A 72,089-nucleotide genomic window follows, 5' to 3' on the forward strand; every position below is an offset into this window, starting at 1 on the left:
GCACAGCAGTGACCCCAAGCCCCCCAATTCTTCCAGATTCAGGTTCAGAGGATCTCCAGGTGAAATTGCTTCTCAACACACAGAATTTGAAAATGAACTGGGGCACCACTAATAAGCTGCAGCAAAGACAACGCCACAGACCACCCTCCCTAGAGCTCTGCAATATCTGTAAACAAATCTTGGAGCTTGGTGGTTCTTGTAGAGAGCTCTTATCTCAGGGTAAGACAGGGTGAGGAAACAGTTGTGGCTAGAGAGGAGGAGCCAAAGACTGGTCTGCTGACCAGTCCTGACTGGTCTGCTGACTTCTAATCCTGACTCTGCACTGGCTCATTAAAAGACATCAGCCAAATTCTCCATCAGTTGTCTCTCGTAAAGAGGAGCAGGTGCCGAGAGACAAGAGGCTGACACGCACAGCCCTGGCTTCCAGAGAAGGGGAGGGGAGATTCTGCAGACTATAGACCTGTGAGCTTAATGTTAATCCTGGGTGCAATTCTAGACTGGATTATGAAGTGGACCATTTGTGAGCCCTCAACAAAAGGCAGTGGTGGTCTTAGAAGCCAGCAGGGATTTGCTGAGAATAAATATTGCCAGATTAATAACTTCATTTCCTTTTTGGTTACAGTAATGAGCAAGGGAGATGAAGTGTGTATGGACTTCAGAAAGACAACTGATGTCATCTCTCATGAGAACCTTGTAAGATAAGATGGAGAAATGCAAATTAGATAGTAGTAGAATTTGGTGCAGAAGGATCGATTGCTTATTTAAAAGTGTTGTGTAAGGAAGTATTGCTATTCACCTTGAAGGTAAATAGACACTTGGTGTCTAGTAGCAGGACACAAAGCTCTTTTTAATCCATCATCATAGTGACAATATAGGTCAGGCCTAGCCTAGTTTCTGTTGGTGAGAATGGCTAGACCATATGGGCATTTGATCTAGAACTAAACCTACTGGGATCAGGATGAGTCCTAGCAGCAGATCCACTCCTAGGGGCTGGAGGAGGAACAGGTGAGCTGCGTGAAGGTTATGGCAATTGAAACTCAGGTCAGGCAGAGATCAAGCTGATTTACACAAAGGTAAGTAGTGGTTAGTGGATCTGGTCAGTGCCTGTGGCCTCCCAGCACCCATTTACCCTACTTTTAGGAACAGCCCATGCTTTTGTTTAGGAGCTACTTTATCCCTACTTTACATGCAAGTGGTTCCTGCAGAGTCCCAAGTCTGGCTTTGGGAAATATCATGTGACCTGGGTCTGGCCAATCAAAGCTCCAGATCTCACTGGAGACAGTGATTGGTTCAGGAACGCACACTCATTGGACAGGTTAATCAGAAACCATGAGACTCTTCAGCACTTTTGATTGCACTATGTGGGAATCAGACTCCCTAGCCCCTCTGCCCCAGGACATACTTTGATGTGATAATGTGAATCTGGTGCTCTTAGCACCTCATTCCATAGGATGCTGAGAATGAAGCCAACATTAAGACAATGATAGCCAGGAGATGGAAAGAAGACAAGTCCCAACAGCATTGTCTGAGCTGTGGATTCAGAACTAATTCTACATCTGAACTTTGTTGTTCCATGTACTAATAAATTCCTTTCTCTGTTTAAATCTCCGTGTGTGAAATGTTCTGTTATTTTAATGGTAATCCTAATTGATAAATGGGATCTTCTGAGCTTTGCAGTGAGAAATCCAAGAAGAGGTAACGATATGAGCTATGGCGGGCAGGAAGCATCAGAAAAGCAGAGTCCTCATCACTGTGCTTTGTTTGGGGAGGAATTTAGTCCCAAAGAGAAGGAGGAAATGTAAGAAAACAATTTCAGCAGAGACAATACTCTGTGTTTATCAAGTCCTGTGTCATTTTTCTCATCCATAGAACACAAGAAGTCTGCAGTGCTGTTAGGTGGGGGCCTTTTCCCAAGTTCTGACCACCAGTCTGATGAGAGTGTGTGTGCAACTCCTACGAGGAAGCATCAGAGAGCAAGTGTGGGTCCAGTCTGCTCTCTCTCTTGCCCTGCTCTGGGGATTGTGGCAGCCACATGTTGAAATGGTAGCACAGTAAGGTGGAATCAGTCTGGAATTGAACCCCCAACTTTGCAGGAGTGCAAACTCATTGACTGAGCTTTAGGGGCATGTTTGTTCCTGCAGCATAGCCTAGCTTAATTGAACTAATATGACCCTCATGTGACTAATGTACTAGATTAATTAGCAACCCAGGTAGTTGGACACTAGGGAAGTAATCAGAAGTCCAAGTGATCAGAACTGAATGAAATAGGGTGACCTGATGCTCAGATCCTGGGTATAAAGCTCCTTAAAAGTCTCTTTTCAAGGATCAGGATTGGTTCTAAAAACAGGGATGAGGAGCATCTGATGGTGAGGAGTCCAGAGGATTTTATTTTATGGGAAAAGAGTGCTTACAAGGGAAACCAGCCATGGAAGTCTTTTTTTCGTGGTAGGGCTGAGTAAGATCATGGATGTCTGGTTTCTCAAATGCAATAATAAAATAAAGCCAGAAAAGATAATGACTCTTTTCCATGATAGACTCCAGGATCTCAAAACGTCTTAGCAGGCTGGACCATGAGCTTAGCGTGAGCTTTACTAGGGATAAAGTCCTATATGTAGGTCTGAACGCTACTGTTCTAGCACTGCGTGGGTTATGAGTAGCCCTAAAGACCTAGAGGCTTCATTTCCCCTAATTTTGGTATGAGTCAGCAAGGTGACCAGGTGGTCAAAATCATATTGCCATCCTATGCTGCATTAAGAGTAATGTAGTACTTCCCAGACAGGATGTGTTATTCTTACTCAACTTTAAAGCCAGATCACACATGGAGATTGTATTTCATTTTGGCTCTACATTTTATGAGGGACTAGGAAAAGTTGCCAAAACTTTAAAGACGAACATTCGAGATGTTTAACATCTGTTGAATGCCTACTATTGCAAATTTGTTGATCATCTGCTATCCCTGATAGCGTTTATAGAGAATTCACTTTGTGTCAGGCACAGTACTAGGTCCTGAGGATATAGGATGAGTAAGAGATGGTTCCTGCTCTGGAATAGCATAAATTTTGGAACCAAGATCTTACATCATCACTCACAGGAAACGTTAAAGAAAAAAGAAAAGAAAAAGGTAATTTAGCTTGATGTAAAGAAGACTTAAAAAGAGAGGCATAATTACTGTCTCCAGATGGTTTCAGGGTTTGTATATAAAAGATAGATTAGACCTGTTCTGCAGGATCTCAGCAGGTAGAATTTTAAGCAAAGGGCAAAATTTCAGCCTATTTTATGGAGGCACAAAGGGAACTGTCTTAAAATAACTGCTTTGGACAGTACTGAGCTCCCTGTCACTAATAGTATTCAAGTTGATATTGGTTGAGCCAGTTGGGGAAATAATAGAATATTGTGGTTTAGAGCTCAGGATTTAGCATTTTAATCCCAGCTCCTCTTGATTTGGCAAGTCGTTTACTTTCTCGGTTTCTTCATGTGTACAATGGGCCGACAATACCCAAGTCACAGAGTTGATGGGAGGATGAGTGACCTCACGCTTGAGGAGGGCTGAGCATAGTGTCTGTACAGTGAATGCACTGATCAAGGCCATGATGCTTGGGATGTTGCTGCTGAAGTTGATGATGCTGCCGTCTGGAGATCTGGACCTCTAAAGGGGCAGGGCATTGGACAACACAACTTCTAAGATCTTCTCAGTCCTAAGCTTCTGTGATTTTATGATCTGTACCTCAGTTTGCTTATCTGTAATAAGGAAAGAACTCTTGCCAAATCCTGATAATTGATGTCACTCCATTGTTGCCACGGTCCTGCAGATATACCTCTCACCTGGGGCCTACAACCTGCACCAGATACCCCTCAGATGTGAGCACCCCTCCACCATTGGCTCAGGTTTGCCAGACTGAGCCTGTGTCTGAGGGTGGGTGTTGGCTTCAAAGATGAATTTACCATGAGTTTTTTTTTTTTTTCCTTCTCTATAATCCCTTTGGAGTCTTTATGAGAGACTTAAAACACCAACTGGTTTATCATAGCCCCTACTGGTTTGGCCAGAGGGGATCTCTCTTTTGGTGTATACATTACAGCAGCGGCACAGAGATAAGTTAGAATCTGACTTCTGTCAAAGAAGCCCTGTACATCAAGGGCAGACATTTCATATGGAAGAGCTCAAGTTTGTTTTTTTAGGAACTGACTGAAGCAAAGGCCACAAGATCTTTAACTCTTTTGCATGGTCTCCAACCAAAGATTTTTCTAGTGGCAGTAGATTTCAAGGTGCCCAAATTTGTGATAACCAGTGAAAGCAGAGGGTTGATTAAAGCTTCTTGTCAACAATGCAGCATGATCTTGTAAATTTAACTCTGCCAAATAAGCTAGCATTTGATGTTTGATTGTACAACTTGCACTATCAACACACCTTGAGGTTCCCTCCCCTGAAATAGACTTCCTCATCTTCCAGTGAAAAATTTAAGCAGTCAATAGACAGCCCAGTGGAAGCACTTCCAACACATGCTGCAGGAGACAGTTGAATCAAAAGGTTTAAGATAAGAAAAGTTCTCTTTAGCCCAAGGAGCAAGAATTCCTTCAAAGCCAGAACAGGCTTATATGTTCTGAATTCTTTTGCTGATGAATACTATGCATTTGCAACCAATCTGCTCCTTAAGTAGAAAATGTCAGGAAAAGGTCCCAAGTGCCATCGGCACCTAGAAGTAACAATAGATTTCTTAATGTCAAAAGCTTCTTGTTCAGCAGAGAATTAAAAATATATCATAATGTATAGATTTTTTTTGTCTGTATGAGTCACAGTTATGAAATATTTGCAGGCACAGAGTTGAACAATTCTCTTTTCACTGTGCTTTATAATTCTCCAAAGGTGGTTATTAATAGGTGTCAGAACAAGGATAACTTTTAAAGCTCACAATCTCTGCAGCAACACCTCCTGGCCCTTGATTGTTTAGGTCTGCTAATGTAACCACACTGGGAAAATGTTTTAAATGCACTGACGCTTCTAAATGCCATTTTCTCATCAAAATATTTTCTCTTATTTGGTCCACCAAGCTAATGCATTTATGTGACACCTACATTAACACTGCAGTCTCTTCACACTTTGACCCCTTCCTTGTAGTCAAAGCACACTCCAATGCTGGAGACTACAAGCCTCTGAAAAAGAGGGAAGCAATTAGGTAAAAAGTAATACCTGGGTTTGATGGGCTTTGTGAGTTGAACCAAAGGGGTTTCTGACTCTGTGATATGTTAGGCAATAGGTAAGAAAATAAATTCCTGCAGTCTGAATCTACATCTATATCTAATGACACTCTGTGTTAATCATTTCAGTCTTGCGGTAGGAGGAATTCCTGGGACTCACAATTTAGCATCCTAATCTCATGTGAACTCCTGGGCTCTGGACTTTATATCACAATCCTCACCTTGTAATTCCAGTAAGCTAATTGAGCCAGGAAAATAACAATGAAAAACATGTGTCTAGAATTGAAATATGATCAGATAGCTGATGTAATGAGAAATATAAGCTGTTCTCTTTTCGATTTACTTTGGTTTGGTTTTTATATGCATCTAGGTTGGTATGGGGTGCTGGGATACTCTCTGTTTGTTATGGGCAAAATGTCAATATTGTCTGAAGGAAGGAAAAACAGAGAAGTGGAGAAAGAGTTGGAGGAGGCAAGGACAGAAAGAATGATGCTGGCAAAGGGCTCATCACCCTCCAGTTTTTTTTATAGTTTATTATCTATTGTATCCCAGGTTGTTGGGAATACAAAGAAAAAAAATAAGACATAGACACAGGAATCAAAGTCTTGAGTGCAAAAAATCATTCAAGTAGGGCAGGGAAAATTAGGGGTGGGGATGGTGGGAATGAATATGAATGAAGGTTGAGGAATCAAGCGCCAGTGCTTTGGGTGTAAATGGGCACGTTGGCACCATATGACTGCATGGACAATCCTGGTGCTGTGGTTAGGGACAGAGAGACCTAGGCAGATCTGGGGCCAAGATGTCAAAAGTTCAGGTGGAAGTGTTTCATGGAAGAGCAGGTGTTGGAGCCTAGAAACGTTGATTGAATTTGAACATGGAGAGAGGGACCCCTAGGTTGAGAAAACTCTGAGTTGAGAAAGTGTTGGGCATGGATGGAGAACGAAATATGTACTTTAACATTATAAACCAAATTCGTGGATTTTCATTGAATGCTTATGTTGTAAGTACAAAGGGTCAAGTGAGATGTTTTCTTTCCCACATACTCTGCCAGAAACTTGAAATAAAGGGAAATGAGGTTGTTTTCAGAGTACTAAACTGTTAAAAATTCATGCACGATGGACATGATAAACCATCTGTGAGACTTCATCAGGGTATTTTCTGCAGAGCTGAACGGGAGAGTTTGAGAATAGCTAATAGTCCAGTGAAGGAGACCCTGCAATTCCCAACAGGAGGCAAATCTGGAGACAGAAATGTGATTGTTATTTGCTGAATAAAGACCTTTTTTTAATATTGTGTTTGGAGGGAAGATTTCTGAAGACAAGAGAAATAATAAGCTGAGAGGATGGTTCTCAGTGTATGGGAAGAGGATCTAGTGATAACCATATTCTTAATCAATAACTGTCATCATATGAGACATCAGTGAGTGTTTGGGGGGTTAAAAATGAGTCTTCATATCCTGAAATGTTACAGATCCCTAGCAAAGAGCCTGGTAAACAGAAACTCAAAGAGCCAGAAGTTGGTAGGGTTTTTCCAGGCAGAAAGAAAGTATGAATTTTCTGGTCCCAGAAGAGGTACCATCTTTGGAGGAGCAACATCCAGCCTCACTGTGGTTAACACCATCAACAGCTGCTCTCAACAAAGAACATTCTGAAAGAATTGTTTGTTTGGTGGATTTTGTTGATTAAAATTTTCCTTTTCTATCCTGACTGAAATTATATGCACAATCATGCATTATATGCGTTTCTCCAGGCACTTCTCATGGGCAGAGAAGCTGGTCACTTACACTCCAGGACCCATTGCCTCAAGTCTTACACCTGTTTGCATATTGCGGGCTGAAATTCTGACCAATGTAGTTTCAAATTGTGAAGAAACCAAGGTCTTCCCTCTGAATGCCAGATAACAAGCTAACATTTACCACATGTTTACTGTGTGCCAGTTCCCTTCTATGTTTTATGTGCATTCGCTCATTTAATCCTCCAGTAATCCTGAGAGATGGGTATTGTTATCATCTCCTTCTTCTACATGAGGAAAAGGAAGTACGGAGAGGTTAAATACACATTCCAAGCACTCAATGGGTAGGAGGTGGTGCTGAGGGCAGTTAACACCAGGCATTCTTGGAGTCTTCACTTGCTTAGCTCTTGCCTATTAAACCAGAGGGCCAGTGACTTTATCAGCCCAGCTCATTGGCATCCTGATCTGAGAGGAAGGCACTCAGGCTTGCGGAGGTGTCAGCAGATCAAGGAAAGGACTGGCCAGGGAAACGAAGGGCGACACTAGTATGCTATCCTCAGGGGATGGATGGGGTGCCAGGTGGGAAGAATGGGCGAGTATTTTAGGGAAGTGGCATGGATCCATACAATTTAAATCCACACTTTTCATTCTCTCCTAGGACCAGGATAAATATATATTCAATTTATTTAGTTTGTTTCCTCTGATAAACACTGGAGTTCTAGAATTTATATGGAGGAAAATCTTAGAACAGCAGCCTGGCTGGAAGAAGAATTGGGGAATTCACTGGAAGCTGTGATTGCAAGTACACTGTTCTTGCTTTTAAACATATCTAGGGTGGCTTTAGGGGCTGTGGAGATTATCAGAGGAGGCTAAAGCCCCTCCCACCCCTCTTTGTGACATGCATAGTCTCTACCTGTTAATACTGTTACAATTTTTTTTTCCTTTCCAGAAAATATTCCTGGCTTTGTTAGAAGAAAGTAGTTATGTGTTGTATATATTCAATAAAAAAAAGATTTACTTCCATTACATATGAGTTTGTAGAAGCATTCTATGACCTTGCACAATCTTCAGCAGCATGGAATCAAGCCCTTTGTATTATCTATTTAAGTCTTTAAATTTGGTATTTAGGTTAAATACAAAATATGGTTCTTAGCATTATTCCAAGGTCACTATTCACGATGGAAAAAATGTTAAAAGCATAGAAGTAATGCATGAAAAATCCATTATTAAGAGCAGCACCCCCTTATCTACAATAGCAGTTACTTTAACACGATTTCCTTGCATTGTGGTGACATACTATTGCCATGATTGCTAAAGCTCTGTTAATGTTTCCATTATATATCTCTATTCAGCATTTCCACCAGTTTATAATTCAATGTATTCCTGGGCTAAACTTTGGTTTATGATAATCTCAGTTTTAAAACTTCCCCAAAGAAATTAAAAACATATGAATGAAAATGTGCAGACCATCTTGTTTTTTTGTGCATAGGGGAGCAAAACACCTTCTTGTTTGGGGGATTTGAGTGGGAAATTGATTTTTGTCTCTTAATCAGTTGTGACCAAGATTATAATGCTATTAATGCAGAAGCATGCTGAACTGATTAAGAACCAGAGAACTGGAAAGGACCCTAGGAGGTCTCCAATAGGCAAGGTTATATCAAAACCTCCCAGACAAATGAGGTACAATGTCCAAAGAGCCCTGGGAAATCCATTCCACAATTGTTATTGCTAACTTGTTCCATTGTTTAACAACCCCTACTGTCAGGAATTTTTTCCTTATGTTTAACTCGGATCCTTACAGTTTAAGCCAATTTCCCGCTGCTTTTAGGGGAAATGACAAACAGCTGTTTGACATAGTAGGGATAATAACTTCTTTTATTTTATATACACCGCTATTGGAGTCCTCAAAGGCTCAACCCTTCCAATAGGACATTTTCTTCCTGGTTCTGGTTTTAAAACTCTGAATCATTGTCTATTTTCTTAAGTGTTGGAACCCCATACTGGGCCCTAATCTAATAACTTCCTAGCACTAATCTGCTCTGCCCATTAATGCAGAAATATCTCATGATTTTTATATGGCCAATTAAAACTTTCCAGTTCTTTTCTCATTTTGGAAAACAAACTGTACTTGGTTATTTCACTTGAAATTGCATGTGAACCCCAGATCATTCTCTGCCTCATTTGTAAGAAGCTATTTGGCCCCAAGATGTGCAGATCTGAAAGCAGAGGGATGATTTGAACCCAGGTCTCTCTGTTTTCAAAGCCCTTCCCACTGACCAGTGGTGGCTCCCTGATTTCTATGTAAAAGGGATTTAGGGGCAGAATATGGTTGGGAAGGAGGACGTGGAGACTTGTCTTAAAGATGCACTTACTTAGTAAGTGTATGAATTTTATAAAGACTGAATGTTTTCTGGTTTTTTATTTTTTGTTTTTTTGAGACAAGGTCTGGCTCTGTCGCCCAGGCAGGAGTACATTGATGCATTCATAGCTCACTGCAGCCTTGAAATCCCAGGCTCAAGTGATCCTCCTGCCTCAGCCTCCAGAGTAGCTGGGGCTACAGGTGCGTACCACCAGGCCTGGATAATATTTCTATTTTTATTTTTTGTAGAGATAGAGTCTCACTATGTTGCCAAGGCTGATCTTGAACTACTGGCCTCAAGCAATCTTTTGCCTTTGGTGTCCCAAAGTTTTGGGATTACAGGCATGAGCCACTGTGCCTAGCCTGAGTGTTTTCTTAATAGGATTGGGTAAATAAATCAAATTACAGGGTAAAGAGTGGGGGAAGCTAAGGCTCTTCAAACTGCCATCACTGCCATTACCCTATAGAGCTAAACAATATCTGGTGCCTTAAAATGCTCAGACGTGATAGTGATGAGTTGGGAAATAATATTATAATAAGAGTCCAGCAATGTTCCCAATGCACAGAGAGGCTAAGAAACTTGCCCAAGGTTACAAGCTGTAACAGTAAATGGTACAGCCAGGATTATAATCTAGGCAGTCTGACTCAGTAGTCTATATTCTTAACCACTCTGCTATGCTGCCTCCCATAACAGACGCAGTCAAGAAAGGGCAACTCAAGCCAGACCAGGGTCATCCCTTACAGTAACTCAAAGGTGTGAGGGATTTAAGTCTCACGTTATGAGAAATGAGCTATTAGGGTAGAAATCCAATGTGGTCCCCTATCAGGAGAGAGAATACCTCGTTATGGTCTGAAACAGAGCAAGAGGGGAAAGAGCCAAAAGATTAGTCATGAAACACAACAATGTGGAAGAACAGAACAGGACGACGGGCCACTCGGAGATGGGATGTTTGAGGAAGAGAAGAACATAGCTAGAGAAAACATTGGCTTGGGAACTAATTAGGTGAAGTGGCGCCCTTGCCATATCAGAACGGCCTTCCTGTTGGCTACAACTTAGGTAGAGTACATCCTCCAAATAGAAGAGTTGGTAAACGTATCTGGGTCCACCCAAGGAGAAGTCTTTAGTGTCAGGCCACCTGGCTGAGCCCTGGGCCAAAATGTTTACTTTATTACTAAGGACATATGTATGATCTAAAGTTCAGAAAGTCAGGACAAAAGCTGACCACAGCAGCCGGGATGATGGTCTGAATTTTCCAAGCCCATATTCTATAAGAAAAACGTGAATCTGGGCTTACATAAAAAAAAAAAAATAAAAAAAGTCAATGTATCGAAGCAGGAGGGAAAGGTTGGCAAGCCGCAGAACTCTCAGAAAGCAAGTAGGTGTTGTTGTTTACTCTAAGCTTAGAGAGAGCTATTGATCGGGGAAAAAAGAGAAAATTGGAAATATTGGATGAAATAAAAATATAATTCTGAATGTACACTGAATAATGGCCCACATGGTTCAACCTGGTTCTAGAATATCCTTCCTCTCTACCAAGGGCAGCTGGGGGTAGGGTTGGCAAGTCATTCTCAAATATCAAAAGGGCTGAAGAAATGCTGTCCAGTATTTGACCTGATTTGTGTGACATTACAGAAAAGGTTCTAAACTGTGTGAGTGGGGACATATGTTGACTGAGTCACTAATAACTGGTTAGTAATACATTGGTCATCCTATTATAATGTCTCCCTCATTTCCTTCTTTTCTTGACATTGCTCTTCTGGAGTGGGAGAGGAAGGAGGTACAGTGGGAATTACCCCAAACCAGCAGTTTTTTTTTAAATTTTATGGTAACTGACTTTCACTGACGTCCTATTAAGGTCCTAATTACCCACATGATTGGGGCAGGTGACAGAGCATGAGACCAAGAATATTGTAACATTTGAATAAAAAGAAAAAGAAAATGTTAGTGGTGTGAAGTGCTGGGTGTGAAATGTGGATTCCTTCCCCAGGTGTGGAGCATTGAGGGCTGTGCCCTGCAGTATGGCTGGGTTGCAAGTGTTAAAGAAAAGCCTAAGATAAGTTTAACAAAGTATTTGAGCAAGAAAAAAATGTTTCAGAGCTGGCCAGCATTCCAAACAGCAGGTTCAGAATGCTCACACCTCCACCCTGGTGAGCTATATTTATTACCAGAAAAACAAGAAACATCTTGCAGAGATTACCTGATTGGTGCACTTTTGTGTTTGCCTTATGTGGGCATAATTTGGCAGCTTTCAGCCTGGGATTGGCTGAGGGTTTGGTTGCTATGATTGGCCGACACTTAGTTCCTTGGTTACATGGGTATACTTGTTACCGAACCCACAAAGGGTCCAGCCTAAGTCCCATCACTTGCTGCACAAAGAGCCAATTAATGAGACAACAAAGATTGCAAGAAAGAAAAGAATTTTAATGCAAAAGACGTCTGTCAGGAGAATGGGAGAAATAGTCTTAAATCTGTCTCCCTGATGGACTAAGGGCAAGGGCATTCATAGTGGGCTGTGGAATGCAGGTCAGGTTGCCTGGGGGTTGAAGGCACAGGGTCTTCAGGGGATCTGACTCCAGACTTAGCTGTTGGTGATGGGTGGTGAGTCCTGTGGAGGCTAGTTAAGCCTCGTCCTTAGGCTTGATTGGTCAATAAAGTCTGAGGAAAGAAGAAATAACTTAGGGAGGGGGTCATTTTGCAAGGTGATTACATACTCTTAAGTTAGATTACAACTTGTTTACATACCAAGCAAGGGTACAGTTCACTGTCTGCTGAGGCAACTTTGGGCCATTTTTACCCAAGTATGGTGGCCAGTTTAGGCCAAATTTAACACTGATTACCTGCTGGGGAGGTGCTCAGTTGCTGCTGGGGTAGTAAACTAGGATAAGTAAGCCCTGGATTATCTGGGAAGACTCTTAAAGGCTGGCCCGTGGCAGAAGCACTACTTTCTGTGAAGAGAAGAGCTCTTTTCTCCACTCAATTCAAAACACTTTAACTTTTCTCCAAGTTAAAAAAATATATATATTGGGAACATTGTTTTGTTTAAGGTCCCTGAACTTCCTTGGAATTCAAGGATTTACTTTAGTTAGGAAACCTGCTAATAGGTTAAGAACTATCTAGGAATAGATTGAGTCATTAACTCATTCCATTATGAAAACAAAAGCATGCAGGGTAATTCATGATAGCCAAACCTTCTGAGATGGGTGATTTTCCTTCCTCTTTCCCAAAGGTTTCCATTGCTTTTGCATTGCCATGTACACTATGATGGTCAGGAAGCCCTTCCTTAGGTCCTACTTTAATTTATTCTGAGGTCATTTAAATCAAATTTTGGTTGCTTGCTTTCTGCTCTTACTGCCTGCTTTGCCAACACAAAGATTTTTTTTTGTTTGCTTATGTTTAACTATTGCTGATGTTTCGTTAGTATCACATCTGCAGCAATTTATTTGGAAGTAACAGTGCTATTCATGCTTGAAAAAAATCAAAGCTAGTATGCACTTTATTCGAAAGAAGCAAACTTGTTCTACAAAATTGGTATCCCTGCTCTCCTGCCTCCACATCCCTTCCCCTAAAGCACCCACTTTCTCCACTCTTCTATTTTGGTAATCTTTCCATATCTGTAACTGGCATGCTTGGTATATCTACTTCTTGATTTTTCAGTTTTGAGCTAACACACATCTTTCCTATAATTTCACACAATATAGTTATGTTAAAATTTCGGTAAGATCAATATTCTATGTTTACATCACTGAGACCATGTACACATTCTTTTCAAGATGTTCAGACATACTACCTCTTTCATCCATTTTGTTTTTGCCCCTGGATTTGCTTTCATCTGGCCTGGTGGCCACCTCCGCCTGAGGCTCAGCTGTCATCCTGGTAGCTCCTTGCATTGTGCTGTGAGGATTCTCTTTGCTCTTCTACTGTGTTGGATCTTGTTTTTTTTCCTCTTCTACATTTTCTTTCTTGGCTTGCTTCCTCATTTTGTGGTCCACATCCTCTAGCAGCTTCCTGAACAAAAGTATAGGAGGGAAATTGTTTTTGAGACCTAGCATGTCTGACAATATTTATATTCATTCTTACATTTGTTTGTTAAGTTTCGTCAGACAGAATTTTAAGATGAAAATGTTTTATTCTCTCCAATGTTAAAAACATTATTGAAGTTTCTAGATTTTAGACCAAAGCCGCTGTGTTATGATTTTTCATAATCTACCATTCCCAGATGGTAGGATGTTACCTTTGTCACCAGCATTCTGAAATTTCACGTTGATGTACCAGAATGTGGGTCTTTTTCATCTCATGCTTGGCAGTCAAAAGGCCCCTTCTATCTGGAACCCCTAACCTTTCGTTCTATGAAAATCTCTTGGATTATTCCATCAGTGTTTTCTTTCCTTCTAATTTCTATTTGTTCCTTACTAAGCTCCTGTTTTTCAGAAACTGAAGGTCATGTATTTGTCTTGTTACATTCACATATCTTTTTCATTTTCTATTTCTTTGTCTCTGCTCTACTCATTTAGAATATTTCTTTAACTTATAACCCTTTTATTGAATATTTTTCTTCCTGCTATTATGCTTTTAATTTCTAAAAGATTTTTGTTTTGGTTTTAGTTTGTTTTCCAAAAGCTTTTTTAGTAATAATATTCTCTTTTTGCTCATTACTGTGTTACTTTGTCTTATTTTTGTGGGAATATGAATGATAGTTTGATATTCTCTGTCCTTCCAAATTGCTTTTTCTGTTTATATGTTGTCATCTCTCTTTCATGTTAGAGATTTTCCAGTATTGGAATTTTCCTTTGTCCTCTTGTATATAAAAGAGGGGATTCTGAAAGCTGATTGGAGTCTGCCTATTGGGAGCTTAACTTCAATGTGATATGACTGAGCCACTTAGTTGAGGAATCTACAGTGTTAGGATTGTTCTGTCTTTACTTTTGGGAGAAGGTGGTATCTTGGGGGAAAATGTCTTTCAACCTGTTTCCTGGTGGTCAAGCAGCCAGAGTTCTGGGGCCGCAAGGGAAGGGTTGGAGAGGGTGGAGTACTGAGAGTTGGGCGCTGGGTCTCCCAGCAGCCAGTATCCAAATGCCCCTGGTTTCCATATGATTCCACTCAGATAAGCCCAGTGTTCCACCCTCAGATACATCCGTGGCCTGTTAGGAACCAGGCCGTGCATCAAGGCCTAAGCCTGCCCTGCCCAACTCCCTAACCCCACGCCCCCATAGAAAAATTGTCTTCCATGAAACTTGGGAACCTGGCCGCACAGCAGGAGGTGACCCTGAGTGGCAGATGAGCCAGTGAAGCTGCATCTGTATTTACAGCAGCTCCCCTTTGCCTGCATCACTGCCTGAGCTGCACCTCTCCCCACCCCTGCACCAACCATGGAAACTGGTCCTTTGGTGCCAAAAAGGTTGGGGACTACTGAAAGGGATTCAAGGTGTGCTGTAGAGGAAAAATTTGAGTGAACTTTCGCCCATTGTCCTTCAATTTAGAGATAGTAATTTCTCAGTGGAGGGTCTTTCTAGAAGATTTGGGCTTCCCATGTGTAGAAAAGCCTATTGGGAGGAGTGATAGCAGCAAGTTGGCAAAGTAGAAAATTTCAGGTGTCAACCTCCCCGTGTGCGCCCTCGCCCCTAGAAAATTCACCTAGCTACTGTCCACAGATTAGAACATCCTTTTGAAAACCCCAACATCTGGAAACAACCTGAGGACCCAGTGAAATCTGAATTACAATGGTAAAAGGAACAGTTTCAGTCCAACCTTGCTGCCTCCTTCCACAGGCTGGCTCAGTGCCCGATGTAGAGGATGTCCCCAGGTTGGCAGTGTCTATAGGAGAAAGAAAAGACCAGAGACAGTCATCCAGCTTCCCTGGCATTCTGAGACACTTCACAGGATGCCTATTCTGATCTCACTTCACAGAAACACTAGGAGAAATGGCATGGCTTGACCACCTGGGGTCAAGTATAAATAAAGATAGTGACTGGCATGTGGATGTTGGCAGTACTTTTGTATTCCTGCCAACTGTAGCACTTGACTAGAGATATCAGCCCTGTGTTTTTGCCCCCAGCTGGGAGGCTGTGCCCAACTCAGTGAAGTAACCACAAAAACTTGTGTAGCCTGGGTCACTGAGGCCTTCATAGCCATCACTGGCATTGACTGCAGCCAAAGAAAGAGCAGGGAGACTAAACTACTGCACCCACCCAGATCAAAAGTCAATGCACCCTTCCCAATCAATCCGCTAAGACACATGTGCAGACAAAATTATTCCCCTATGGCAGCTACTCATTAAGTTGAAAGAGACTATCATTCCACCAGATGCATAGATATCAATATAGGGACAAAAGAAATATGAAAAAGCAAGCAAACATGACACCACCAAGGAAACACAATAACTCTCCAGTAAGTAATCCCAAAGAAATGCAAATTTATGAGTTGTCTGAAAAGAAATTCATAATAATCTTAAGGAAACTTATTGAGATATAAGAGAATACAGATAGATGACTCCATGAAATCAGAAAAGCAATTTATGATCTGAAACAAGAAATTCAAGAAAGAATGATATCATAAAAAGCAAACAAACTAGAAACCTTGGATCTGAAGACTTCAATGAATAAAATAAAAACATAAAATCAAGTGCTCTAACAGCATACTAGATCAAGCAGGAAAGCAAATTTCTGAACTTGAAGACAGCTCTTTCAAAATAACCTAGTCAAAGGAAAAAAAAAATAAAAAAAAGAATGAAAAGTGGCAAAGAAAGCCTACAGGACCTGCGGGCAACCATTAATGAACAAATATTTGCATTGTGGAAATTTCAGAGGAGGAAGAGGTGGAGAAATTCACAGAAAGCTTATTTTCAAGCCTGGAAAGAGATATGGACATTCAGATCCATAGAGCTTAAAAATTGCCAATAAATATAGCCCAAAGATGTCCTTTTTGAGGCACATTACATTCAAATTGTCAAAAATCAGAGACAGTTGAGAATTCTAAAAGCAGCACAAGAAAAGCATCAAGTCACCTAGAAGAGAATTTCCACTGGACTATTAGCAGATTTCTCAGCAGAAACCTTGCAGGCCGGGAGAGAATGGGATGATGTATTTAAAGTGCTGAAAAAAAGAAAATATCAGCCGGCCAAGAATACCATAAACAGTGAGACTATCCTTCAGAAATGAAGGAGAAATAAAGCCTTTTCCAGACAAGCAAAAGCTGAGGAAACTCATTACCGCTGGACTGACTATAAGAAATGCTTAAAGAAAAACTTTGGAAACTATACAAATGCATGGAAATTAAACAACATATCCCTGAACAACAAATAGGTCAATGAAAAAATTAAAAAGGCAATTAAAAATTTCTTTAGAAAAATAAAAATGGAAACACAACAACCCCAAACCTATTGGATACAGGAAAAGCAGTCTAAGATAGAATTTTCTAGCAATAAATGCCTGAATCAAAAAATTAGAAAGATCTCAAATGAGCAACCTAACATTGCACCTCAAGGAATTATAAAAACAAGAACAAACTAAACCCAAAAATAGTGGAAGGAAAGAAATTATAAAGATCAAAGCAGAAATAAATAAAATGGAGACTAAATATAATGATATAAAATTCAAAACATTAAGAGTTGGTTTTTTTAAAAGATAAGCAAAATGGACAAACATTTGGGTAGACTAAGCAAAAAAGAGAGAATATTCAAAGAAATAAAGTTAGAGATGGAAAAGGAGACATTACAACTGATACAACAGAAATACAAAGAATCGTAAAAGACTTATGAACAACTATATACAAGTAAGTTGGAAAATCTAAAAGAAATGGATAAATTCCTGAATACAGACAACCAACCCAAATCAAATCATGGAGAAATACAAAATCTGAACAGACTAATACCCAGAAATGGCATTAAATCAGTAAAAAAAAAACTCTCCCATCAAAGAAAAGTCCAGGATCTGATGTCTTCATTGCTGAATTCTACTAAACATTTAAAGAAGGATTAATACCAATTCTTTGCAAACTATTCCAAGAAATTGAAGAGGAAAGAATTCATCCAAACTCATTCTATGAGATCATCATCAGCTTGATTCCACAACCAGACAAGGATACAACAACATCAAAAAAGAAAACCACAGGCCAATATACCTGATGAACCCAGATATGAAAATCATCAACAAAATATTATCAAACTGAATTCAACAGCACATTAAAAAAGATCATTCACCCTGGTCAAGTGGGATTTATCCCAGGATACAAGGAGGGTTTAATGTATGCGAATCAATAAGCGTGATGCATCATATTAACAGAATTAAGGACAAAAAGCATATGATCATTTCAGTAGATGCAGAAGAGACATTTGATAAAATTCAACAACCCTTCATGGTAAAGACTCTCAACATATTAGGTATAGAAGAAACATACCTCAACATAATAAAAGCTATATGTGATAAACCAACAGCTAACATTATATTGAACATGGAAAAGTTCTAAGTTTTTCGTCTAGTAACTGAAACAAGATGAAGATGCCCACTTTCACTAATTTTATTCAATGTAGTACTATAAGTTCCAACCGAAGCAATTAGGGGAGGAAGGGGAGAGAGAGAGAGAGAGAGAGAGAGAGAGAGAGAGAGAGAAATAGAAGGAAATAAAAGGTATCCAGATAGGAAGGGAGAAATCAAATCATCCCTGTCTGCAGACAACATAATCTTAAGGTTTAGAAAGGCCTAAAAGATTTCACCAAAAAACTGTTAGAATTAATAAATGAATTCAGTAAAGTTGTAGGATACAAAATCAACACTCAACAATTAGTAGTATTTCTATACACCAATATGAACTGTCTTAAAAAGAAATCAAGAAAGCAATTTCATTTACAATAGCTAAAAAACTAATAAAATACCTAAGAATAAATTTAACCAAGGAGATGAAAGATCACTACAATGAAAACTATAAAATATTGGTGAAAGAAATTGAAAAGGACACAATTAAATGGAAAGATATTCCATGTTTATGGATTGGAAGAATTAATATTGTTAAAATGTCCATACTACTCAAAGCAATCTACAGATTCATTGCAATCACTATCAAATGCCAATAACATTCTTCAGAGAAGTAGAAAAAAACTTTTCTAAAATTCATGTAGAACCACAAAAGACCCTGCAAAGCCAAAGCAATCTTGACTAAAAAGAACAAAGCTGGAATCATAGTACCACCTGACTTCAAAATATAATACAAAGCTATAGTAGCCCAAACAGCATGGTATTGGCATAAAAATAGACATGAAAACCAATGGAACAGAGCAGAAAACACAGCAATAAATTCATGCACTTACAGCCAACTTATTTTCGACAAAGACACCAAGAATACACACTGGGGAAAGGGCAGTCTCTTTAATACATGATGCTGGGAAACTTGAATACTTACACGCAGAAGAATACAACCAGATCCCTATCTCTCACCATATTAAAAATATCAAATCAAAATAGATTAAAACTTAAACATAAGATTTCAAACTATAAAACTACAACATATAGAAGAAAACACAGGGGAAATGCCTAATGACATTGATCTGGGCAAAGATTTTTGGATAAGAACTCAAAACCAAAAATAGATGGGTGAGATCACATCAAACTAAAAAGCTTCTGCACAGCCAAGAAAACAATCAACACAATGAAAGACAATCCACAGAATGGGAGGAAAATATTTGCAGAGTATGCATTTGACAAAGGGTTAATATTCAGAATATTAATATATAAGAAACTCACAGTATTTAATAGCAAAAAAGCAAATAATTTGATTTAAAAATGGACAAGTGAATTGAAAAGACTTTCTTAAAAAGAAGACATACAAATGGCCAACAGACAATAAAAAAATACTCAACATCACTAATCATAAAGGAAATGCAAATCAAACCCACAATGAGATACCACCTTACTTCAAATAGAATGGCTATTATCAAAGAGGCAAAAAATAACAAATGCTGGCATGGATGTGTAGAAATGGGAACCCCTATACATTGTTGGTGGAAATGTAAATTAGGATAGCCATCATGCAAAACTCTATGGAGACCTCCCCCAAAATTAAAAATAGAACTTCCATGTGGTTCAGCCATCTTATTACCGAGTATTTATCCAAAGAAAATGAAATCAGCATGTCAAAGAGATCTGTACTCCATGTTTATTGCAGCACTGTTCACAATGTATGGAATCAATCTAGGTGTCCATCAATGGATGGATAAAGAAAATGTGGTATATATACACAATGGAATATTATTCAGCCATAAAAAGAATGAAATTCTGTCATTTGCTGCAACATAGGTGACCTTGGAGGACATTTATATTAAGTGAAATAAGCCAGGTACAGAAAGACTAATAATACCACATGACCTCATTCATATGCAGAATCTGAAGGAATGCTCTGATCTTGGGCTAAATGTCTCTTAGACTGGGGAGGGGAGACCAGTTTATTGACATTTGTCAAACATTTATTGATTGCCAGGCCGCTCTGTTTTCTGAAAATGCAGCAGTGAACAAAGCAGCGGCAATCTTTGCCCTTCTAGGGTCTACATCCAAAGGTTCTCTAGTCATGTGGGGACTCCTGTAAACTCCTTCTCCAAGCTTCTAGAAAAGTTTAGCACTTTAATCACATCCGGCCAAAAAGAGTCCTGAAGTGTAGCTTCCAAGAGCAACCCAAGCCACTAGTGTTCCCTTTAGGTTAAACTTCCTGCTCACCCACTGGAAGCCATATTGTTTTCCTGGTTCTCCAATGTTCGACTCTGTCCGGCTTTGAGCATCAGCTTCTAACACATTTGTCTGGCCCTCTAGTTAGAATCCTTTCTTAGACTTACCACCCTCCTGCTCACCACAGCCCTAGAGCTTCACACTTTTCACTTCCAGGCAGTCCCACCCTTAGGTGAGAGAGCCTTCCATCATAGAGCCAGGTCCCCTTTACTCCTGATCTTGGTCTATGGAAGGAAATTGGATACACATAGCCTAGGACCAGTATGGAAGGGAAGTATCCCATTTGGACAGTTCTCCAGCCTAAATGCCCACCACCACCTTCCTCACTAGGGAGCCTTGTATACAACTTATTGACTTTCCCCCATACTCTGTGGGATCCCTGTCATAAAGCAAACCTTTCAGAAAAGAAGTGCATACCCTGTAAGTAAGAAATGGTCTACGTATTTGTGCTGGCAGCTTGAGAATGAGGTAACACCACTTCCATATGTCTCCTGCAAAGCCCCAGGAAACTCATGCTGCTCACATCAGGACTCTGGATATTAGATGATTTGCTGCTCAGTGGGAGGATATTTAAAATTCCTGAAGGAAAGTACTTGGCATCAATAATTTCAAGTGTGCACTGCACGGTAGGACGGAGAGCAGAGAGTTGTTTTCTCAGGGCTCTTGCTCACATGGAGTGTTTTGTGCGGCTGTGCATCTGTTGTTCTGCCTTTCCTACAGCTCTGTAGAACAAGGGACTCAGGGTGGTGGGAAGAAGGTGGGAATCTGGTGCACTGAGTGTACCTAAAGTCAGGAGTCATTTGCTCTCAGGTGTCTTCACAGCTTGCCCTGTGATTGAACAGTACACTGGAAGCCACCATCAGTGTTTATCCATTTTGCTGAAGTAGTTACCTACATGTGCCTTTGGGGCCTGGGCCTCTTCCCATATTGAAGGGCAAGGTGTGTCTGCGCCTACCTTCATGTCACCAGGAAGATGCCACAAATGCATGTTCATGTATTGTCTGCATTACTAGGGGAATCCTACTGCTCCATGTGGAACAGTTGAAGATCTTTCCCCACAATATCTGGTGGGGGAAGGAGCAGAAACTAGAGAATGGGAAATGACAACTGACACAGTCCTTATCTTTGCCTATTCAGGTCCTAGCCAGCGCCCTCCACAGCTAGCTACTCCACCGCGATTTCCAGTTATTCTCACTACCAGGCAAAGGGTCTTTGAGGCTGGAATTACAACAGATTTACTTTCATATCTCTTGAGAGGGTCTGGCTCCGAGTAGGCTAAATGAATGGGTTATTAGTAATAACTATAATGGTAACACGATTTTTTTGGTGTGTGTTGGGCAAAAAGCACTGAACTAGGATCCCCGGCAGGGACAGGTGGGTTCCTGTCCCACCTTTGCCTGTCAAAAGCCACTAATTTGGGCAAGGTATTTCCACTTCAGCCTCAGTTTCCTCTTCAGAGGAAATAAAAACAAACGATCCCTTTGGTTTTGTCCAGCTCAAAATATTCAGCAGATTAAGCTGCAGGTCTTGATATGAATTTGTAAATATCTCAGGCTCACACAGTTCTTAGTCTATAAAACCAAAGAAAGAAGAGAAGAATGTCAATGATTTAAATTCACACTGCAGACCCAATGGGCAGGCACAATGTCACACTTCTGTTGTACAAAGTCAGTAGTTGTTAAAGATAATGATGGTCGTTAGCTCTCAGCCTTTGGACCACCCTCCCTGCCAGTTCCCTGCATGGGCTGGATGCAGCCTTGTGACTTCCCCTCCGGTTGGATTCGCTTGTCTCTTGAATGTCACTGAGGACTGTCTTCAAAATGAATTGGTAAATTACTTTCTTATTCTTCTCCCCCAGAATAAGCAGAGTCAGCTGAGGTTGGGCATTTGCTATGTGCTTGTTGAATAATACTTGAGCCTTGTTTGAGACAGAGAATTTTTCTCGCTGGGCAGAGAAACTGACTCTCTTCCAGCGGCATTTACATCCCTTTCCTCCCAACCCGGATGCTTTTTTACCTTGGTATCAGGGTTCAAGAAAGAGAAAGCCACTTGGGTTTCCACCAACACGCCCACACTCCTCCACTCTCTGGCCTTCGTGGAAGGCTCCAGCCTTGCTCAGACCATCACTTTGCTCATGGAGGCAACTTTATAAGTCTCAGTTGTGCCAATTAAAGTGATGCTGTGTGAGAGAGGCTGTCTTTTCTTTCTAAGGTCTCTTACTGGGTGAAATATGGACTTCTCTGCGACTCTTGGCCTTTATCTGGGCTCTTTCTGCATCTTGTGCGTGCTCTAGTTATTGCATGCTTCAATCAGCGTCTGAACAATATGTCCCTTTGACCGTCCACTCTCTCGTGGGATAGTGAACTCCTACACTCCTATGGGCAGAGAATAAACCTCATTTGCGTGTGGGCCTTCCGTGCCTGCTACAGCCCAGTAAGTGTTTATTAAACTGAGTTAATCCTACATGCCACCCCTGTAATCATCTTCCAGACAGCACTGGGGTTTGGTTGTCTTCTATAATCATCCTAGTTTGCCTGTAACTCCTAATAATTTATACCTCCATGAGAAACAGAAAACAACAGCTCAACAAGCACTCTCAGTTGTCAAAATAGGCTTGCTTTGGTTTTATTGAGCATGTTTAAAGTACCATCAGGTCTTCCTACATGTAGGTTTTTTTTGTTTTTTGTTTTTTTGAAGATTAGATTCTCTCTAGCTCAATCTTCATTTCTAGATTTTTTAATAGGGCTCTTCAGTTTTTGAGGGGCCTCATTAAATCAAGCAATTATAGGTCCAATGTATATAATATAATCCTCTGTTATTTTATAAATATGGGTTTTTACCATAAACATTTGAAAAAGTCAAAACCTATGGCACTTTTACTTTAGAAGTGTCACTTCGCTTTTATTCAAAATAAAAAGGGGAAAAAAATCCCATTAGGCTGGTGAGATCTGCCATAGCCTAAGCCCTCTGTCTTAATACGTGGCTGGGCGAGGCTATGTAGTCAATGCTGTTTGAAGCCTCTTGGAAGGGTCTAATACCCACATGGATGTAAAGGGACACTGCACGTTTGAATTTAGAAGGAGAGAAAGAGTTAAGTGACCATCACCAATTACAGCCTCGGAGGGGGTGATTAAGATCAAAATTGCAGGGAGGTTTTTAATTTAGCTGCCTAGAGGAGCCGCCCCCAGTTGGGCCGAGCTCATCAGATCACATACACGGCTCCATCCCTGCACCCTGCTCTGCCACTCAGAGCAAATGTATCTGAAAGGGCACCAAATGGATTGTGCGGCTCAATCCCCTTTGCCTGCATGTCTACGAGAGCCGCCTCACCATTTCATTAGAGAGAGCAGGAAGGAGCTAATCAAGTTTAAATTAAGCAAACCAAGATACTAAACAGGGGAAAGTTTAAAGTAGGATTTTGTGGGATTCATCCAATTTCTGCAATTCCTTCTTGTTGCCGACACGTACAAGTAGAGCTATGGACTGCGTTAAGACCCAGGCTTTGGTTTATGACTACATGTACTTTCTACTAAAAAACCACCTCCCAATGCCTTTTTCATATATTTCATCTGAAATTCATTCACCCTGCACCAATTTCTTCCTAATGCTATGTGTCACCCTAGATGGTAATGCATATCACACTGATAAAATGTGGTTGATATGAGGAGTTACTTTGAAGATGTGTGCCTGTAAGTGAACTTCCTCTGGACTATAATGACACAATAGTGATATTATGGGTGAGGGACCTTCTAGTAATAGTGCTAATAACTCCTTCTATCTCGGTACTGCTTAATATGTGCCTGGCATTGTGCTGGGTGTTCGATTGCATTTTCTGTAATGTAGAAAACACCTGGGGTAGGGGTTTTATTATCCCCAGTACAATGACAGTGCACATAGGTGAAAACTATGGGAAACATTCTCATGAATGTTATATCCTACTCCTGAGGTACATGTATTGAGAGGTCCACACATCCATTATTTATATCTATATGGCCAGTATAATTGAACTTCATATTAGCATAAACCCAGTATAAATATTTATAAATTAATGTTTAATTAACATGTCAGTTTAAGCAGACTTCTATTGGTAATATGTAGCCCATGACATTGTAAAGTTTCAGAACTGTATACAAAATGAGTGTTTATAAAGTTAATAAGCCTATTTTTCCTTTGGAGAAAAAAAAGCGCCAAGGTTGAAATCAAGACCCCAAGCACCATTTCTTATGGTTTTCCTGATAATATATTCTTGAGTATGAATGTGGGCTGTAGTTAACTGTTCAAGGCCTCTTAATTAAATTAGGAATAATGAAATATTTTCAAGATTCCTATTAAGAACATTTACTGATGAGTACAGTTTATTCTTTTTAAACTAGAGCTTGAGTTAATTCAACATTCTGATTACATTGCCCTATCATAGTAGGGTGGCCTCATCAAAATAATGATAATCCTCAGTTCAGTACTTTGAAAACAGCCAACTTTTCTCCTTGTTTAATAGGCTCCAAATCAGTAAACTAAATTAATCAGAAAAGTCTTTAGCTCAAGTAATGATGTGTTTTCAATTCAAATTTTTACTTTGTAAATCTATCTATTCATCATGTTCTCCAAAGGAAGGTGCACGACAATGAGGTCATTTAACTCTAGCTCAGCAAAATGTCTGAAAAGATTTGTTATTTCATCCAGGCTTACTTACTTTTGTTGACATGTAAAATATTTTTACTCTTTAAAAGCTAAAGATTTTAAGTGTTTCTACTGCAAATACACACATACACACACGTGCACACACATATATATATACACACACATATATACACACACATAAAATCATTGAACATTTAAAAATGCATTAATAAATGGTTTTGTTTAATAAAAAAAAACTGTATTATAACCCAAAGCGCTTTTATCCTTTATTATCTCAGAAAACTCCCTCTAGATATAATTGCCTTTTGTATTTCTGGAAGACTGTATGATATTTTTCATTCTAGAATTTTCTCATTCATTACTATACAATCTGTTCCTGACCAAGTAACTCCAACCAGCTTATAATGAAGACTTTCTAACATGAGAAAAATTAAAGTTAAAAAGACTGGTGTTATTTAAAACATATTTGCATTTGACTGAAATCTGAACAAATAAATGAGGCAGCAGTTTATGGTTCACATTTATTAGGTTGTCTTTTGATAAAAAAATTTTCATGAATCATGATTCATAGCTCTAATAATTTCTTTGGATGTAGTGTTTGGTATAAAGAACCATTTAATAAATACAACCTGCAGTGTGATATATGCACATATAGAAAAAATGTTAAAATAAAACAAATAAGAATTACAGTAAAACTGGATAAGATTTTTGAGCCCCTTGAATTGTTTTAGTTACTACAAATTAAATACTGCACAATACTTTCACTTATAACAGGTGCTGGTTACAGTTTGTAAAAATTTTACAAGATTTATAAATAAATAGCAATGTAGTATAGACTACCAAACTAAGAAAAAATAGAGTTTCAAATTTTAATACAGAATATTCATATCTAAATACTGAATTAAATATTTTTTAAGGATTGAGCTTTTTAGATAAGGACAATATAATTTGCATCCAAATAATTCAAAAATAAAAAGACTAAATGTATATATTTCATTATATAATGTCTATGCTTTATATTTCTCAAAATATGAAGTATTCATCTCATTTTGTGTTTGAATACATGGCAAAAGTTAATATTTTTCATAGTTTAATGTCATAGCAGCTTCTTTTATGAAAAATATTACAATGATTTTCTGTTATGTTTTTAAATTTAAAATGAAAATAAGTATTATAATGTTTCAATATAAACAATGAATCTTTTATTTTAGCAATTTAGATACAAGAAGAAATAGAAATTCTTTTGTTTTTGTCCTTTATTGTTGCCATTTTCAAGTAATTTTTCATTAAAGCAAATACTAAGCTAAATATCACACTATTATTTTTTATATTTATTTTTAAGAAATGCTTTTTCTTAACTTGCATACATAAATGAAATAGAATTCAGAATAATGTGCTTAATATTTCTGTAAATCTAAGTTCTTATGAATCACTTAAATAATTTTATCAAAATTAATTGAATCAAATAAATTCTTATTAGATATTTAAGATCTATTTTAATAGTATTAAAATAAATTATGATAATTAGAGTCTAACAATAACACTGCTTATTTGTTTTATTATAGTAGAACTTTATTTTCTCCTGTCAACATTTTGATATTTAGAAAAGATTAATTTCAGGTAGATGTGAATACATTTCTATTTGATTGTGGACTGAAATACAATGTAAATAAAACAAATCTCATGCAGATTTCATAATTTTTACATGGACTATCAAAATTAGAGATATTTAAAAATAATAATGCACTTTTTTCATTCTATTATAACTTGAAATTCTATTATAACTATGAAAAAATCTCCTTCATAATTATGATTCCATGTAATAATATTTAACTACAATATTATATCTTCCAAGGGCAACAAGAATTGTGAGGTAATGTAATATTTTAGAAAGGAAACTTGCAATAATTTAGAAATGGTTTTGCTTCAATATATATTTAATATATTATGATAGTCATTTCAAAAGGCATATCAGGAAGTACAGAGAAAGTAATGATTGATGGGCTTGATTTTGATTTTATAATTTATGATTTCAAGTTATTTATGATTTTAAAATGTGTTCTATTTTAGAATATTATAACAAAATATTACTAATTTGGTTTCTATAATCCATAATAAATAACAAAATCTAGTAAAGGGATTCAAAAATACCTGGATCCATTGGGTTAAAAATAAGCCAAGCTTTTGAATGACAACTTTAACTAATTTACTCATTTTTATATGTTGAACTTATTTCTATACCTTGGATCATTTATACAGAACAAAACACCAGTTGTAGTTAATAAAGATTTAAATCTATTTTTAAAAGATATAATTGTATTAAAAATTCTAAATTAATATCATTGTTAACAAATAAACCAGGGAAAAGTTTGACATCTTTTAATTCTGTTTATCCTTAAAAAGTAGCAGAGAGTTTTGCTAGGAGGGGAAAAATTTGAGCAGAATGGAAGTGAATTTTCTGCTTCTCATTGGTTTGTGTCAATATTGGACCATGTGTACTTTGTCTCTATTTATTTTTGTTACTAAAAGTATTTCATGGAAGTCTGCAAGATTCAATTCATTTTATTTGTTAGTGCTTTTGAAGATTTATTTAAGTATTCTCAGGTAAATAAAGAATAAGATTCTAAAAAAATAGATAGTAAGCATTCAGTAAAGAATGACAAATTTTTTCTTCAATTTATAGAATTTCTGCTATACCTTAATTATATTAAAATGCTTTTTTAGAAGGCAAAATTTCCAAAGATAAACTGGCATATTTTTTGCTATTGACTCTTTTTCATTCCTTAACTAATTTCTTGGCATATGAAAATCAGTTTTCCTCATAAGAATTTATTTAATGTATAAATATTTTTATTTTTTATGATTACCAATATTTACAAATCCCCAAAGCAAAAAACAGTACAACAGGCAAATATCTGGCCTTTTTGTGTAAAGTATTTTGATAGTTTAACATTTAGGTATCTTTTTTGATAAACACTAAGCTAATATTCCAGAATATCTTAAGATTTTTCATGTAAAGTAAACATACTGTGCTAAAAAATAAAAATCATTGACACTCTAAGACAATTTAAATTATTTCAATATCAAGTCTATAAGCTTCAATTTATGAGTTAAGCTTAGGTTGCTCACAGTGTAAATTTTTTCACTAAGGCAATTAGTATAATTAAATAATTATTCAATAATTGAAATGCAGGTTAACAAACTTCCATATATAAAAGTTGAAAAAAAGTCCTTCATTCAAACTGTGAACTCTAAGCCTATAAAACTCTTCAAAGAACCCCAAGATATCAAGCAATCTTTTATTTAGTTAAACCTACCCCCCACCTTCACTCTTATTCATACTTAAATACTCAGTATGCTCACAGCTTGGAAAAAAGCTAGAAAGCCTTAATGGATCACTGATTTTAACTAAAGAGATAGGTGCGTATCCCTTATAAATGAATTCAAAACAATTTTTGTTTTAGCATTAATAGTTTTCATCAAATGAAAACAAGCTTCTTAGTGTAGGAGAGTGAAGTCTTGAATAGGGCACGTATTAGCATATCTTTTATTTTAAACTCAAGGACAAACATTCTAAAACAATATCTATTACACTGGAACAATGGTGCAGTTTTTTTCCATTTTCCAATATTCCAGCATGGACTTCTTTTGAGCAAAGTGTAACATAACCGAAGTACAAAGTGGAAGGGCTCAGTAAAAACAGCAGGAACACATAAAATCAATTTAAAGAAAACAATATTTAATCTTGTCATAGTTTAAAGCTAATGGAGTGAATGTGGTTTAGCCTTTCATTTTTCATGAGGTATATATTCTCCGTTTGGGTGTTCTGCCATTGGAAAGTGTATTCATGATTAAAGATGATGAGAGCACAGACTTAAATTTTGATCTGGCGAACATAGAGGTAATATATTTTAAAGATGCTTGTACATTTTGGGTAAAGTTATAATCAACAGCAAAAATAGTTTTCAATGTCATGGTAAGCTTTCTCAAGATGAAAAAATATAAAAACCAAGTAGTGCTTTATCTTTCTGTTTCTTAAATATCTGCATGATCTCTTTTAGAAGACATACACATTGTTAAATTTATGACTTCTTCCCCAATAATCCTGAATGGCAGGTACTTCTTTTAAATAATTTTTGGCCTAGGCTTTGAAAATGTATGACAATTCAGAAACTGACAGTGAAAGAAATTATGTATCTTGACAAAAACAGTGAGAAGGGCAATTTCCATTTTTAGCTAAAAGAGAACTTGAACAGAATTAAATCAGGGATGATAAAAATCATTCTATTTTTATGCCAGTGTTCTTTTTTTCCTTTTCTAAGTAGGGTATTAAAAGTCTTTAATATTAGAAATGTGAAATCAATCGTGAAACAGGGTCATGATCATATATGTAATATCAATCCTATAATTATCCCCACAAAACCAAAATTTATGTTTTCACGTGTGATCATGAGATGACGTCAAAAGAAAATGTTTGCAACAAGTGTCACTATTCTTTAAGAAGCATGTCCATATTAACTATATGAGTCACTTAATTGCTAAATTGTGGAAAAAACAACATTCTTCATAAAAAATCTATACTTTATGCTTTCTTTTTTTAAAAAGGTAGTTTTAAAAAAATAAAAATTATATTATTGACTGCAGTGGTTAACTAATCCTTCACCTATTTTTCTCTGTCCTCTTTGTTTTAGTTACCTTTGAGCAATTTGGTTTGGAAGTTTTAATAAAAGCAATCCCCCTATCTTTTTGACACATCATTCCGAGGTATTGTCAAGTCCAACTCAAGTAGTAATCACACATCCAGGAAGACAGTAGCAGTTTCTTTTTCTAACTTGTTCAGTGAAAACAGGTAAGGACATGAACAAGTGTATTATGACCCCACTAGGTCTGTAGCTTTTGCCTCTGACATCTGTCAGATAGAAACAAGCAAGAGATGCTCTTATCAATTACAGGAGATCACCGATAGCACAGGGAAGTTGAAATGATGAGGAAGGCTTCCATCTTTTTCTTTTTGTGAAAGCATGCCATGTATAGCTATTAGAAAGGGCTGAGAAAAAGACTTGTAAATGCTTAATGGGAAAAAAAAATTTGAAGAAAAATAGTGTTGAAAGCATATAGTCCCCATTCCTTAGCAGATAGAGATTTAGAGACAGACAGCTTTTGTTAACTTCTAAGGCTATAGTTATATAACAAAAGCATAACATAACATATGATTGCAAAACTAAGCACCAGTACCAACAAGTATTAAAGAGCTCAACTATCCCAGTTACCTAATTAAATATCAACAGTTGGAATATTAAAGAAGATCCAGAGACAAATAGAATTTATTTTTATATTATTTTTCTAGAATCAAATTTTATTCCCTAACCTTGTTACAGAAAGCTAGTCAGGCAAATGACAGTTTTCTTCAGGTATAAAAACAGTTCTTAAGGGAAAGGAAACTCTCCTGCTAATGAAAAAGGGGAAATTGTGGAGTCTGTCCCTCTCTCTAATTTACATGATTTCTTTTAAATAAAATCATTTACTCAGTGACAGCAAATGCAACCAGCAGATGTTTAGTTATTTGTTGAAGCAAGACAGTATATTAACTGATGGAAGTATCAATTGCAGTTATTAAAATAGATGCTATTTAGAAGAACTGTGGGATTCAGAAATAATTATTCATATAATTAGAAATTGGAAATGAGTCAACAGGATTTGTTTTGGCATAAAAAACATTTGAAATGACTTTAAGTATGGTTCTACCAAAGTACATCCAACACACATAATATAAACACTAAATTTGCTGTTTTATTTCTAAGATCATACTGAGTTCTGTGAGTCAGACTGGATTTTGTGCAAGTAAAAATCCTGGGAAATTACATGTATCCTATGGCAACAGATTATTTGAATGTCTTCAAGGCTGGATATACTTCAAATTTTAATTTTTTCTCAATATCTTCTATATCCATTTGTTCAAATTGTTGCATATTATTTGACAGTACTATCGTATAGAGAAGACGTTTAGCATTTGCTTATTGTAGGAAATTATATAATTCTCCTTCTTGCCTTTAAAAATATAGCATAAAAGAAAATATCAGAATAAGTAGTCATATGCTAAAGGAACTTAGAATAAATTTATTATACTACATGAGAATAGGAACTCCTCTGTGAACATATTGCATCAAAATTAGCATCCCCACTGAACTATTACTTGGATTCAGCCCATCTGAAAGATTTGAAAACTACTTAGAACATGCTAACTCTGTAAAAAAAAATAACAAAAAACAAAACACTGTCACAAACCCCTGAAAATTAAAACAGTTTTATTAATCAAGGATTTCATCTCCACATTAAACCAAAGCCAAATTAGTAAGGCTATGATGCGTATAAAAACATTTCTTAAGCAAAGTCAAAATTAATGACAAACAAAATCAAGTTTCCTTTGTGGTTGATTTTCAGGCAGCTGCATCCAAATATAAAAGAGCCATCAAAGAAAGATATCCATTAATTATTAACTCCGAACAACTTCAGAAAGCAGAGCCCTTAAACCTCCATTGACATCATTCTGCCAGTCTCCTAATCTCTGCAAGTTGTTGGTAAGAGTTGCATTAAACACAGCATGCTACCAATCCTGCCTTTAACAACTGCAACTCCAGAGCTGTGCACGGCACCCTGGAAGACCACACCAGAGAAGCTATAATTTCTATAAAGACATCTTTAAGAAACGTTTACAATCTCACATTCTGAATAATCTCCTGGGTTACTTTACCTCTCTCAACCACATAATAGGGTGTCAATAGCCTAATGGCAACATGAAGGATACAGAAACTCATCCAATTTTTTTTTTTTTTTTTTTTTTTTTGTAGAAGTACAGAACAACTGTGATGGTTAAAAAGCTGTACCAACCTGTAGTTTAACCTAGTTAACTTTATAGCTTGTTCCTGGGATGTTTCATTATAGAATGGAAGAAGAGGCTCCAGTACAGTGACTTTGATAAAATGTGGAAAATATACAAGGTCATTATGTAAGCTAGTGAGATAATTTAGGTTAATATGCATTATTATGAGTATTTTCATGGTTTTTCATTGAAGTTAAGTGCTTCTCAATTTATAAGATACTTTTGCTTATATTGCAAGTGTTGAATGAAATTCAATTTCTATGAAAATATTCTTTTAAAAATATACGTTAATACTCATAATTGTAAGTTCAGATTTCTACTCCATACTCATAAAATTCTGAGGACAAAATGTAGAAATAAGATTTTCATTCATTTTGACTTTTCATAATTTGGCATCATTATAGACGATTAATTTACCACCGTGCAAGGTACAGAGAAACAAAACTCTCACGTAGCATGTTTCCAACCGTAATGTCAATCTCATAGGAGAGAAGGTTTTTCTAAAATACCTTACAGGGAAGTGAAAATGCATATGTAATATGTGTATATGTGTCTCTAAATTTTCGATTTTCAAGATTATATTTCACAGACTTCTCTCCATAGAAAGAAAGCAGCTGTAATGTGACAGGCAGCACTATTATTTTCAGACCTTTTAGGCTATACCTCCTTTATCCTACCTCCATCTCCTTTTTTCTTATTCTCTCCGTCTTCTAAAAAACTTACCAGATTACAGAAGAGCATCATCTGACCAAGATAAGTGTCTAACAGGCATTATACCTCATAGAAAATATCAGCACGTTTGAATAAAAATATAAAAGCAATCAACAGCAGTGAGAATGGAATACAAACACTTATTAGGTGATCGAGTTGATTTATCACAAACTTCCCAACCTTTTAGTTATAATCCATCTGACCACCCACAAATTCTTCAGATCGTCCTCTTTATATCACAGAACTAGAATGATTAGAAATCAGAATGTTAACTTTTCAAACCAATATGAAAAGAACAGGATGAGGAAAAGTGTGTATCTGTGTGATGATTCACATTTAAAGGTTTTATCTCTTTACTCTATTTGATTAAAGGCCTTGCATTGAGTTAAGCAGCAAATCCTGCAGAATAATTAGTGGCTGTTAGTTTTTTTTTTCCCCTGCCCATACCCCCCCCTTTTTAAATGAAAGCTTAAATGGGGGAAAATGGAATGTCAGTCAGAAACTGGTTCATACCAATCATAATAATTATAATCTATTAGAATTAAGCCATAATCATTAGAATTTCTTCTTTTCTCCTACCTTTGATGGCCTGTTTCATCTGTTTCATTAAAGCTGTAATTTTTACAGATGCTCTTGATGTTCCTATGTTTTCATCAGAGTCTAAGACAGACTAAAGAGAAAAAATAGCTCTTTGCCTATAGAAATATATGTTAATACATTAGTTACTTGAAGCAAGCAACTTTTGCAATATGTGTGTCTGGGTGTCTATAGTTGTCTTTATTTAGGCCTGTCCAGCATTTTGTTGTGTTCTACTCTTGCCCGGCAGCTGGACTCTGACCTTCAAGTTCTTTTTTTTCTTTTTTTTTTTTTTTTAAGAAAGAAGAAAAAAAAAAAAGAATTCTTTTCAGATTCCAAGTTCCCCCCTTCTTACCCTCCCACTGACACCATCCTATTCAGAACCGGAGATAACTTTATTCATCTACACATCATTGTATCAAATTCAATAGGCAAACTGCTTCAACATGCCTCAGAGCTGGACAGAACAGTTATGTCTTCATTCCTTTCCCCCCTCCAGCCAGCCCCCAGTGCAATGAGATTTTTACCACTGTCTTTTCAGGCATGAAATGAGCACAGTTACACAAAATAATTTCAAACAAGTGTTTTACTACTCTGCTGGGTCACTGTAGATATATTTTCTGCAAACTCCTCAATTGGATGGAATATGTTCCTGCCAGGCTGAGTTGTTTAGAATCCTCTCTAGATAACACATGCTGGAAAGGAAGAAGGGGATCTGTTTATTCATTAAGTTCCATAAACTGCTGATGTAGACTTTGATGAAAAATGTGCATCCCAAGTGCTTGCTTTAGTATGTAATTAAGAGCATCAAACCTTACAAAGCAACACTATTGCACAGATTACACACACACACACAAAAAAAAAAACAAAAACACACACACACACAAAAAAAAACAACTGAAAAGAAGAATTCTGTTATGCCAGCAACCAAAAGCAAATATCCTGTTCTCAGAAAACAAAATATTATGTCTGTGTCCTGATCGATTTCGGAAGGGAGGAATTACTGCTTTCCCCCGCCCTAGGCTCCACAACACTTTGATTTCACTTTTGGGAGTTTGAAATTCTTAAAGAGAAAAATAGAACTTGCTTAATGTCAGGAACATCAAATAACTGTTTGATGTTGGACGCTCTTGCTGCAAAATCAGCCTACTGTCTTCAGTTAGGACGACTGGGTATCAGATTAGTTTTCAGGGCGGGAACTGGCTCGCATATGTGGATTCCCAATGAGGCAGTCAGCAGGCTGTAATAGACAAAATTGTTCTTTTCTTGCAAAGGTGGATTTATTTTTGAAAACTTCATAAAGATTCCTTCTAAAACAAAAGACCCTTTAGGATTCTGATATCTAAAAAATAACAACAACAAAAATCTTGGTCAAACAGTTCTAAACTCAACCACATACCCTTGTCCATTCCTGGCCACTGCCCCTCCCCCATATCAGAATGCAAAGCCTGAAAGAAGGTTGAATGATTAAAATTAAATAGAGCATCTAAAGTCCTTAAACTAGCCAGCCATTATAAAACATTCTGGATCCTGAAGATAGAAAAGGAGAAAGATCTTTTTAAAAGCAAACTTACATCATTGACTAGGTGTTTTCTACTCTAGCTCCTATATGTTTATGTAGAGGGTGTTACAGACATTTGGAAGGATTTGGGAGTTTCAAAAGAGAGAAGTTTATACATTAGTGCTGCAAGTTGCAAAACACTGTTGATATTCAAATGTTTATTGTGCAAAATCTGGGATAAGCTTCAGCATGAGGGCCCCTTTAAGTGCCTACAACTCTTGCTAATTCCCCTCAGCATTGAGGCGCGCACAAAGGCCTTAATCCAATTCCACTTTTTTTCAGAAAGCCTATGCTATTTTCTCTCACATAAACTAACAACACTACCCCATCACACTGCAGAGTGGGTCAAAGAAAAAGCGCTCTCTGTTTATACTTCACCAACACTTTGTGTTTCTTGGGCAAGCATGGCAAGGAACTTTAAGTGGTTCCCCAGACCCCACGACATCTTTAGGGGGGAAAAAGCCTTCAGGCATGGATGTAGTGGTTTTTAAGGACAAAAAATATTCTGGAGTGTTAAGCATTCTCCTCATCTGTTATCTGTGAAAAGAAATTGATCACTTCAGCCTCATTCTTGCAGTTCTGATTTAAATGATAGAAGTCAGGCTTGCTTTGATAAGGTAGTATGCACATTTTGATAAAGTGGTATTATTTTTCTCTAGTACTATTGGTTCTCTCTCTCTCTCTCTCTCTCTCTCTCCTTTTCTTCCTCTAGATCTCCTTTTCTTCTTTACTCTCCTCGTACTCCCAGTACAAATCCCTTTCATTATTTCCTGCAGAGATTTCTTAAGGTCACATAGACATTATTCATCATTAATATTCTCCCGATAACCAGTCCCCTTTATCAAAATGAGAAATTGATTCAGTCCAAATTTTAGGCATCTTTTTTTTTTTTTTTTGCACCTGTGATTTTGGTGGCGATTTCTAATTTCAGGTGGAAATTCTGGTAGAAAAATAATAACACCTGCTATTGGCAGTGGGAATCGGTCATTTGCTTCTGATTGTGAGTACACAAGTGACCAATTACTCTAGTAATTAAGTAACTGTGCATACAATTAGAAATGACCATGATTTTGCCCCAGAAGCCAATTATAGGGGTAGGAATAGGAAGCCAAAATGAGAATGGGTGTGAGGCCATTTCAGAGTGATATTTTGGCTATTGGTGTCACCAAAAATCAAACCACACAGAATTCTGTTTCCTAATTAGAGAAAAGCATGTCTTGTTTCTATTGGTTTCTATTCACGATGTCAAACTGATGAAGTGCTTATTGGTTACATTTGAATATTTCCACATCTCCATAAAACCTATGGGAAAAAACTCTGGTGGACAAATTTGAGGTTAGCGTGTTTGGAACTGAGGCAGCATATCTTATGTCTTTGTCCTGAAAGATTACTCTGTGTTCAATAAGCTTCTACAATAGAAAACAAGACACATTTGATGCAGGACTTAATATAGCTTAAAGATAGTAATCTTTATAACAAGAGAATGTTGCTGCACAAGGCAAGATTAACCTATGGCAATATTTGGCAATTTTTCTAATGAATCACACCAAACATTTGAAATGGTGTCTCTTCTTAACTATATCAACAGGAGCTGGGATCAGTTTTCTATAAGACACCCCAAACTAAAACCCTAAGTGGTTGGAAGAAAACATTTTCTATGATTAGTTTATGTCAGAAGAAAAAAAAATCAAGTAGATAGTATCTCAGAAACTAAATCAATCACATTTTAAAGTCTGGTACAAATCCTCTATATTCAGAGATTGTTTACTATTTAAACATAAGAACCGTGATCTACTTCCCACATTTAAGATTTCTTGATGGTTTTTTATCGTTGAAATTATTTACAAATACTATCACCTAGCAAAAAGAAAAAGGAAAAGTCTGGGGGAAGCAACCTAAATGGTGAATGATTCAGACAACACGAAGCGGAGCAAGTCTGGCCCAATTCTGCTTGAATCTGGTCTGATAGCTAATGGTCAGCTCTTACATTATCGAAATTAAATCACTTATGTAATTAGCATGGTTTTCATCTTCGCAGGCCTTCTCTGCAGACAGGCCAAAGGCCTGAATGAATATGAAAATGGATTTCTCTTTTTGCTCAGGAGGTCAGTCCTGGAGGCGAGTCCGCGTCACCAGTGGGATGAATCTCCGGTGCTAGGAAGGGGGGACAGGATCACAGTTCCTCCTAAAATGATGTAACTTAACACATAAAATATAAAATTACACTCTTTCAGCACAATAGGAAAAGTTTCTGGTCTGTAACAAACTGTAATATGTGGCCTAATGGCGAACGGCCTAATGCTCACTCCATTATTTCAGACATGAGCCAACAAAGCAAATCTGAATCTGGTCTGGATTCTAGCGGTCACTGGTTAAGTCGCTCGGGTCATTACCAAGAATATGTTTTTTTTGAGACTTTCATTAGTTGGGCCAAAGATCTGAAGAAAGCATTCCTTTCCTCAGGGTAGAATAGAAAAAGGAGAGAAGGAAGGAGGGAGGGAAGGAAAGACGGAAGACAGAAGGCAAGAAAAACACATTTGAAGACAAGATCAGAGTTAAACATTTGGTTTAACTCCAAAATCTACTGGAGAGATCCACTGGAAGGTGAATGATGGTTGGTTTTGAGCTACTTTATTTGTGAAGAACATTTCACTTTCAAAGAAATGTCACCAGTTCCATTTCCTTCGAGAAGAAAAACAGCCTATCTTAGATTCGTGTTAAAACCAAGTCAGCGAGATAGAGTGAGGATAAAATTACATACGAGAAGTTAGGATATCTGAAAGCATTGTCACTTGAGTCTCTGCACCCTGAATCTAACACTTAAGTGCCTTCGTGCCTGGGAGGTATCAAAAGCACATGGAGCCTCTGTTGGACTCGTGGCCAACTGGGGAGTGCATGTCTTGCTTGAAGTATCTGTATATTTTTGTTTTTGTTGCATTTGTATTCAAATAAAATAAGGCCACTACTCATATTGGTCAGAGGACAGCATTTGTAAGCAGGGAGAACCCTTAGCATGTCTGAACTTCAAGGCTTTCATGATTGAAATAGTCTCTAACACACAATCACTTTGAAAATAGCAGCATAATTACAACATTCTCCCATTGCAATGTATCATTTATTTTCTCTAATTCAGCATAAAATTGATCACATTAAAAAATGATAGTGACAGAGTGGGCTATGGCTTATAGTTGACAAATTGCATGAGATGGTTCTCTTCCCTTTAATTTTCTTTTTGCTAATTTAATCGGACCCCAGCAGCCATACTGCTGGGGTGGCAGTCAAGCAATCGTAGGCATTATGGATTCTCTTTCCAAATTCTTCATTTCCACAGTTTCCCAAGGTCCTGGGATGTGACAGAGCACTGAGGCACTGGGGAGGCCCCTTTGGCCAGCCATCACAGGTCAGCAGGTTACATTTGACACACCCAGGAGCTCCTTTGTGGTCATTCGGACCAGGGGCTCTGTGGCTTTTATAGCAGGTCTGGAACATGGCAAATCATGGATGAGGTTGAGAGTCTCTTGCTGGGGTTTCCTCTCTGAGCTTCTGCCACCTGCATGGGGCAGGGCTCAGTTTCCACCCACCAGAGATACTCCTGCCGACTTATGGCCTCTAGTAGCTCAGGGAAATCACTGCCTCGTTCTTTCCTTACAGAACTCCTCTCTTCCCTTTCTTTCCAGGATACAAAGCACAATGTCTTCATGAGCATCCACGACTGCTAAGCCAAGTTCCTTCAGGGCAGGCAGGTAAGAGTAAAGAAGTGAAATGTGTTAGGTATAAAAGAAGAAAGAGACTAGAAACTTTAGTGAACTGGATAGTAGTTGAATGTCTAAAGCCTTTCAAAGCCAACTTTTTGGGAGGCCGAGGAGGGCGGATTGCTCGAGGTCAGGAGTTCGAAACCAGCCTGAGCAAGAGCAAGACCCCGTCTCTACTAAAAATAGAAAGAAATTAATTGGCCAACTAATATATATAGAAAAAATTAGCCAGGCATGGTGGTGCATGCCTGTAGTCCCAGCTATTTGGGAGGCTGAGGCAGCAGGATTGCTTGAGCCCAGGAGTTTGAGGTTGCTGTGAGCTAGGCTGACGCCACGGCACTCACTCAAGTCTGGGCAACAAAGTGAGACTCTGTCTCAAAGAAAAAAAAAAAAAAACAACACAAAAAAACATAATGAGTGAGATGTGCAATGTTTGGGGGATGTTCACGTTTGAAGCTCTGACTCGAGGGGGTAGAGGGGGCATGGGCAATATACGTAACCTTAACATTTGTACCCCCATAATATGCTGAAATTAAAAAAAATGGAAAAAACAACAAACAAACAACAACAACAAAAATAAATAAAATAAACCACACACACATGTACACACCCCCATGTGACAATCTCAGTTTGGAACTTTTTGTTTGATCTTTTACTAAATACAGAGAAAACACTTCAACATACACTTTCAATTCTACAAAACTCCTTGAGGCAGAGAAATACAAACAATACAAAGAGCTGGGCCACCTGTGCTGATGATGTTGGAGAAATCCAGTAGAAAATAGCAAAATAAAATTTTAATAAATTCTTAAGCAATAAAAATAATTATGGCTACATTTTTGTATTGAGTTTTGTTTTTTGTTTTTGTTTTTTTTTGAAGCAACTATGCTGTGTTAACAGATTTAGAAATTTCATTCAATGTGCATTTGGGTGTCTACTATTCACCTGGCTTTCTGGGGGGGGGGCATGAGGTGGATACAAATATATAGTCCCCTCAGGGAGCCCTCACTATGTACCAGGAACAATCACAGATAATAAGAAACTTGTGCAAAGCAAGTAATTGACATGTAATACTTAATCCTCAAAACGACTAAGGTAGGCATGATTATCACACCCATTTTACAGATGAGGAAACTGAAGCACAAATAGGTTTAGTAAGTAACTTGCTCAAGATTCCAGAGCCTGTAAGGGGCAGAGGTGGGATTAGATTGTTTGTTGGTCTGACCTCAGGTCTTAGGAATTTTCACGATCACTTGGACGCTAATCTATGTGTTTATATTTAATAGACTTTATAGGGCCAGATTCTGTTCTTCAAGATGCAGGTTTATTGCATTATTTCAGGATGGGGAGAAGAATAATTAAAAAAAAAAAAAAAAAAAAGATGCAGGTTGACACCAGAGTCTGGAAAAGAGTTATTTGCCCAAGTTTATCCTGGCATAAAAATGAGAATTTATCTGCCCAGACTCTGCGGGGTGGACCCAGTTGGGAGCCTTAGGTGGCTGCCAGATCAACCCCAAAAAGGTGCTCCCTGGAGTCCTTTTGGTCGCCTTCAAGCTACTCTCTTTCTAACTGAAACATACCAGTCCTGTTCACAGGTAGATGGGCCAACAAAGGCTCATTTAAACTCTCAACAACTTTCTCCCACCTTATAAATGCAAAAGGAGGCAGGCAGAAAGGGGTTCACAAAAGCCTCTTCTCCCCACAGCTCTTGTAATAGGCTCATTAAGCACCCGCCTGGGCTTGTTATAAAATACTTTGGAAGCAGCCTGTAAGTAGCTGTTTGTTACAGATAATATCAAATTGGAGAAACATGTAAAAGCACATACAAAAACAGTAAAATGAGATGGACACTAATGATACCAGCCAAACAAGCAGGGAAATAATTAATCACTCCATGTACATGGTTTGGGATTTGTAGCAGAGCTAATTTCATTTGAGGCCATGTCAAGTTTTAGCTTTGTGTTTTGTGTATGGGGTAAATAAAAGATGTTCTATGGAGGATCCTGTATTGTGGGAACCTAAATGATGCTCTTCATCTCATTATGGTCATCACACATACTGCAGTATTTATTAAATGTTGTTCTTCAGCCCTCTTAAGAGAGGTTGTAGAATGTTGGGATTATTTATGTTTTTCCTTTCATCAGATATGAATTCATGTTATGTAAACTAGTCTAATTTTAAACAAAATTATCTATTTATAATAGAGTGATGCTACTTATATTTTGTGATGTTACTGCTGAAAACCAGTTTCTTGATTTACAAGTAATATTTGCAATTTGTCATCTCCCATGTAGGCCATTGAAATGGGCGCCATATAAACATTTGGCTACTGTCAACCGTCTTTTGAGAAACGACACCACCTTGCAGGGAGTCATATTTTGAGCAAGATTTTCTAAATTTGGAGAGAGAATTCTGTTTTCCATTGTTATCTCTGTTGGTATATTTTTTGATATGATGATTTGTTTTTGTACCATGTGCATCCACTACTTATTTTTTAAAAAGCAATAATAAAATCAAATACTTAAGTGCTTAGTATGTGCCAAGTATAGTTCCAATATCTACATTTTACTTAACAGCTAGATAGAGGTCATAGTAAGAGTTCTAATCTCGTATGGTTATTTGAAGTAAAATGAGGAGAAAGTCGAGCTGGTTGTCCAAGCTCACAGAGGCAATGAATGGTGTGTAACTGCTGTCCCCAACCCCTGGCCAAGGACCAGTTGGTCTGTGCCCTATTAGGAACAAGAGAACACAGCAGGAGGTGAGTGGTGGGTGGGCCAGTGAGTGAGAGCGAGTGAAGCTTCATCTGTGTTTACAGCTGCTCCCCGTGGCTTGCATCTCCACCCGAGCTCCGCCTCCTGTCAGATCAGTGGTGGCATTAGATTCTCAAAGGAGTGAGAACCCTGTTGCAATCTGTGCACATGAGGGATCTAGGTTGCGTGCTCCTCATGAGAATCTAATGACTGATGATCTGAGGTGGAGCTGAGGGGGTGATGACAGCTCTGGGGAGTGGCTGCAAATACAGATTATCATTAGCGGAGAGGTTTGACTGCACAGAAACCAAAATAAATCAATTGTTTGCAGACTCATATCAAAACCCTATCAGTGAATGGCAAGTGACAGTGTAATGATAATATAAAGTGCACAATAAATGCAACGCACTTTGAATCATACCAAAACCATCTCCCCCTTGTCCGTGGAAAAATAAGTCTTCCATGAAACTGGTCACTGGTAAAATGTTGGGGATCGCCTGCATTTAATCTCTGTACCCTTTTCTCAGAACTCTAAAGTCTAAAGTACATGCATCGATCTGATATATCATACATGTATTTCTCTCTCTCTCTCTCTCTATATATATATATATACATATGTGTGTGTGTGTATATCTATCTATCTATCTATCTATCTATCTATCTATCCATCCATCCATCCATCCAGGTTTGTTTAGGTCTCCTGACTGTCGTGGGACTATCCTTCCCCCCTGTAAATGCCTTTTAGTTAAATTATGGTAATATGATTTTTCTTATTCTAGAACAGCTTCATAATTGCACATGATTCTCTCTAACCTCAAGGCTTAGTGGCAGCCCTTTGGCCCATCCAAGAACAGCTGAACCCACATGGGGATGTGTCTGTCCTAGGTCTAGCTCTTACATGTTTGGAGACTCTTTTCCCTAATGTTGTCAAAAGTTGAATTTTTGCTGTCTTCTCAACAATATAACACACAGGGTCATTTCAAATGCTCCAGTTTCCATCTCACAAATTTGCCTACATTTGTTTTTTATTGGATACTTTTTTCCTAAAACATTATCCCAAATATATATTAGTCTGAGCACCCAGGAAATTCTATAGACTACCTGCTTTCTCAGAAACACACACACTTTTCATATTGTCATAAATGCAATCATAATTAAAAGTCAGTTCTCTCTCCTAAAATCAGTATTTCATTCTTTTTCAAACCCCTTTTAAAGAGAACATCTCATTATTTACCAATACACTGCTTGTAGCCTTAATAGATATTTAAAAATGGATTTTGTTAACTATTGAATACAGAATTCAGGGCATTTACAGTGATGAGCAAACTACTTCAAAATGCAGGAAGAAATAGATAAGTTGTCTAATGATTAGGAAAGGTGCATTTATCTTTAGTCCTTCATTGTTTCTTATGTAGGAATCCATTCCACGAGGTGAAACACTTTCCCCAGTCTATTTCCTTATTGGTCAGCCATGGCTGCAGCGCTGAGCTGTGTCTGCCAGTCCGCTTCTAAGTTCAGAGACCGACTTCATGCTGCTTCTCTCCTGAAGCCACACTCAGGTGTGAGTTCAGGACCCTCCCAGGTGGTGGCAATGAGGCTTCAGGCCGTTGTTGGGGCTGAGTGAAAGGAAAAGAGAAAGCTGGCAGTCGTGGGGTTTGCCCTTCTTTCTAGAAATCAACTTTGAGTCTTTGACACGTCACATTCCATTGGAACCAGTTTGCCTGAGGATGTTTTGGAGGGTGGAGCTCTCCAAACAAATTTGTTTGTTTGATAAATCTTGTGGAAATATGTTTTCTTCAGAGGAACCTGAAAGCGCCAGTTTCTTTCCATTGCTTTCTACTCCACTTAAAGTATTTCATGAAATGTAGATCTCTTGAAGGGATTTATTCTTTTACCAGGCATGGCATTTGGAAGTTTCTGGTAAGAGCAGGGAGGTTTTGGATCTCATATCAAAGGGTTTAAAGTTAATGATTTTAAGTATGGTTGGATTTCATTGCTTCTCTGGTGGGCTAAAAATTTCAACCACTGTTTGACCTCTGCTCAGTCAATCCAATTCCATCTAATGCTCTGTGACTAATATGGTGGATATTTAATCTACTTTGCTGCTGAAATTACTTTTAGAGTCACTTTTTTTTTTCCTTGAAAAACTTCCTCTTCAGAGATATTGCTTATCGTAAGCTCTAAATATGTTGCGTATCACAGAATACATTTTTAAAAGCTTTTTTTCAGAGACAATTAAACCTTATCACTTATTTTGCTATCATATTACAAATGAGACAGGAAAAGTGATATTATTCTAGAAGTAAAAGTAGAATCAAGAGGAAGAATGAACTGAAACCTCCCTGATCCTGTTATTAATGTAGATACCGGTATCATAAGTAGTCATGTCTTAGCTGAATGTTTCCTACAGTGTAATTAAATTGGGAGAAAAAAAAAATCGATGAATCAGTTATGAGTCTTAAATAGATCCTTTTGTCTATTCCCTTGTTAAGAACGCTTGTGGCTGCTTTAAAGGCTTATTTGGCGGTAAACACAATCTACATGCTCAACAAGCAAGACAGTGGCTGCCTTGGGCATTTGGGAAAGGGTGGTCCAAATACTGCTGAATGGGGATAGAGACATAGCCTTGCCCCCAAGATCAGAGAAACTGGGGTTGATCTTTCCTTTGTCTCTATTTAGTGGTGTGACCACAAGCAAGTTTTTTACACTTCCGTTCTTGAGGACAGGATCTATAAAGCACCTATAGAGCTGCCCATCTCTAGTTAAGTTAGACCACAGCTGTGGTCACATCTGTACCTGAGCTCTGGTGAGGGTATTTGCATAGTCATTTAAAGCAACCAGGTTCAACAGGAAGTGGGCAAAATCGGATCTTTTCTGGGTCCAATCTCCATCCCTCAGGCACTTAAAATGCCTACAGAATCTGCTTTCCACTATTAATCACAGTAAGTGTAAAGGTCTGATGAAGACCTCTTCCCAGGGAAATTTGCATTTAGACAGGGATCAGGGCCCTAAGCTAAGGAGTAGTCGGAGAAACTGCAAAAAGCCCTGGAGATGCAGAGATAAGTTTCCAGTCCTGGTTTTACTACCCACTCATTTGGTGCCCTCAGTTCCATGAAATTCAGTTTCTTTATCTAATGAGAGGAATAGGCTGTAATGATCTCTAATCTTCCTTTTAACTCTGAAAACTGTGGCCCTTTAGAAATAAGGACCTTCCTCACAGAGTGGAAATCAAGGTCAGTGGCCTCCTTAATGCCAGTGCCAGCCTCAAGCGCCAATGACCGTATCTATGTACCGTCAGGTGTCACCCAGCAGTGGGTGGTGAGGTAAGAAGAAAACTGGATTTCGGCAAACCACAGACAAAGCTCTTTACCTCAGTTTCTTGAGTTATAAAATGAAGAGAGCGCGAGTGAACCTCCATACCCAAGGGTTTCACATCCCAGATCCAACCAACTCATTTGCATAGGTTATATGCAAATATTAATACTATGCCATTTTACGCAAGGGACTTGAGCATCTGCAGATATTGTTATCTGCAGGGGTCCTGGATCCAATCCCCTATGAACACCAAGGGACGACTGTATACATATCTCATTAAGGAGTTGTAATGACAAAATGCTAGACCATGTTCAGCATAATAGATACTTCATAAGTGTTAATTTCCCTTTGTCTATCTCTTTACTCTCCACTACTATGTTTTAGCTGTTATTACTTCTGTCATCCTCTTCCAAAAAAGTAAGATAGGTAGACATAGAAGATTGAACTATTGGCCCCAATTTTTCACATCCCTCTCATGCATATTCTACTCTCTAAAGCCGTGTAACTTTGCAGTTTGTCCAACAAAAAGCAGAATGTACGTTTTGTCCCTTGGTTTGGGGTTTGGCCATGTAACTTTGTTTGGGTTGTTAGCAAAAGTGATCCAAGCAAGAGCTTGAAGTGAGCCCTCTTGGGGGCTTGCCCTCTTGGTTTTCTACCACTGTCACCAGGGAAACATGTCCTGGCTGATCACTTGTTCCAATAGGAGGGTGGGAACACAAGGAATGGAGCTGCCCTGCTGCACCACAAACTCATGAGCAAGAAATAAATGGTTATTGTTTTATGCACTGAGATTTTGTGGATGTTTGTTACGCAGCATTATGGTGGCAACAGTTGGCCAGTTGCGTAGTCCTAGGCAAGAGGTGGAGGAATAATAATAATACTTGGATTTCTGCCCACTGAAATTATGAAAAAATAGATATTTTAGGCTACCTAGTTTTGGCATAATTTGTTATGTCACAATAAACAACTCATGCACTATTATATTCTGTTTGTACCTTACTGCTGTCTTGTGTCTCCATTTTAAAGTTGAGGAAATAATCTCAGAGACAGACTATAGGATATTTGAAATCACAAGACTTATCGAGCTATGTTTAGAAACTCCCTAGAGTGAGCCTGTGATAGGATGTGAATGTTGATACTAATCGCTGGTGAGGTGCATTTTGTCATGGGCAGAGGGGTGCCCCTGAAGGACCCTGGCCAGGCACAGATGAAAGTCCCAAACAAACTTTTCTGCCAAATATATCTCCTGCCAATGCTACTGTACTCTAACAGTGGGAATAATCACTATTAGTTATTCTTTCGAATGAAGGTACTATAGGTCCCAACTAAAAAACATTCCATATTTGGTCTGATGTAGCAGCAGCAGATTATCCAGTAGCAGCTATTTTATAATAACATTGTAAATTAGCATGTCAGTCTCACAGAAGGATGCTGAAGACAAGTCAGTCTCCCAGAAGGATGCTGAAGACAGGTGGGTGAGCACAGGTACCCCCAAGTTTCAGCCCAGGCCCTGCAAATGACCAAACTCTCTGAGATTCCTTGTCATCATCTTTGAATTGGGATAGTCCCTTCCCAAAAGGGCTCTTGCCAAAAATAAACAGGATTAATGCAAAGTGCTGGCTGGTGGAGAATGCTGCTGGGATTATTATGTGCCAGCTGGGATTAACACATGTCCATAAGGGTGGCAGGACAACATATTGGTGATCTCCTCACCTTCCATCCTATACTGCAATCATCTCCTAATAAAAGAATAAGATTAATTTTTTTTATTACTCTCCTGAGAGCATAGCTTTTGTTTTTGGAGTCTGGGTGTGTATTGGAAATAGATTTTGGGTATTTCAGAGAAAAATTGGACAAGTAATCCCATTCAGAAGATGACCATGATATAGGATTGTGGTTTGAAAGGTGTATTTGTTAAATAGGTTAAACGCTGTAGCAAGCAACTTCAAGGTCTCAGTGGCTTAACACTTAACAAAGTTATTTCTTCCTCACCTCACAATTTAGTGTAGTCAGCAGGGGAGCTCTGGTCTGCTTAATCAGACACAGCCTTTTTTTTTTTTTTTTTTTTTTTTTTTTAGAGACAGGGTCTCACTATGTTGCTCAGGTTGGAGTTGAGTTGAGTCCTGGGCTCAAGGCATACTCTGGACTCAGCCTCCCTAGTAGCTGGAACTACAGCATAGGTGGAAGCCACCAAGCCCAGCTAAGGTTTCCTTTGTATTGAATCTCCACCCTTTGCTGTCTACCTGAAGTCCTTTATGTCCAGTCAGTGGATGAAAGAGGGTATGGGAGAGTCCACAGGAGATTTTTATAGGCCAAACCTACACAGGTTGAACATCATTCCTGTTCTTATTCTATTGTTTAGAATTTCGTCACATGGTCCTCATCTAACTGCAAGGGAGTTTGGGAATAGGTAGCCTAGTGCCCATGAAGGAAAGGCCTGAGGCATGGCTAGAAGTAGGAGCTCAAAAGATGGCACCGAGGCTCAAATTCACCACAGCTTCCTCTGGCTTGGCCCCACCCACAGACAGGCTCTGCCTTGCTAGTACAATGGTGTCAACAGCCACCACAGGTTCACAGCATAACCTCTCAGCAGCATCTCCTTGGAGGAGGGAGGGAAGGGTAGGAACATACTCTATTTTCCATACCTTAGAAGCTTGTGGAAAAAATGCACTTCTTTGCCAAGCAAAAGTTTGAGCTGACTGGAAATCACTGGGACTCTTTCTTCCTGAACCAATTCTGTGGCCAAAGAATATAACAGGCTACTTGTCCAGGCCCAAGCCATGTGTCCACTTTTCTTCATGAAGTGGGAATGGGGGAGGGAATTTCCACCTGTGGAAATTTGGAGTGACATTAACTGAAGAAGACGGGTAGGTAAAAAGTAGGGGAAAATGGCAGGTGTCCTATACAGCACTGTTTTTCACACCTTATGGTTATCACCTAAATTTAAAAAACACATTCTACATGAGGACCTGGTATACACACATACATAAATGACACAATTTCCCAAAATTTCATAAAATTTACCATAATACATACAATGGACTCAGATATTTTCTCTCCTATTCCATTCTCTTCTCTTCAACTTTCTTTTATTTCATTAAATATTTAACTTAGTCTCCAGTGATTTTTATTTTACAACTCACAAATAGGTCTTAACTAGCAGTTTGAAAAACACTTCTTTATAGGGAATATGTATAAAAGTGTACCATAAATAATAAAGCACTATTCAAATGTTCACATAACAGTGTATGTATTAGCATTAGTATGCGATCAATACCATATTACTTTTGCAAACAGAGTATAAGAAGAAGCAAACACAAGTGATCTAAAACTAAAAATTGCTGGTACCCCAGTGCACTGCTGGCATATTGGGGGAGGTGCAGTTCAACAACGGGCATGAGCTAAACTGACCAACTGTAAACCTTCCTAGGTAGTCAAACAACTGCTATGATGTGGACAAGGCAAGAATATCCACACCAGAGCAAGTAACGGCTTATTGCAGAGACCTGTAATCACAGGAACAAAAATGAGTTATTTGGAAAACTCGGACTCATGCAAAGACCGAGGACCATAGTACATTCTAACTTGGTGTGTCTAGCGCTTTGATAATGGGTATAACCCTTAGGCTTAAGGTTTGCTTGTAAGTAAAATGGGTTCCCCCTAAAACAGTGGCTTAAACAAGATTGGTGTTTAATGTGTGTTCTTCCTTGCATTAATGTATGGAGGTAGGCGGTTTAGTGCTACTGTGGGATTCTTCTCCATGAAACCTTGAGGGAACTAGGTTTCTTCCTACTCATAGTGCTACATGCCTAGAATGTGCCCCTGTTCTTGTGGTCCAGAATGTTGAGTAGAGCTTCCCATATCACAGCTGCAGCTCAGGTGACAGGTGAAGGAAGGGAAGGTAGAGAAGTGATAAAGCAGAGATTGTGCCATCCAACTTTTAAGAAAATTTCCCAGAATTGCCTCATTCCTTTGTTCTCCTTTGCCCTTGAATTTGATCATAAGGCCAGATATAGCTGCAAGGGAGCCTAGGAAAAGTGCCCCTCTCAAAGCCAGAGATTTTATTACTCTGTATATAAGTTAGTTTTTTTTTTTTCTGTGAAACGAATCACTCTGAAATTCAGTGGTTCAAGTAATGACCATTTTATTTAGCACACGGCTTTTTGGATCGGGTTGGCAATTATTTGCTCTGGCCCAGTGTGACTGATCTCAGTTGGCCTTATTCATGGGTCACCATCAGCCGGCAGGATAGCATCACATGCACACATGGCGGTTGACAGGCTGTTGGCTTTGCTCACCTTCACGTGGTTTCTCATCCCCCATCAGTCTACCTGGAACCCATTACATGGTGCTTTTGGGGATACAAGTATAGCAAGTCCTCACATATATCGCTGTCATCAGTATGTTCTCAGAAACTGTGGCTTTCAATGAAATTCCGTATCACAAAGTATTTTACTCTAGGCTAATTGACATAAACAAGAGTTAAGTTCCTACAGCATATTTCTGGTCACGAAAACATCATGAAATTTCTAAATAAAGATCAAAACACTTCTGATATTATGGGTTGAAATAAATGTGCACTATACATGTATTTAAGGAAGATTAATAAGAGCAAGTAAGATAATTGTCTACCCAATTATTCCAGTTCAGGGTCTCCAGTGGCCAGAGCCTCTCCCAGCAGCTCAGGGTGCGAGGCAGGACCCCGTCCTGGACCATCCCATCACAGGGTGGACTCACACACCCCCCCACACCCACACTCACTCAGACTGGGATGATATACACAGGGCAATTCGCCTAATGTGTGCATCTCTGGGAGGTGGGTGCCTGGAGAAAACTCATGCAGACATGGGGAGTATATGCAAACTTCACACAGACAGTGGCTCCAGCCAGGACTTGAATGTTTGTTTTCTCATCAGTGTTATCACAAAATGACGTTGAACAAAACAATGTCATCATCCCAGAACCTGCTGTACAGCAAAAAAGGGCAAGCCCCAATGTACAAATATTTTCAAACCTTTGCTGAGTCATAGTCACATTCGCTAATATTCAGTTGGCCAAAATGGCTAACCCTGAGTCAGAGGGAGAAGAAACACTCCACCTCTGAATGGGAAAGGGAAAAATTCATGGCAATTTATTGTTAATTTACCACAGAATAGAATAATAGGAGAATGAACATTGCCAGACAGCCAGCAGTGTCATATTTTACCATGAGAAACTACCTACCTCCACCAACGTCTATTGTTCTAGACTGGTTATGACTAACTGCCTGCATTCCATCTTCACCTGGGTGTATCTCAAGACATCTAAAATTCAACACATTCAAAACATAGCTTATAATCCATCTCCCATACAAAACAAAGCTACATGAAATCGTCCTCCTACAGTAGATAACACACCATGACCCTTCCAGGTTGTTATTCAATCTGAATAGTCATCCTTGACAATGCCTTCTCTCTCACTTTCTCATGTCCAAACTATAATTCAACCCCTAAATATCTCTGGAATCCACTCACATGTCTTTATCTCTGTTGCCACCACCCTCGACCCAGGCTCCTGGCATCCATTCTTGCCTCTTGGAATCTGTTTTTTGTTTTGGAGTAAAAGTGATGAAAGTATGAATTTCATCATGTCACTCCTTAGCTTAAAAGCTGTCACTGGTGTCTCCTACTTCTTGGGCTGGAGATAAGTAATTGACAAGATGTGGCATGATCTATATACCCTGCTCCTCTCTCTCCCTCTCTATACTCACTGAAACATCGGGCTCCAGAGGTGGGCAGACTAATGTAGTTTTAAAACAATAAATCATGGCACAGCCTTGACAAACTGCCCTTTAGACCACCGCCAACATCTCTATCGAAGGATTCAGCCTGTGCACTATAGGCTCACCATAGGCCATTCTTTATGGGCAACTGGCGACACGTTTCTTATCCTCTGGGTATGGAAGTAAGTGAGACCTCTTTGAGAGGTTATGGTATTGTAGGAAGTTCCTATTTCACAAGTTCCTATTTGTGACTATAGCTATTAGCTAATAAAAATGGCCGATATGTGCTATTGAGCACTTGTTTTATGTGCACAATTTGATTGAAGCCGCACAACAATCCCCCAAGGTAGGACTTTGCCATTCTCATTTTACAGATAACACACTGAGAGGTAGAGATATTAGTAAACTGCTCAAGGACACAGGTAATATCAATCAGGTCCAGATTTCAAATACAGGAGAGTGTAACTCCAAGTCAAAAATTTTAATGACATGTTCTGTTGCCTCTCTTGACTTTTATTATAGTGTTAGGGAGCTGGTTCAGTATTGGAGGGGGGCCTGCATGGGTCTGAGCCTTAGTTAGAGACATTGAAAGCTAAAGATATTCCACTGGAGAGGAGGGTGGTGTTTCAGAATGGAAGCACCCAGAGAGGATAGTCTGAGCTGAAGGTCAAGTGAGAAATGTCCCTAAAATAGGGATAGGAATGGAAGAGAAGGATAAAGTGCAAATACTGGGCCAAAACGAGGAGAACTGGCTCACAGGAGTACAAGGAGGGACTAGATAGCCAACTTGGTAAAAGGACAGATTATTCAGTTGGTAAGGGACTTTTCTTGGGCTGCCAGGCTAATATGGGACTTTCCTTCCTTGGTGGCCTGATTGCTTGATATTTTGGAAACTAATGTTAAGTAAGGTCAGATGTCTTTTCCCAGTTCTGATCTTACTCACCTTGTCTGAGGCTGTCTGAAAGGTCTCTGCAATAGGACTAACCAGCAACTCTGTTTCCTTAGGAGTCAACTCTGTCTGGCCAGGCATTACTGGGTCACAGGCATGCTCCTTGCCTGCTCTAGAGGGAGCAGTACTCCTGACCCTGTCTCTGCAGGGACTCCCTGTTTGAGTAGGATGCCAGGACAGTGGTCCAGATTTGTAATTGAATATACTGTGGGTCCCATATTTCTCTATCCACAGGTGCTGGAACTTGAACAAGAGTCTCAGTCCCATTTACCGGCAAATTTTGACAGTGACTTGGAAGAAATCATTGATGTTTAGCAACCATTGGAAAATCATAAACCTAGAGGAACAGTAGATGGTAAAATTTGGAACTAAAGACAGCTTCAAAGTCTAAAGCAAAAAAAGTTAAAATTTGGCAAAAATGGTAGAAGAGCCTTACTGAGCCAAATACATAAGAACATGATGTGTAGCCTCTCAGATGTGTAGCCTCACATTTTATAGAAATCTGATCATCCCACAGCATTGGGATGGTCTTGCCATAAAGGCAGATACCAGTTTAGGCTGAATTCCTAGGCATGCTCCCTCTAGAATGAGCAACACAGAAGCCTTCCCCATCTTAAAGTAGTCTGAAAATTAAAAAAAGCTGTGACTTGTTTTTTTTTTTTAAGGAGACATCTAGTGTCTCTTATTGTGGGAGAAGGGAAGAGACAACATGGTGTTGCTCAGGATGGGATGCCAATGTCCCTTTTTAAATTTCCTTAAAGGTAAACATATGATTATTTACAATCATTACTAAAAATCTGCCTATCTGTCTATCTAGAATTATGCAGCAATGATAAACAACACTAGAAATGAATTGTTGACATCTAAAGAACATCTGTACTTGGTAATTCACGTAACTCTGCTTTAAGTAGCATGAAAGACTCTGCCTGCAGGAAAACCAAAAGTACATGATTCAAGGGATCTAGGTCTGTCCTTTACTTGCAAAGATGCCATTTTCCTTCACCCAGTGGACTTGTGAAGCCCAAAAGACCACTTCTTTTTTGGGGGGTGGGGGTTCCTGACTTGTGACTTTGCACCTCTTTCTCTGTGGAATCCCCTATTTGGCTGGCAATGTTTTCAGGACATTTGACCATTTGTCATCATGCCTCAGTGGTTACTGTGTTACTATTATTCTCCCCGCTAAAGATTAGGGGATGTTGTTGCAAAATGACTATTGTTAGTTCCTTTTTTAGGTCCTTTATTTAATGCACCACTTCTCTAGTTTTGCAGTCTTCATTTTCTCACACACCCTTGACAGTGTAAGAGCCAGACAGAGCAAGAATTGTGAGGCAACAAATGATGCATCCTATGGGGTTCTTGGATGTAAATATAATAAACCAACTTGGCTAACTAGCAGGAAGGGAATGTGCTGGAACATCAGGTGGCTCACAAGATAGTGAATGCTGGAGATCTAGGCTTGGGAAACAGGCAGGAACGGTCAGCTCAGCAGGAACAACGTGTTTGTCGGCCCTCCCGACTGGACCTTGGACATTGCTGGCACCGAGGGTCAGCTACAGCCATATTCCTGCTGCTCCTGCATGAATAATTCCCTACACTCTAGAGCCCCAGGTAAGGGCATCAGTTTGGTCGGGCTTTGTTTGGATATTCACTCTCCAGTTGCCAGCACACAGGGAGACCGTGCATCTGGCCCCTTTAATTCCAGGGAGGGTTGCTGAGTGGGCTTCCTACGAAGGAGCCACATATGATAGAGACTGATAGTCCCCCACATATGATAGTCCCTGAATAGGAAGGGAGCACCAGAAGAGGGTTTCAGATAGAAGATTTTCTTCTTTGCATTGATTTTTATTTCTTTGTGTAGCACAACCAACGAGGATATGTGACAATCAGGACTTGTCTTCTGACTGCCTGGGAATGAAAGTTGGTCCACAGTCTGAGATAGGACAAGACCACAGGTAACTGTTACTTGGGACCAATTATGAATGAAAGTAGGATGGCAGTGTATATTTTTCATGCTTTATTTTGTCTAACAAAATCATATTCCTTTGCCCTTTCATATTAGCAGAATGCCTTGAAGCTGGGCTTCAGTTCATTTGCTCTCCTACTGGTAGCATAAAGCACTGGAACACCATAATGTCACGTTCAACTTAGTCCCCAAAGTCTAAATATCATCAATTGTATTTATGAGTCATCTGATAGTTAGTGTTTCAGTGACAGTTGTATATCTCTTGGGAAGGTTTCTCTAGATTTATTATTGTCGCTGTGATGCCTACTTTATTATATGTCTTTATTGCAAGCCACTTCAATCCTTTGTAAAAATGGGGGATGATAAGTAAATGAGTGTCCTAACAACCAGCTTGTGGTTAACTAACAGAATATATAACTAATTATATAGTAAATAAATGAATGACAAATCAACATACATGTTAAAATTTAAGTTCTGACCTATCACAAAGTAGATTTGTCCATACCTAGGTAAGGTCTTGTCCATTTTCCAACAATAATTGACCAGGTGTAAATAGCCATTCTCACTCATTCTGGGCTTCGTTTTGCCCTGGGATTTAGGTAGATGGCCTGACTGCCATTACTCTGTCCCACCCCCCCCCAAAAAAAATCTTGCCTTGACTAGGTATATATACCTTCCCAGCTTAGAGGAGGCCACCATCTGTGCTCTGTTACTTATAGTCAGGCCCTGTGGTAGACAGAAATATCCTCAAATATTCACACTCTAATTCCTAGAGCCTGTAAATATGCTATACTACATGACAAAAGAGACTTTGCAGATGCAGTTAAAGTTACAGACTTTCAAATAGGTAGATTATCCTGGATTATCTGGGTGGGCACAATTTTAGTACCTGAGTCCTTAGGAGTAGAGAACTCTCTCCAGCTGGAGACAGAGAGGTGCTACTCAGAGGCAGAAAGATCCCCTGTGGGAGACCATTGCTGATTCAGAGATAGAGGGGTCCATGCCCAGGGACCAGAGAGAAGTTTCAGACCCCAGCTGACAACCAGAGCAAGGAGATGAAGAGCTGGCTTACAACTGCAGAAAGCTGGATTTTGTTAACAACGTGCATCAGCTTAGAAGCTGATTTTCAGAGGCTCCTGATACGAGTTGAGCCAGTGGACACCTTGATTTTGGCCTGTTAGACCCAGAGCAGAGAAACCAGCTGAGTCACAAGGACTTCCAACCTGCAAAACTGTAAGATAATAAGTATATCCTTTTAGGGCACTGCATTCATAGTAATTTGTCATGGCAGCAGAAGAAAATGAATACAAATTCTTCTTTTGGAATATCTTTCTGACAGAACTTAAAAAGCCCATAGGACCTCGAGGGACAGAAGGAGGTTCTGAGCACTGACCCCTCAACCCCCAACTCCCTAGTTTAAGCCAAGCCAAATGGCCTCTCAGGGACTCTTTGGGTAGAGTCTGTGGCATGAGGCAAACAAAGAGAGCCTGAGGTGGACCCTGAGCTAGCGAGAACCTCCTCATTGCCTCTTCAGCACCTGCTTACATGTGTCAGGCTCTCAGCAGGTCAGGAGGAAGACAGCAGATGTCTGTGAGCTGTTGGGCAAGGCGAAATATGACGCTGGGGTGGGGGGTGGAGGCCAGAACTTGGAAAACAACAGGAGAAAATCTTCGTCATGAATAAAAATCTGCCTGTGTGGATGGCAGTCCCCATGTGATGAGGAATTTTTTTCCAAAATTGAAATAGACAAGTTTAAAGGGAGAATACATTAAAAAGATGAAAGTGTGAATGGTAATGGTGACCAGTGTTGGCTGCTAAGAAGGTTAAGACATTTTCTCAGCGAAGCCTCAGCAGAGCTACATTCCCTCGGCATTAAGGCAGCTCCCACGTGCGAGCAGGGACTTCCTGTCTTGAAAGCGGTAACCCAGAGTATCACCTTTATGAAGCACCTGGATTAAAAGTACTTGGAAGTCGAAAAGTTACTCTTTACAAAGCATCAAATGGATTTCTCCTCCCCTCCTTTTTTAAATAAGGATAATCTATGGACTTCGCAGTAGTCATTTCCATTAAATAGCCAGCTCGGAAAAAAAAAAAAAAAGAAAAAAAGAAAGAAAAAGCTTTGAAAACTTTACTTGCAGTATCTTTTCATTCTTTCTTTGATGTATTTGGAGTGAGGAGAATACATTAGTGCCTTTTAGCTTGGCAGCCAACTCTCTCAAATATGAGTAAATGGAAAAGAACTGACTAGAGTGTTTACTTCATTTTCAGAATTCTAATGTCAAGACTGTTTCCTCAAAAAGCCAAAAAAATAAAAAAAAAAGAAAAAAAAAAAAGAAAGAAAGTAAAGTAGGAATAGTGCCGAAGTTTTAAGCAATGCGTTTACTTCTCTGGAATAGTCAACTTCAACTAGATGGATGCTGCCATGCCGAAGCTTTTCTCGGGAACAGAAGGCACTGTCCCTTCTTGGACCCCACAGCCCACGGCCATCACTGGCACCTGGTGGCCATGCAGGAGACAGGCCTCAGAGAAAGTGAAAGAGCTAGCCTTGACTCCACAGCAAAGACCAGTTGGTCTTCCAGAGCCTGTTCCCCATCTTGAATGCCTGCTAGATATCCACTCCCTGCTGCCATCCATCCCTCTGTTCTGTAGGGATGAGTTTCTGCTGGCCCATGAGCTCTCACTTGAGATGAGATTTCTCAGCTTCTTTGATGATTAGAAATAGTCAGTGGATGTAAGTGAAGGTTTTGTGAGGCACTTCCAGGTCTTGACCTTAAAACAAGGAAATGTGCTCCTCCCTTTTCTCCCTCCCCCCTCCCTCAGGGTAAGATGGGAACTGTTTCCATAGCCGTGACCTGGCTCCTGCCACCCAGATGACCATGGCATTCGAGAGGAGCGCAGTGCAACAAGATGGAAGAGACCTAAGGCCATGAAAGGCTCCCACCTCCAGAGTTATGTAAGGGAGAAATAAACATCTATGTTCTTTAAGCCTCAGTGTTTTAGTATCTCCTTGTTTTCACAGCTTAGCCGTTATCCTCCTCTTGTACCTACAGCCCATCTGTGGCCTCAATGAGTCTCACTGTAATGCCCTCACCTAGTTCTATATAACTTTTGCTAAGTCATTAACTTAAAATGATTATGCTTATATTATGTTTCAGGCACGATGATGTGCTCTGGGAGTAGTCATGCCATTCACTCCTGGACACACACACGTGTTCCATTGGCCATTCTCATGGGGTTGGCCAGTCTTGATCTTTCAGGCCAGTGTATCTGATAATCCTTTACTGATGTGTGGTTGCCCCTCCTGAGAAAACTAACATTGGCCTTCTAGACATGACCTTTACCCTAAATAATAATAACTGCTATAGTGGAGGTTTTAGACAAATATGGCAGAACAGATGGAGAAAGGCTTAGGTCCCAATGAGCCCTTATGGTATCTCTCCACATACTGTGTCCAAAGCTATTGCTTCCTGTTCCTGCATGACTGGAGTTAGCTACTCCTCCCTACCCCAGGGTTTCAAAAGAGACATACAAGTTTTGAGGAAATCTTAAGATCTTTGACTTAGTGTTCATCTTTATTGACTAATTATAAGGATGATTTTTGCTTTTTTGAAAAAAAAATGTTATTAATCTTTTTTATTTTCATAGATTCATGGGATACAAATGCAATTTTACTATACTGATATACCGCACTATCGTGAAGTCAGAGCTTTTTAAAAACATAGCTATAACTTGACTTAGAAGCAATTTTTTTTAAAAGAAATTATTAAAGTTAATGACTACGTAAGCGAATGCTTTCCTCGGCCTCTTCAGGCCTAGCAAAGTTTAGAAATATAATGCAGTGCTTAAAATTGGCACACATCCTTAAGTTATCTGATGCCTAAATTTCAATTAAGCTGTTTCATGATTTTTAAAATGGCCTCATATGGTAGGTTGTATAATGTCTATTTACGATATAAATAAGTGTTTTTATACCTATTTATAAAAGTAGATTAATTCTCTTTAAGAATTCCTGACTTTAGAATAATCCAGTTTTAGGAAGAGGGGTAGCTACTATCATTCCAAAAAGTATTTACCATGAGTTTTTTTTTTTTTTATAGAGAGTTTATGTTGTATTTCAATTTCACTTGATTTATGAAAACTTAACTTATTTATGACTCCTGGGAACACACACAGAGACAGATTGTGCTGTTCCTTGACTTTGGTTCCCTGGAATGGAAGGTGAAGAATCTTCCTTCTGTAAATAACTTCTTAACACCTTACAGGCACACACACTCACACACAAGTTTATAGACTTGCAGTTTGTTCACACACAATTTTGCAGGGAAATGAAAGCTTTTCCTACCGAGCTGGTATAAACAGTGACAAATCAGGAGAAGAGCTTGAGAGACATTGGTACACTGTCTATTTACCCAGAGGGATGAGAATTTGCTAATTTATTAGAAATTTGTAAATATTAAATTTAAATTTACTTCGAGAAATATACACTTAAAATATATAAATCATTAGTTGATCGATCATCCAGTATCTCATTGAGCATTACCAAATGGTAGGTCCTGTTTTAGACAATGGACAGTCAGAAGTGAACTTGGCTTATCTCACTCATAGATGAGAAGGATTTTATTTCCCTGTAAATCAACGGTAAGACTAAAAAAAAATCACAACAGCAAAAGTAATATAGGATCTTTGATGCACAGAAAACACAGTTTCAAGATAGCTTGGTGTGTGCACTTTGCCGTTGTGATCACTGAACACCTCCACACCCTCTGTCTTTGTTCATCAGACCATTCTTGCTCTTCCTCCTCTGCCTCACTCTCTCCTCAGTATTCTTGCATTTCACTGACATAGTGATCCCAAACAGGAAATGGAGGTTAGGATGACTAGTTAGATGACCAACTGTGGGATACTGCATTTCAGTTCTGTGCTCTTCGTGGGTAAAAGTCTTAGTTTGGTGCCCTCCTGGGACATTCAGCTACTTACTGAGCTTAGAGGATGAGAGAGCCTTATAGATTGTGAGTGGACCAGGAGGGCCCGTCTGACCTGGCCAGATGTTTGGGGGTGCTGGGGTCAACTGTGAGGTGCCTGGAGACAGCAAACAACCCAAACCTGCTCTGGCATCTATGGAATCAAACCCATTTATCCAGGGAAACGAAGGAAGAATATCTCAAAGCATAGCCACTTCAGAAAGATGCCCCAGTGATTGAAATCTGTAAAAAGATGCCCAAAATAAAACTAATATCAGAGGAGTTATTATCTCGGGAATTATATCGGCAGGTGAGATGGAAGTCTCTAGGAAACAGTAGGTAATGTAGAGAAAGAAGAGATGCCACAGGCTTAATTTGTGAGATATAGCTTTGAACTGACCGGGAGAGGGTGTGATTTTAATTAAACGAACACAATCAGTGTTCGTTTTAAAGATGAAATTGCCCTTAAAGTATAGAGGAAGATAGACCCAGTTTAATATGAGCATCCTTCCATCACATGGGTTTTATGTTATCTATTTATTTTTCTCCCACTGGGTGGCAGAGATTGCTGCTTATCTGATATGTGTTCTCCCCATGACCCTCGGTAAAGGATACATACCAGCTAGAATACAGACTTCATGTCCCAACCCTTCTTGTGGCTGGATGTGGCCATTCAGTTGGATATGGACCAATGGTACCTGAGAAAAGGGACATAAGCAACTTTTGAAAGTGCCCTTAAAGGGGAGGTTCTGTACCCTCCTCTTTCCTCGGTCTTCTCAAGTGAAACACGTGGCTGCAGCTCCACATTGATGGCAGCTTTATTCTAGGTGTGGAGAGGCAGCAAGCTGGAAGGTGTCTCCGATGATTTTGTGAACTGGCTCTGTTGGAATGCAGACTGTTGGATTTGTGTGTGGGAGAATAAAGCCTTGGGGTTCAAATTGCTATTAGTTCGAGTTTTCTGTAGCATATGACCAAACTTAATGCGCACTAATTCCAAGTCCATTCCTGTCTGGACCTCACACCTGAAAGTGTGTGTCTGGGTCCCAGGAATAGTGTTCCCCTTCACTACAGTTTAGTATGACTATATTGGGCTTCTGGGTTAAAAATCAGTCTCTTAAAAGTTTGGCCAAAGTTAATTAATCCTTCAGGCTCTTACTAATGGATTCACTGATAAAAATCAAGTTCTTATATTTAAAATACAGTCAAATCTTTGGATGAGAGCTCAAATTTTGGTGACCCAGCTAGCTTGTGAAGTCCAGTTTGAAATAATTAGGCAGGTCAGACTGTCATTGCAATAAAAGTAGTCCACCTAACATCTGTATAAATGACTAAAAATCAAACCTTGACACTTTTTGAATACCTAAGCATTACAGGTATATTTTAGCAAACTTGAAAAGCACAGAAAAGTACAAATTGGAAAAGCAACACTAACCTTATCCAATACTGCAGAAATTAACCACTGATAACACTTTTAAAATATTTTCCAGAGAGATTTATTCCTATATTTTATGTATAATAATTCACACGGTAACAAATCATATCAGTCCCGGGCAGTCCCAATTTGAAAATGGGTTGTGTTACAAAGTTGGTAAGCTAGTTAGTTAATTTTAAGCATATCCTCCTCTGGAAACAGTATTTTAGATAAAGACAATGTTTTCAGGCCTAATACTAACGATAACACTTTGGAAACTGAGGGCCGCAAGCTGAGAAGAACATGTTCCACTTTTCTGAGGATGGATCATCCTTGAGCTAAATTTTATTGTTTTTCTTTCTTTATTTCCCCAGATTTCTGGGTTAATGCAACCACATATGCTTTGCTTAGTAACACTTCTGTTATGTTTTTGTAAAGAAGAAAGGCTCCTTGATGTCAACAACTGTGTGGTCCCTGTGGAAGCTGCCTGCTACCCTCCCGTGAGTCTCTTCATAGCAAGCCTGACAACGGATCTTCCCGATCTTCCAGGTATGAGCTGGGCTGATTGATGTCCTGCCTGATAGTTTCACAGTGGAGCCAGTAGTGAAGTCCTTTCCTTTTGGATCATCGTCTGACTTGATTGAGGTCCTCGGTTACCCTCTCCCTCTGCATCCATGGTGATAATCCCAAGCTTTTTCTCCATTCCAGTCATTTGATTTTCAGCAACATCAAATGTATTTATCAGCTATAAAACAGTGGTGTTTACGTCCCTCACTTTGTTTTTACAAGCACCATGATCTGCTTTTTTGCTTTATTACATGGTTTTATTGTTGCTCATTTATTTCACTCAGTCAATGATGTTACAATTTTTATTTCTATAGCATAAAAGACAAATGAGGAATTTTCATTTTTTTGTTCCTTGCATAAAGCTTTCATCCAGACTGGGACTTTTGTCTTTGCATGTGTGGTGGTTTGCTCTATTGGCCCAATTCATTTCTCTACATTTTATCCATGCTCTTTGCTGTGTGACATTGTAACTTATCTCTCTAAAAGGGTAGTGCTTTTTCCTTGCTCCTTGACTTTGGGTTTGGCCATGGCTATGCTTTGGTAAATAGGAGAAAGCAGAAATAATGGTGTATTAGTTTAGGTCTAGGCTTTAACAGGCCTTGTGTATTTCTATTTGCCTTCTGGTGCCTTTGCCATTACTATGAGCAAAACATCTCCCACAGCTTTCAGGAAACAGATGAGAAACATAGAAAGCAGAGACATCCTAACTGAGCCTGTCCTGACCCCTGGACAAACCACAGATGTGTGAAAAATAATTAAATGTTGTTTAATGCCACTGAGTTCTGTGTTGATGTGCAATGTAGCATCAGTTAATAAATGCAGTATGCAAAGTTCCTTTCTTTTCAAGAATTTTTTATTTTATTTATTTTTTAACTGATAAATAAACATTGTAGATATGTATAATTTCCAACATGATGTTTTAGTACATGTATACATTGCGGACTGGCTAAATAATGCTAATTAATATATCCATTACTTTATATACTTATCTTTTTTTTGTAGTAAGAACACTTAAAGTCTACTTCCTTAGCAATTTTCAAGTACATTATGCATTCTAACTAACTATAATCACTATATTATTCAACAAATCTCCTGAACTTATTTCTCCCGTCTAATGGAAAGTTTGTACCCCAAACCTCCCTCTTCTCCCACAGCCCCTGGTTACCACCATTCAACTTTTTGCTGTATGAGTCCCACTAGTTCCTTTCGTTCTTTTTCATAAAAAGTAATACAAGTTTGAAATTTCACTTTTAAAAACATTTTAGACAAACCTAATCAGAGAAGCTTTGTCTTGATCTTCTATTTGCTCTGACTTGGTAAAAGTGAATCCTTCCCATTTAATTTGAGAACAATTGATCTTTCCCTCCAAGCCACAGAAGGACACACTTCCATCCACTTTTCCTGAAGTTGGTGAGATGGTGGGGGAGGGCATGCCTGGCGGGGAGTGTGAGCAGCCCTTGAAGGAGGCCTTGAGTTCTGCTTTTTCATCGAATTTTTCATTGTTGTTGCTGCTCAGTTACAAGTTCAATCTACTGCACTGAGGTGTCTCTTGGGGACATCCCCCAGATGTGGTTTCTTGTTGATGCCTGAAAGATACTGGCCCTGGCTGGTCCCTCTGCCTCTTCTGAGAGCCTTTGGTGCAAGGAAGTGTTTCTACTCTTACTGGCTTTTCTTTCCCTTTCTCTCAGACATCTTTCTCACCCCTCCAGTGGCCTCTCCGCCCTGCGGGGGATGTGGATGAAAACCACCAGCCCTGTGTTGTTCCTCCACAGCAACAGCTCAGCGGACTACGCTGCACCGCCCTAAGTAGGGCATTGCTTTCCTTGGCTGCCGTGTTAGGAAGCTCAGGGGATAAGCCTCTTCTTGTGTTGCTGCTGCTGCTGCTGAAATTGTGTGGTGGTTGTCATTTTGTTTATGCTACTCATTGGTGAGGTGAGGAGAAAAGATGTTCTGTGACTGGGCTTGATTGTGCCACCGTCTCTTGCAGAAAGTCCCTGCCCGTAGTCGAAGTGAGACACATCTGTTTTTAAGGCAGGCTGCAGGCTGGTTGGAGGGACATAACCGCCTATTGTCCTTCCCTACGGCAGAAGCTGGCAGCTTTATTTCCATCACTGGCCCACTGGGCCCTGTCACATCAGTGCAAGTCAGACACATTTATCACACGTATTATGTACTCAGAACTTGGTGAGTACAAATTCCACTCAATTTAACTGGGTTACTTTGGAATGCAATTTCTCCTGACCTAGAGTGAAAAGTGTATTCATGAATCTGTTGATTTGAATCTATCATAGGAACAACATAAGCCAAATATTCTTCATATTAATTCAAGAATCTAATGATTCACAAAACCACCTTTATGGTAAAGGGGACAATAAATTTATCTCAAGTCAAGCTATATGATTTTGTTTCTAAGCTGAATCATGTGAATTTTATTACTATTGTAATAGTAATATACACACATGTATATACACATATACATATGTATGCCAGTCATGCAAATATGAAAAGAAATTACATCTGATCCTATTCTGCATTCCCCATAGCAGTTAATATATATAATTTTCTATTGCTGCATAACAAACTATCCCCAAACTCAGGGGTTTATAATACGACAATTATTTCTCATCATTTTGTGAGTTGACCAGGCATTTCTTCTTTGTGTGGTGTCACCCAGGTGGTGAGACAGCTGAAATGTCCAGAATGGTGTCATTCACATGGTTAAAGAGCTGGCAGGGAGCTCTCCTTCGGGCTGTTGGCTGGGGCCTCATTTCTCCTCTAGGCATAGAAATGGGCTGCTTGGGCTTCCTCACAGCATGGCAGTCCAAGGGTGGTCAGATTTCTCACCCAGCAGCTGACTTTTAAGAGTGCAAAAGCATAAGCCTCTAGGATGTATCAAACCTTCAGTTCGAGACATCACTTCAGGCAGCATTCCTTCTGTTGTGTTTTATTGGTTAAAGTAGGTCACAAGGTCAGCCCAGTTTTAATGGCAAGCACGAATATTGGGAGGTGGGGGCCTATTGAGGGGGCACTGAAACAAATACATACATATCTGTGTCTATATCTGTACCTATATCTATATCTATCTATCTATTTATCTCTCTATATCTCCATACACTTCTCATGCTCAAATGTGGTCTTTATTTTGTAAGACAAGCTTATTCAATGTGCTAAATATTTGAGACTTGCTCTTATCTGAAAATGAAAAATTGAAATATCAATAGATCAGAGCATTTGAGAGGAAAAGAAAAACTTAGAGATCATCTAGTTAAACTTTCTTCTTTCCAGATGAGAGAACTAACCTATTACTCAGCACTATCTCCATTAGACCAAATTTCATAGATATTATTTTCATAACAAAACTAAGCAACCATTTTGTATCACTTCAGTTGTTCTGACATCAGAGAAGTGGAACAGTAAATGATTGTAATACCCCAATCAAGTAGCAGATTCACAATCAGATAATTTCTTGGGGATTTTGCTAATGATCTTGCATCTAAATTGTAGTTACTGCAAATGAAAACTCTGATTCTAGAGACAAATAATCAGTATAAACTTGATGTCTATGGGAGTTTCCTGAGAGAATAGAAAGAAGCATATTATCGACCATAAGTGGGAGAGAGAATTCTCTATTGAGATGTGGCTTTGCTTAACTGAACAAGAAAAAAAAATTAGATATTTAAAAACTCTCCACTGACTTTAATTCACTTAGAAGTTTTGGTTTCATTTATAGTGTTGGATGTGAATATAAATGTTGTTTTATAAGTTGATCTTTAAACTACTTATTTAATTTAGACTTTAGTTCATTTCAACCTGTCTTCTGTTCAGTGATTCCCAGTGTGCTAGATAGTTTACAAGATGAAGAAAAAAGGTATTTATGTCCAACAATAGGGGATTAGTTAAATTAATTATGGAACAGTCACATGGTTTGACACACATATATTATAACTGACGTTATAGGAGAATATTTAATGCCAAAGAGAAATGTTCATGATAAATATCTAAGCGAAGAAAAGAGTGCTAAAGCCAGTATGACATGAACAGATGCACGGTTTATTGTAATGTTTGGAAAAGCAATTGTGCATAGTACAAAAATAAAAGGATACAAACCAAAAATGTTAATAAAATTATTTCTGATACTTAGGCCTTGGGTAATTTTTTTTCTGTATTTTTCAAACTTTCTACAATCAATAGCTATTACTTGTTTTCAATAAGAAAAGGAAATACAACGTTATTTAAAACTACAAAAGGCTATCTGTCTGTATGTCTCTCTGTCTGTATCTCTTTCTATTTGGGTGCTGTGTCTGTTTAGCTATTTTTATTATTTTTCCAACTTTTCATCTTTCTGTATTTATAAGTGTTCCTAAAAGGCAGAAGTGGTCACATAAAAATTTTTAAGTTTCGAAGGAAACATATTACAAGTCATAAACATCCTAGCACAATGCATTTCATTAAAATTACCCTGAAAGAGAAAGAAACAGACAGATCTGAGGCCACTGGTAGCTTGTCCACGGTGAGGGTATGGGCATATACAGAGCACCTGAACCTGACCCTTGCCTACCACATCCATATCATCATAGCATAATGCCATTTGATCCCACGCCATCTTTGATCAATGTTTAATGATCAGAGTTTATGTAGTAATCAAAGGCATCATGAAACAGCAGATATTTATAGCTTATGGCCAATTGAGGCTCTGCAAAACAGCTTTTTCCACGGTGTAATACAGTTCAATTGATGCCATTGGCATTCCACAGCACACAGAAACATATCAAAGACATTTGTTATGCTTTGAGCATGAAAGCGAAGTAAAACACAGATAATTTGAGAAACTAGAAAACTTATCAGGGCTGGGATCCACGGGCTGCCTGTCAGTTGGCAGACACAGTGCCACCGAGTGCTTGGCAGGACAGTGCATGCATGCAAATGTGGGCTGTGCGTGGCGACAGCAGGTTTTCCTCCAACTGGAGGATGTTGCTATTCAAGGGGGCTGATGAATGAAACCAGAATTGCATCAACTGCAGTGGAAAGGCGGACAGGAGCAGGAGACAGCTGCGCGGGTGACCGCTTTATAAGTAGAAGCTATCAATCAGAAGGCGTGAAAGGCCCAAATCCAGGGAAACCAGGATCCCACCCCCTTGATACCAATCCTAATAGAGTGCCAGTCACTGATGCAAATATGGGGCCGAGTAGCATGATGACAGGCCCTGCCTTTCCTGCAGAATTAACTCAGCAAAAATGGTCCCTTATTCTCCTTTATAGACAATGCTCACCACTTGTCTGAGAATGTTTTTATATAACAAAGGCTGTTGCCATCTTGTCTAGGAGTTGTTTTGGCCTATGTGGGGCATGTTTTCAGGTGCTAGCGCATTGATGGCTCTGGACTTCTCCCATCAGCTACTGAGCTCCGGGCATCCATGGGGAAGGGGTTGAACCTTCGGGGATGTAGAAGCCTATTTCTAAGGAAACAGAGCACAGGAGCAAAGAGCATGGCTTCTAGAGCCAAACTGTCTGAAGTGAGATTTCTAGTCTGTCACTTATGGTCTCTGGGACCTGAGTTTTCTCATCTGTAAAATGGGTTGATAACCAATTCCAAAGATTGAACTCTAGAACTGCACTGCCCAGTAGAAATACTATGTGAATGTCATCTGTAATTTTTAGCTACATTTAAAAGTTAAAAATAGACACTTAAATAATATTTTACTTAGTCCAGTATGTCCAAAATATTATTTAAACATGTAGTCAATATTAAGACATTACTAATGGGATTTGTTTGTTTGTTTGTGGAATTATGACTTCAAAATCCAGAACATATTCTACATTTATGGCACATGTGAACTCAGATCAGCCACATTTTCAGCACTCATTAGCCAGGTGAGGGTAGTAGGTACATATTGAACCTTGAATCTCTAGACCACAAAAAACATAATATGATTTATGGACAGTCTTGAATTTTTGGAAACTAAACTATTTAAAAATGTTCTATAGATTTAATTAATCACATATCTCTGAGATCTAGGGGTGGCAAGGCAAAGGTTTTCATCTGCCAGTAAAAGAAACATTCTTTCAGAAAAAAAAAAAAAAGAAAAGAAAAGCCTAAAACAAGCACTCTGAGCTTTATAGTTTCTAAATTCCATCCATCTCAATCAAAACTATCTGTGTGAGATAATAGGCCAATTATTTTTAGAGCTCTTTAAAGTAATTTAGTAGACAAATATACATATGGATATGCAACTGGGATACACAAAAAGTTGGTTTTAGCCACAGATAAATTATTAATCGATATGGAATGTTAAATTCCAGAGACCCAAGTGGAATCATCAGAAAGAACTACCTCCTTACCTCAGAATGACTCATATTTATCACCATTAGTAACATTAATAACATTAAAAATAAATACATGTGTCTGAGAACATTCATAACGGCAATCTTGTCATCTTTGAAAATTACGAGACCCAGTTACTTTGCACAGTGGGATGCAGATATTACAGAGAAAATAATTAAAATATTAATTACGTATTTGATAGAGCATTGCCTATCATTATCATATTGTCATTATTGTTGTTTTGTTGCCAAATATTGCTTTATGCAGATTCTGCTTTATAGAGCCTTTATGAGAAATAAAATCTTTTGTAATTTTTTATATTTATTAAGCAACGTAAGCATCCTGGGACATTAATGTATAATATATCAGGTGAAAACTATCAGATTTAGCAAGAAGGAAATATATTAACCTGGCTTTGCTGTGGGCCTATACTCATTAATCTGAAATGCTGAGCATGTAGCATGTGTCCTTGAGTCAAACGGATGCTGGATGGAAAATATGTGGAACATCCATTTTAGGCATGCACTTGGTTAAGTTAATCATTGGTAAACATTTACATAAAAGTAGAAAGTACTGTAGACTCAGGTTTCACATGTCTCTCTGATACTCACTTGCAGGGCAGCTTATTTCTACCATTGCAAGTTTCTCTGTGTTTGAAGCTGTTATGACCAAGGGGAAAATCGTAGTGGACAATATAATGGAAAATATGGAGTGGTTCAATGAAAATCGTATCCTGAGTTCCCCACTTCTCCTCTAGTGAAAGACAAAGCAGGCTCATTGTTATGACTCAACGATTAGACACCAGAGACACTGGAAGAAAGCAGAGTGACATCAGGAAAGAAAAGTCTGATTTATCTTCATTGCCAAGATCTCCTGTCCTAGGAAGAGCGAGGGAGGCTGGGACTTTGTTTTGTTAGCTGCTTCATTCTCAGAACCTTTTAAAAAAAAAAAACCTGTCGTTGTCCAGGCATGGTGGTGGCTCACACCTGTGTTACTAGAACTTTGGGAGGCTGGAGGATGGCTTGAGCCCAGGAGTTCCAGATCGCAGTGTGCTGTGATGATGCCACTGCACTCTAGTCCTGGCAATAGAGTGAGACCTTGTCTTAAAAAAAAAAAGAAAGAAAGAAAGAAATGCCTATTGTATTGATGGCACCTGATAAATATTCTTCGAATAAATGGCTACATGAATAATGAGACAATCCTTGAGGAAAGAATCATACTTGCCTACTGGAACACCCTTGGACTTCAGATTAGAGATGCTCAGGTTTAAACCTGACTCTTTCTTTCTCTTTCTTTCTTTCTTTCTTTCTTTCTTTCTTTCTTTCTTTCTTTCTTTCTTTCTTTCTTTCTTTCTTTCTTTCTTTCTCTCTCTCTCTCTCTCTCTCTCTCTCTCTCTCTCTCTCTCTTTCTTTCTTTCTTTCTTTCTTTCTTTCTTTCTTTCTTTCTTTCTTGTTTCAGAATTTTACAGAGGTGCACACATTTGGGTTACATAGTTTGCTTTTGTACAGTTTGAGTCAGTTATGTGTGCCCTTCACCCAGTTAGTGCGTATTGTACCTGTTAGGTATGAATTTACCCATCCCCTTTCCCCCTCCCCACTTACTTGATTTCCCTTGATGACTCTTGCTTTCTAATTGTGAAGGGGGGCATGCTATTTCTCTTTGAACCCCTATTTTATTACCTATAAAATGGGAAACTTAACTGTCGTACACCATTGGAAGAGCTCTTTCACTGTTTCTAGTTAATAATCTCATATAGAAAGTCAACTGATTTTGGTTGGGAGAGATGGCTCATGCCTGTAATCCCAGCACTTTGGGAGGCCAAGGCAGGAGGATCACTTGAGGCCAGGAATTCAAGACCAGCTTGAGCAACATAGCAAGGCCCTGTTTCTACAAAAACTTAAAAAAAAAAAAACTTAGCCAGATGCAGTGGCACATGCCGTGGTCCCAGTTACTTGGGAGGCTATGGCAGGAGGATCATTTGAGCCCTGCAGATTGAGGTTACAGTGAGCTATGATGCCGCTGTATTCTATCCCAGGCAACAGAGTGAGATCTTGTCTCAAAAAAAAAAAAAAAAAAGTCTATCCATTTAATTATCTGAATGCATATTACACAGTTGGCTAATTTAGGAAGATATGTGAGAATTAAATGAGATAATAAGCAAGAAGTTGGCACAAGATATTTCTCAAACATTAGTTTCAATTCTCAGATGTTATAGTTGGAGGGATTTGTTTTGTTTACATGATTTTTATGTTTTCTAAATTATATTTAATTGATATATGCTAATCAAATTAATATTAGTTTCAATCAAGGAAGCCTAGAATAACTTTTCAAACAAAATGATTGTTTTCATGTAAAATAATTTAGACATCTAATAATTTTTCAGGATCTCATTGGCAGCATTTGATCCTCAGAAAATATTTTCTCCATCTTGTGAAACAATTGTTTGGGGAAAAAACATTTTTTCCATGTTTAGTTGTACCTCCAATTTCTTCTTTTTCATATGTGGTTATTGTGGAACTTAATAGAAATTTAAAAGGAAAACATATTACAGCAAAGGAGTTGGAATTCAAAGTAAATTTCACTCATTTTCAGGTCACAGATGTTCAGAGAAAAAGATGTAGTTAGAAATATTAGTGATCATCTTTGGGTTTTAGTTTTGGACCCTTTTTCTCCCTTAATTTTAGGTACTTGAAAAATTTTTAACAAATCTTGAACTAGAGTTACCTAATTTCTTAAGGTGTGGAGCATTCTAAAATCAATCAGTCCATTTCAACAATTTAGACAACTGGTTATTTCACTGGAAACAGTCCCAGGTAAATTAAATATTTGACTTTATTGGCCTGTCAAATGAGTGTCTTTCTATAATGTCTATTTTGCAAGTGGGAGAGAAAATTCATGTACAATGAGGGCTTCCCCATCCAGTTCCAGTCTCAGTTAAGATGGGCAAAGGTACTGACCTGAGTCTGTTTGTCTGAAATTCCTGAATCTAAAGCCAGGGAGTTAGGAGAGCTGGTTCTGATTAACCTGTATGGCGAGTCCAATGTAAATGCTATTAAAAACTCATTGAATGGTATAGGAACTGATTACTTACCCAGGGAGTTCTAAGTAAATCGAAGCAAATTGCCTGAGATTTAATTTAACAAACATTTACTAAGCATCTGCTCTGTTCACAGAGCTGTGCTCGGAGCTATGGGAGATGCAAAGATGAAACAGACGCAGGCTGCCCTCCGGGAGCTCATGTTCTGGTCTGTCCAGCACCCGCAGAATGAGCATGCATTTTTGCTTGCAGCTTAAGAACATTTCACCCCCCGATAGAAATTTAGGGCGGACCATTAGGAATTCGTGGCGTACGCCTGGAGATCTACTGACTTACTTAGACGACCATAAAATACATGCCAGAATGCCTTAGGTGCCGGAAGGAGCCTCCAGGGTGTGGGGGTTAGGGGAAGAGTTCCTCCATCCTGACTGGGTGGACCAGGGAGGATTTCTTGGAAGACATTGGCCTTAAAAGAATACTGGGTCTTCAACAGGCAGATACAAGAGAGACTTTGTCCGCAAGGCAAGAGTGGCTTGAGTAATCTTAAAAAACAGCAATAATGAAGTACTTTACTCTATTCCAGACATTATTCTAAGCCCTTCACAGATACTAAGCCACTTTTTCTCACATCTACCCTGTGTAGAAGTAGGGATACTTATCCCCATTTTACAGACAGGGAAAGCAAGGTACCAGAGAGGTTAGGTAACTTTCCTGTGGTCACCCAGCTAGGAAGTGGAGGCATGAGCATTCTAGCTTTTTCTTTATCACATTGCTGTGCTGCTCCTCAAAACCTTGAGGTAGGAAAATTTGGGGTGCACTCAAGTTTCTGTGCATCCATTAGCAGGGTTCGACAATAGCTTCATGGAGATATATAAGCAATATGGTTTGCAAAGGCAGTCCGGGACAGATGGGAAGGTATTCATTCTGTAGGAAATGGGAACCACGAGAGGTTATGCAGAGATACAGTCTGTGTCATTGGCTAAGTATGGATAGTAATAGAGGAGAAAGATATTAGAAGGAGGGTGGCCAATTATTAGTCTTTTGCAATGATCCAGGTGACAGATGAATAAAGAGGGACTCAGACTGTAACAATAGGGACAGATAAAGGGGGCCAGGAAAGAAACATTGAGAAGACAGAGCGTTACACTACCACGGCAACATTTTCTCACCCTACAGAATGTCCTTGCACTTGCTGTCTAGATGAGTTTGTAAAACCTACGGTTGACCCAGTGTGTGCTGGCTCAGCAGCTCTCCTGCCCTCCATCGCAGGCAAAATGCAAGTTCTAAGACTGAGCCCTTTGCAGCACAGCCTGAAGCACCTCCCAGAACATTTCTGTAAACAGCAGTGAACATGCCCCTGCTCACACCATGGTGCCAGGGTACAAGTTCGCTACTTGAGAGTCTGACTTGTTTGTGGTACTTCTGAGTTATAGTCAATGGTTTACAAAGAATAGAAACAGAGAGAAAAACAGAAAAAACCCCAGAAAAACAGAAAAACAGAAAAAAAGTTTGAGCCTAGTCTTTTTAACATTTTAGATTTCATGGTCCCTAAAGCTCTTTGGTAATTCTAAGATCCCAACTTTTACCATATCTTGTGTTTAGATTGGTATCCAATCAGTAAAAATCTAAAGCACGCTTCTTCACGTATCATTTATTCAAAATGTCTTTCCTTAAATGCAAAATAGATTATCTTATGATAGCACATTCTGTTTTCATGCCATTTCTACTCTTAAAAATGGCAAATAAATTTAAAAGAAATCAAACATGAGAATGTGTTTTAACTTCTACCCAGTTGACGGGAGATTTTAGGCCTGTGCAAGGCTGCTGGGTTAAGCTGTAGTTCTGCTACAATTACCTACAATGGGAAATCATTTGGATAAATTTAGATATTATTATTATTTAAGTAAGACTTTAAAACAATATTTTTGAAGCAGTAGCTATTTGAAACCACCCCTGGGAAAGAAATAGAAAGACCACGGAAAAGAAGCAGACATTATGGATTCTAGAATCCCAAAGTTTCCCAAATGCTTTCATAAGGGCAATATTGCCGTCACAGATCCTGAATTATTCAGGCATGTGCTTTGGAGCAACAAGCCTTTAGTATGCTGAAGATGTTGTTTAAGGCTTCTGGGGTCACTGCAGATATTAAAAAATGGTACCAAGGCTCTAGACTACTAATCAGACAATGGCAGAAGGACCCAGACACACCGTGGAATTCCTAATAATTCAAGTAGGGTCTGGTCAATAGCATTTTTAAATACAGAAGCAACACATCCACATCTAATTAGTGATACATTTGTACAAAATATTCTCTAGTGCCCATCTCAAGTTTCTGCAAGCCAGGAGGAAACAGAGCTTTGGTGTGCAAGAGAAAGCATTCTAATGGCTAACCCGATGTAAAGTAACCCCCACAGTGAAGTTATAATTACAATTTTGTCAAGAGAGTAGAGAAGTCAAAGTTTCACAGGGAAAAAAAAACCTATTTACGGAAAAATATTATGCTTTTCATTTGATAGAAAAGTAATTATTGCGAAGGGACTCCTGGAAGATCTTGGAGACAGTCACCCCCTCTTTAATAAGTCCTTGTGGCAGCTAAGTGGGGATCAGGAGTATTCTTTATCAGGTTTGCATTCAAGTAGCACTAAATCTATGCAGGTAGGAATTAAATAGTATCTGAGTTTAATTAAAATTATAAAAAAGGAGAAGAATGGTTGGTAGACTGCTCGACTGCATTTTAACCAGTAACCTCAGACCCTAATTAGAAATGCTTTTCATATCTTCTCTGTGCAAGGGCTTAATCTGACGTGAGTCTGTGAGCGAGGGCTTGGGGACCGGTGTTAATTCTGCATTCGATCTCAGTTTGTATGGAGGCGAGCGGCGCTGATTGACCGCACCGAAGCACAGATCCCGTGACCTTGCGGGGATTTTCATGTGAGGTGTTAATT

General features: G+C 38.8%; 1 long non-coding RNA gene across 1 annotated transcript; it reads right to left on the reverse strand.

The window, feature by feature from the left end:
• Nucleotides 1-11,707: 11,707 nt before the first annotated feature.
• Nucleotides 11,708-33,024, reverse strand: LOC142871847 (uncharacterized). The gene is made up of 4 exons (XR_012920013.1): nucleotides 32,799-33,024; nucleotides 15,030-15,095; nucleotides 13,072-13,289; nucleotides 11,708-11,939 (listed from the first exon to the last, which is right to left on the reverse strand). It is a non-coding gene; the product is annotated as an uncharacterized LOC142871847 (long non-coding RNA).
• Between the last annotated feature and the right edge of the window lie 39,065 nt (nucleotides 33,025-72,089).

This window comes from Microcebus murinus, chromosome 7 (assembly GCF_040939455.1).
Source record: "Microcebus murinus isolate Inina chromosome 7, M.murinus_Inina_mat1.0, whole genome shotgun sequence".
Lineage (NCBI taxonomy): Eukaryota > Metazoa > Chordata > Mammalia > Primates > Cheirogaleidae > Microcebus > Microcebus murinus.